This window comes from Pinus tabuliformis, chromosome 7, assembly GCF_031772625.1.
Source record: "Pinus tabuliformis cultivar Carrire ecotype Pingquan chromosome 7, CPIR1, whole genome shotgun sequence".
NCBI classification, from domain to species: domain Eukaryota; kingdom Viridiplantae; phylum Streptophyta; class Pinopsida; order Pinales; family Pinaceae; genus Pinus; species Pinus tabuliformis.
The window spans coordinates 1,970,948,053-1,971,020,141 of NC_142293.1; the positions used below are offsets into that span (position 1 = coordinate 1,970,948,053).

The window sequence follows — 72,089 nt, forward strand, 5'->3', positions numbered from 1 at the left end:
TCATGGCTGCCTGCAAGCAGCATTTAATGGGTGCTCGGGCCGAGAACTGCCCATTATGTGCACAGATATGGATTCCCCTCCCCCCTTGCTCCATTGCAATTGTCTGCCCCAAGCTGCTGAACCCTGTTCTCGCACTGTCACCGGCAGCCATTACTGGTTAGTGAGTTGTGTTGACCTTGGCAATGGGAATCACTATTCTCAATCCAAGCTTTGTAATTTGACTTCTGCCTAGCCTTCCCCTGTTCATCCTCTGCTTAATTCCTCTGCCATCTCTTCCATAGATAACATGGCTTAGCATTCTGCCATGGCTCGCGTTCGTCATTGTATGAGAAGACGAAGAGGTGGAAGTCGTGGTGGTAGCATCCGCCCTCTAGCGACACCGAGCCCTGACTTTGCATCCCCCTCCCCTTCCCCTGAAATTCCTTTCCCTCATTTCTCTGTCTCCGGCAGGTATCCTGATACCCACAGTGGTCGAGGTCGCGCACAGATTCCAAGAGTTTGTCGTAGAGGTGTCGCGGTCCACACTGCTAACATCCCATTTCCCCCTCACCCAGCGCCCCACTCGACCCAATTTCACTTCCGCAACACCCTGAATAGACCGGTCATTACTGCCACCATTACCATTGTTTTCTCTGAAGAAAATGAGCCACAGGATGCCCCGTCAGGAAGTACTGGAGCGCAGCAATAGGAGGCACGCAGGCTAAGGAATGGTCGAGATTCTGGAAAGCAACCGATGGATGAGGAAATGGGTACTCTGCATGGCATGACCCTGGGTGGCGGTGAGCATGCAACGAGAGGAAGTTCTGGAGACACACGACCACCAAGTGGTAGCATGGTTGACGTGTCAGGACTGCATGCAACTGCTGGCAACTCTGGTGGTGTCCAAACTGCTCGTGGGCCACACATCGGCATGTCAGAGGAGGAGGATGACTGGTACTAGTATGCGTGCCTCATCGAAGAGGAGCCCACCCCGGACAAGCTCAAGTGACGACGTGTGGCAGCCACGTGCCACCCATATGCTAGCTGAGGTCTCCTTTGATGACTGGCTCTTTTCTGTTATGACTGTTCTATTGGAACTTCTCTGGGTTTATGATTATCCTGTCAGAATCTCTCTTGTTTTGTTATTCCCTATTTTAAAGACTGATATTCCACATCTAGGTATTTTTTGCCTTTGCAGACTAATTTCCCCATCAATGGGGCAGTCAAGTTGTTTTCTGGTAGACAATGTTCAACACTGTTGAGGCCTATGCCTCATTGTACTCTTATTTTGTTACATATTAATAGATTAATTTGACTTAGAAAAAAAAAAAAAAAACATTATATTAATGTCATAGTTAAAGGTTAATAATATATTAGATATTAAATATTCAACAATATTAAGTGCAATTTTTCAAAGTCTCGTCTTATAAACCTATATTATAAACCATAATGTTATAAACTTTAATATTAAAATTTAATATTACCCAATATTATAAACACTAATATTAAAACTTAATTAATAAAATCCTAAAATCTATAATATTAAACTTTAATTAATAAAATCTTCAAATAATTTAAACAATATAAATACGGTTTAATAGTGATATACTAATCCACATAAACAAAAACTATGACTATAGAAATAGACATTCAGCATGATTAATTCAAAATTTTCAGATTACAATATTTGAATTTCTCACATCATTTTGAGCCAAATAAAAACAAAAATATATATATAGATAATGGGTTAAACATCTACCCAGTCACTGATTGATACATTAACAATGATACATATTAACTATGATACATAGTGAAACATTCGAGTAGGAATTATTTCCTGGTAGATCATTCCCTTTCTCTTATCAAGTTATCATAGGCCATTAGTGTAACCACAATAATTATAATTGTTGTGGTAATATTTTTTCCTTCCTAAACAGTCTCAAAACTTAATGAGAGAAGATCATAGAACCCCTTAATGCATTATATATTCAATTTGGTTCTATACAATATATGAAGATCATAGAACCCCTTAATGCATTATATATTCAATTTGGTTCTATACAATATATTATTGTTAATGGCATGACATTTAACTAAAGAATTACTGTCGTGTTGTGTGCTTTGCAAAATCAAGTTGATATAACGAGAGATTACTTGCATTTCAGAGATTAATAATTCTGTAATGATAAGCCTAGGAATATATCTTTTGCAAAGATTGATAATTCTACAATGATAAATCTAGGAATATATATTTTGCAACAGAGGTACTTGACTTCAAAACTCTGTTAATTTAATAGAATCTTTGTCCTTAAATGAGATCAATGTGCTACTAACATTACAGCCACCGGAACGTGTTTAGTGTTGCACAACCCTATCTCATAAAGTTATTATAAAGATAATAGAACCAGGTAGAAAACTCTATTTGTATATTTGCAATGAAGTGGAAATTTATATAGGTTATATCAATAATCATAACCCAATAACACATATATAAAATCATTAGCTGCAATACTGGTCATCCAATGACAAATTAAGAAATAAAACTCTATAATCAATAATCATAATTTAAATCTAGAATTTATTGAAGAATGAAAGGGATGAAAACCAATATAATCTCTACTTAAAAACATCTAAATATTTAAAGGCTAATTTGTTGTATTGATAAGGTAACGTGTACTCATCGTATTCATCTTGATTGTGAATATCCTCAACCATAGAAAGGCTAAATCTGGTGATGGAATTATTATGCATTTGGAGCTAGTTATTTACCTGATCTTTATTGATATCAAATACTTTTTTGTAAATTTTTTCTATCAAAATTATTTTGGGATATTACTTTTTATTGGACATACCAAAATACCATTCTTTATTGACCACACTAATTCTAAAATATGATTAGTTTTTTATACACAAAATTTCAAACCAATAACCTTCGCCACGTAAAGTTTTCAGAAAACACCCCATCAATGTTTATTCTAGCCAATAAATTAATATATATATATATATATTTTACTTCTTTAAAGTCTACTCTCTTCGAATGAACTTTGATTTTGAATTATTCGCACGCTTAATAGCATTTTGATGCGAAAAAAACTTCTTCCATAAAATCTCGTGACAGGTTGACGTTGACTTAACAAGGCTCCTGTGTTATCTTAAGGGAACAAGTCTCCCAACCGACACACACCAACGTGTTTTCCCACCTTTATTTTGGACTCATCGATAATACAGGTGAACCGTATAGAGACAAGAATCAGAAATTGCCGCGTAGAGATGAAGAAAGTGTGAGAGAAATTCCACGATTTCCGCCAACTCTCTGTAATATGTGTGAGAAGTCAATGTAAAATAATTGAAGGATCCCAGAAAAAGGAAAATCGGCGCAGATATATGAAGAAAGTGTGGAGATATGTCAAAGACTACAGAGAAAGGAAAATCGGGCAGAGATACGACGAGAAACAACTCAATGTATAATAAGTAATGACTGAATAAGAGGACACACAAAAGCAGAGATACGAAGAAGATGTGGACAAATGATAAAAATCGTTAATTTGTTGAAATTTCATTAAATTTTTTCTTGACTTTATATGGGAAAACAAAAAATGGAACTATCTAATTCCATAACTATCTCCTGGTGAGTGGTGGCAAAAATTCCACAAAGGAGTCATAACACGAGCCATGAGGAATTGCTTACCCGGTTTAGTCGGAGGAAGTGCTGGTCAGTCATTATCGCTCAGTCATTCTGCTACTGTTCTGTCAACCAATCCTAGTTGCAGAGAAATATTGAGTATACTGTTCGACCTGTTAATAACATATTATTATATTCTCATCCAATGAACAGTATCCGCTTAAATTTGTAAACCAAAATTTATTAGAAGTTTTGGTCCTAACAAATTTGAATTTCACTAGCAAATTGTTTGTCACAAGGTGATTTTTCATGACTGGTTCGTCAAATATTATCAAAATTTCAACATTGGATGATAAAATAGTAGAAATAGACACTGGAGTTCTAGAAATTTTTTGTTTGTCACAAGGTGATTTTTCATGACTGGTTCGTCAAATATTATCAAAATTTCAACATTGGATGATAAAATAGTAGAAATAGACACTGGAGTTCTAGAAATTTTTTATTTGAAACTACATTATTACCCAGGTTTTGCCTTGCCTTCCAATATTGTGTGAATACTAAAAATAAACATTAAATACTAAACATAAACATTAAAGTTACTGAAACCATCAAACTTAACTGGTAATTCAGATTTGAAATTCCTAACATGTCCATAACACGTTGCTCCCCAGTTTGGTCAATGACCGTAGACATAAAGCCATTGATGTCCATCTGCGTGGGGCAGATTCAGTATCAAATTTACCCAAACATAGTATCTCAAGATTTTTTATATCAAAGCGAAAGTGACCATCAGCCTCACTACTTGCTAAGGACAGATTATGTGAGATAAGATCCCTGGTCATTCATAAGGAGAGGATATATCAAACAAGTGTAGATATTGTTTTATTAGCTTAAAATATGAATTTTGAGTTTATATATTTTTTTTTCATTCCAAAGAGATATGAATATTCAGGGGTGATATTGTTTTAGGCTGATTTTTTATTTTTATTTTTATTTTGAAATTATAGGAATATAATTTTTGGTTGAAATTGATATTTTTATGTGTATAAATGAATTTAGTATTTTGAAAAAAAATTAGGTTGGTTGTATCTTACATATTATATAATTCAAAATTTTCCTTTCAAAAAATCTTAATTTAATTTTAACAAAGTTGATAATAAATCTATCATATAATTATAATTACATTATAATTATTATTTTGTTGCATTAAAGATATTGATAATAATTTATTTTATTTACATTAAACTTATTTTTTTTAAAATATATTTCTGATTAAAAATAAAAATTTTCCATTATCTAAATTTAAACTATTTAATTTTAAAAATTATTATAAATTACGTTGAAAATGTAGTAAGGAATGATTTTTTTGACTTGTGACTTAGTAAAGATGCCAATTCCGATTGAGTCTTATAGTTACTTGAATTAGGTGTCAATCAACATGTGTCATGTGGTCTATCACTAAGTTATTGTGAGTTAATTTGAGTTAGATGATTTTCACTGAGTTGTGGACTAGTTGATGGCTAAAGTTAGCTATCTAGTGGAGTTAACTGTGGTGTCTATTAGTTAATTCATCTCTAGTTCAAGAGTAGAGATAGACTTCAGTTTAGTTGAGTACTTGACTTTCTCTTAACTCAACTTACTCTCAGTTAAGTGCAAGAACTATTAAATTTCGCCCTACAAGGTCACGCAATTCAAATTTCCTATTGAGATTGAATGAAGGCATAGATGTATTTATTTATCATACACAGGTTTTTTTGTAGAGGCTAAAGGATGAAGGTAGAGCATTTTTCTTGGGAATTGCACAAGCAAATAGGAGAAATTCTTATCTTTTAGAGGCAAAATTGTGCTAGGAAATAGGAGCTCCTAGCATGCCTCATTTGCATAAGTGTTGGGAAAGCCTTGAGAGAGGGTCTTTCCGTATTGCATGGACCTTTAGGTTTGAAGGAGATTTTAAGTAGAATATGAGACTGTTGAGTTGATTTAATAGAAGCAAGAGGGGTTTTTCCCTGTTGGGACGTTCCCCACATATATTTTTTGTTCTATGTGTGATTATGTTTCTATTTTTTCTATTCATTGTTTTCTTTCTGTACATTTTTGGTAGAGAAATCTTGTGTCTTTTGTGATCACCTTGCTCTCATTAGTAGTTCCAACATTTCAAGGATTTTCGACATGAAATGAGAGCACAAAACAAGAGAGAGTCTGAGTTCCTTCATCAAATTCAAAGCACCTTGAAGAGGAGATCAGTTAATGAAGAAATTCTACAATTGTGAGAATCATGTTAGTCTATGGTTTGATGACACAACATGCCCTAGAAGCGATTTCAAATTTCTGTGTATGGAAGGAAAAATTTGAGGTTGTATTAGATGATAATGGGGTTTTATAATAAATCAAGAATGATATTCCCAAACCTCCTAAATGAGATGCACAACAACTGACTTAGTGGAAGAAGGATACTACCAAAGCTCGAAGGATGCATCTAAAAGGGGTCAAAGATCATATTGTTCCAAATTTGCATGGGAAGGAGACACCATTCGTCATGTGGAAGGCCGTTACACATCTATTCGAAAGCAATAATGATGCTGGAAAACTGGCTTTGAGGGACAAATTGATGAACATTTGAATGAGAAAAAATGTACCCATTAGTACATATCTATCGAGGTTTTCTCAAGCGATGGACGAACTTGGAGGTGTTGGAGAGATAGTTCCACCAATAGATCTTATGGGCATTGCTCTTCTTTGGATTCACAAATCTTGGCATACTTTCTAGGATGCAATGAATGCCAGAGATAAGTTCTTTAATTGGGAGAGACTATGGTCAGATTTTTTGTAGGAAGAAATAAGGAGGAACACAAGGGATGGAGTCTCTTACGGGTCAGAGGACGAGGAGAACGTTTCTCAAGCTAGCACAGTGAAGAAAGCCAAGGGAAAGAAGGCTTGAGGAAAAATCGAGTCTAGTCAGAATGGAGGAAAGGAAAAGAAGGATTGTAGCAAGATCAAGTGTTTCCATTGCCTCGAGTTTGGACATTATGCTACAAAATTTCCAAACAGGAAATATAGTAGCCATGATGTATCAACAACAGGAGGAGAAGCAATATATTCCCAGTTCGAATTGGATTTATCTTTGATAGCTTACATGGCAAGGTCAATTCAAGGTAGTGAGTGGTATATTCATTTAGGGGTGTTACGGGTCATTTTGTTCCACTAAAGCAAAAGGACCCTAAACTGGATCTCTCACCATTTAGTACACTTTACATGAATTCCCTACAAGGCCAAAGCAAACCTATTTCCAAAAGTTACCAGAATCTTGGATTCCATTAGCTCAAAGCCCTCATTTAAGGCATCATATCACTTAGCCTTAAGATATCCAGTGATGGCGTAGTTTGCACACATGCAACTTGCACTCATCATCACTGGTTGTCTTTATAAAACGTGAGATGACACTTGGAAATGACAAAAAATAAAATATTATTTTGAAACTTCCTTCTCTAGAAGCTTTGGGAGTTGATTCACTAATTCTTTGTTGGATCTAATCTCAAAATCCTACTAATGAGAATTTATCCATTTTCTTGTAGACCTTATCCCCTTTCAAAGTGGAACCATCCCTACCATGGTGGATCTAAAACTACCTCATTAACCTTATAAAAGTGTACTTGGTATCGAGTCTGGATTAGATTTTGGAGACCTTAATTCTTCCCTTACGCTACTAGTTTGAGTTTCGAGGTCCTTAATCTATTCTTATGCTTTGATGATATGGCAGGCTTTACCAATGTGGAAAAGAAAGGAAGAGAAGGCTAGGAGAGATTCACAACATCAATCCATTGGCAAGGGTTGTAATCTTTTTATGTTATCTTTAATATAAAGAGCATGTTTTTCCCATACATCATGTCTTTGATTGTACATGTGTAGAATAAGGTTCTTTGATCTCTTATTTAGAGTTGTTTGAGTATATCACATTTTATATTTTGATCTCTTTGCTTGTCTTGGTTGATTTGTAGGTTCCACTTTCGGGAGTTAAATATGGAGCTGGAGTGAGGAGGTGAAAAGTATAAGGAAGCTTGCATTGGTTAGCAGGTAGGTATTCTTATTATATTTCAAATTTCTCTAGGGAGATATAGTGTAGTTTGTTTAGGTATTTCTAGGTCAAGCCAGTGAACCTAAGGAGATGAAGGGATTTATCCAAAAAACAACTTGGTGACCTATTGGATGTGGAACTTGGTTATCTTCTTTATTTAGAGGCATCGCCACATTGGACCCTAGTTTGTAATGGAGTGGCAACGCCACCCAATTTTTCATTGCTAATGGGGTCCAGGGGGGCGATGATGATTTTTATAAGCCCCCCGCCCCTAGCGGGGTTTCAGTGGCAATGCTCATGAAGCTAAAAATTGATGTAAAATTCCCTTGTAAAATATTATAATTTCATAGTCAATCTAGGTCATTCACTAGGAAGATTCTGATAGTAGAAGTTATGTTTAATTTAGGGTTTTTTTGCCTAGAAGGGAACCCCTAGCTATATATGAGGGAATTGTATTGTGATCGAATATATGTGTATTCTAAGCGAGGAAGAGAGATGCGACTGTGTGAGAGCGAAGTGGATCGGCTGTAGGTTGTATCTCTTCATTTTGTTGGATAATATAAAAGGAAGGACTGGTTGTTTCTCCATAGACATAATCCAAATTGGGTGAACTACATATATCTGTGTCTCTCTCTTGTTTCATGCATTCTCTATGTTTATGTTTCTACAATATTTTATGTGTTCCATTGCTCTATAATATATAATTTTCTAACATGACCATACTCGGGAACATATTATTCTTTAGTGGTTTTCTTTTTATGGCCTTTTAAGACCTATGAGATTGACTTTGTTTGTCTTGTTTAGACTGTAACATGACCTTATAAATTTGAATTTTGAAGCTTGATTAGATTTTTTTTTTCCCTTTTTGTGTGAATCATCCCCATCACAATTGTTCTTCTCAGATAGTATGAGCCAACACAATTGTTTGGTTTAGTAAGTGTGACCCATAACACTAGTGCCTATATTTTATGTGCAATGATACCTAAAAATTATAAAATTAAGTTTTCGTTGTCTTTCTCTCAAATTTATGTTGTTGGTCATGCTTCTATGAATCTCTCCTATGTGTGATCCTCTATAAAGCTAGATTTTGTATGAAATTTGAGTTTATATTGCTCTTTGGTAGGAAAGTATTTTTTCTTGATAATTAGCCTTTTACAATTTGGTTTGATTATTGATGCATTGAAAGACATTTCATGTTGTAGTATGTATATGTTCGAATTTCTTTTCTTTCAATTATCTAGTCATAGTTTCAATGTTCTTTATATTAGAAAATTCAAAAAGAAAAAAAAATGAGTTTCTTATGTATTAGGGATTTGAAATTTTGAATTTGGACTAGTGTCTTTGAAGGTCTTGTTTGGAAGATTTGTTTTATGCATTATTGAATTGAAATCTCTTCCTTTAGTTAGATATTCATTGAATTAAAAATAATTCCTTAATATTAGTTGCATTTTAGGAGTTTAGTTGAACATTTCTCTTTTGGCGGTCAATCTAAAACCTTAATCAAGGAGAAACATTAAAAATTATGAATGAGTCTAAGGAGTATTTGAAACAATAAAAACACATTTCATTGGTGTATCCTATAAGAAATGCCTTAACGTCTATAAACATAGGAGATATCATTAACTATATGTGTTACATTCTGGGAATGGTCTCTTTTCCACATGATTTGAAGTATATAGGATCGTTCTTCCATGCACCTTTTTGTATATGGGAGGGTGCTCCACATACAATGAGTATATAGGAATTCTCATTTCGTACGGTTACGCATATGATAACACTACTATGGAGTGCACTTCCACCTAGCTTCAGGTATATATCAGAAGTCCCCATGATGTTGAAAACTAGCCCTACATTATCCAAGAGGATCCTAAAAGGCCAAATTTTCAAAGTCCTCGAATCGAAGAGCTCGTCATTCTAAATCCAACCACATGAATGAAACCTCATTCCAACATCGTATGAAGAAGTTATGGCCCGCTGAAGTTTTTCAAAAACAACTAAAAGTTTTGGAAGCAGGACCCAGAAGGACACTTGGCATGCTAATGTCAGCAGTACAGATGTTGAGATCAGCCATACGGATGGTGACTTCAAAAGGTGATGTGGTTGTTGAAATAGTGGAGAGCCAATCAGAATGTGGCACATGGTAGGTGATGTCAGTAAACCAGTAAGTCGTAGGGAATTCCGCTAAGGAGGTGAAAAATTGCACCATTCTGGTAACTGGAGGTGACGAAATTGTCGCTTATTTAAAATGACTGGTAACCCTTAAAAACCAACAAGAAAACCAAATTGGCGAGGTTATAATTTTTCAAATTTAAAAAGAATTCGTTTGGCGGGAAGTCAAACCCCATCGAACAGTTGACCAACAATAAAAACAACGTTATACATATATATATATATATATATATATATATATATATATATATATATATATATATATATATATATATATATATATATATATATATATATATATATATATATATATATATATATATATATTCATTGGAATTCAAGTGCCGGCGTAGATGGACTTTGTAGGCCGATTCAACTCCTACAACCGACAATTAAGCCGATAGGAGTTGAACTGACTCATAAAGTGTGTGTGGGTGTGTGTGTGTGTGTGTGTGTCTATATACATATATAATTATCAGCGGTAGGAGTTGAACCGACACGCAAAGCCCGTTAATGCTGAAAAAATGTTCCCGCTTGCACGAGTTGGGGTTTGACCCTGGGTCATCAGGACCCCAATTTGAACATGCTACCTTCAAGCCACGATTGTGAAATTTGATAATTCTTCCCACCCACTTATATTTAAATCGCGTCAAACCCAATGCCGAGGAGGAGGTTGTGTGGTAGAGTGGGAGCCATAGAACCTAGCATAAAACCTGTGCGCATGAGAATCAAGGAGGAATAATATTCCTATATGGGATTCTTGCATGGAATCTAAAATACTCCTTAGAGTTCTAGAGGCCACCTGCACAGAATAGGGTAATCTTTATTATCATTTTTAATGATTTTTCATGAGGAATCCAACCGTGAAGTATGTTTCTTTAGAAAAACTATACATTTTTAGGTTATCCCCAGAAGTGGAGGTATAAGGCGTCATTTTGTAATTTCTTGTAATTTTATTCACTAACAATGAATGAAAGCAACCTCCCCAAATTGAGCAAGGCCCAAAGACGTAGCCCACATTGGGTGAACTTTGTTATAATCTTTTTTTTGTGACTTTGATCTCATGGTTAATTTTGATTTCTGCTTCTTTTATGTGTATGTTTCACTTGGTTACATGCTATTTGAAATGAAATTCTATATGCATCCTTGAAGTAAAAGATCTAGATCAGGTATGGTATCAGAGCAGATTTTCTTTATGTGAGTTGCATGAGTGAATGATAACCAGGAACAAGCTCCAAGAAGGTGAAGGAAATCTCAACTCCTTTGATATCGAAGCAGGGCATGTAGCACGAAGATGAAAAATAGAAGATGAGGAAGCTCAAATAGAGGAAGAGTGAAACTATAGCAAGATCTTCTCCACCATGGGAGAGAAAGTTGATAAATTGTTTTCATAATATTAGAAGATAATCAATCCTAAGAAGAAAGAGCTAAATGATCATGCCTCGGTAAACCATGGAGGTGGAAGAGAAGAGCCCCCTCCCTCTCCATCTGCCAGGGACAGTTATTCTTCTTCGTCTTCTCATCATTCTAAGAGGCATCATAACAATCCATCTGAAAATCCATTTTTTAAGCTAGATGTAAAGTTTGATTTGCACACATATATTGGAGAATGTAGTGCAAAGAAGTTAAAAAAATGGATTAGACACATTAAGTTTTATTGTTAGATTCAACAGATCATGTAATATGAGGCCAATATCCAATTTGCATCTCTTTGACTAAGTGGCATAACTCCCGTCTAGTGGAAGAGAAAGTTGCAAAAAGGTACAAAAAAACCTAGGTAATCTCCTTTCTTCTTGGTCCAATTTTTTTTTTGCTTTAAAATATCAATTCTATCCTTTGGGTTATCGCCAAAAGTATTTAATGGAATGGTAATATTTGAGATGAGGAAAGGTTCAAAATGTACAAAGCTTTGTAGAAGCATTTAGAAATCAAGTTTTAAATTTGGGAATTTCACTTAATTCACCAAAAACAGTAACAAAGTATATTGATGCTTTACATAGCTACATGAAACATTCTTCATTGTTATCTGAGTCCACTAATATTGATGTCACGAGTGTGAAGGCCGTTCACCTTGAAAGAAGAGGCAAGAATGAAAAAGAGGAACAACCCAATAAATCATCTTTGAAACCTTAGAATAGCAAGTTCAAAGGAAAAGACAAGGGAAAGGCCAAGAAGGCAGCTACAACCAAGAAAGAAGAAGGAGTAAAGCCATATTGCATTGCAAGAAGGAAGGCCATGCTGATGAACATTGTTGGAAGTTGTATCCAAAGTTGAAGCCAACGAGATTTAGTGGAAAGGGAAAACAAAATATGTTGGAAACTATGGAGCAAGACCTTGGATCTAATTCTGGTGATGAGACACAGATCATAATAGTGGGCATACAAGGTAACCTTTCTCTTCATGCTAATGAAAATTTTGAATTGCATGCAAGTACAAGTTCTTCAGATGAGTCTCTTGTTAATGAACAAAAGAGGATTGACTTGTTCCACATTAAAGTTGTGATGAAACATACTAAAGTAGAAACCTTGTTTGATTCAAGCTTTCAACTAAACTTGATTTCAGAATCCTTTGTTAAGAAACTAGCATTCGAGACCAAGCCTCATTTGAAATCCTACCCTCTTGTTTGGGTGTGTGACAAAGCCAAATTACATGTAACCAAGCAATGTAGGGCTAGATTTGTGATTGCATCCAAACTAGTAGATGAGGTTGAACTTGATGTTGTACCTTTGGATATTTATGGCATTGTATTGGGGAGTCCATATTTGTATGACAGGAAATAAATTTTCTTTTGCCATGAAAGCAAGTATCATCTCACAAAATATGAGGTCGAATACATTGTTATAGATCATCTTGCCAAGATCAATGCAAGTCATGTAAGTGCAAGTCAGATTAAGAGATTGATCAATTCTAGAAAAGGGTGCATGCTCATGGTTGTCAAAGGAAAATATGTGGAGGAATCTAAAACTTTACAAGGTTGTGATCCCACTCATAAACAAGAATTGTATGAAATTTTTTCTAACTACAATGGGATTTTTCAAGGACCAAGTGGGTTTCCTCAAAAGGGTGAGATCCAACAGGAAATTCACTTGAAACAAGATTCTCCTTTACCAAATATTGGTATGTATAGGTTTTCATCCCTTGAGATGGAGGAGATAAAGAAAAAAGTGCCCAAATTTCTGAACCAATGGATCATAAGGCCAAGTTATTCTCCATGTAGCTCACCCATCGCATTGGTGCCAAATAAGGATGGCACATGGAGGGTGTGCATGGACTAAATGGAACTCAACAAAAGAATGGTAAACAATCGATAACCTCTCTCTCACATTGATGATTTATTAGACCAATTGAAAAATGTTGTCTATTTCACAAAACTGGACTTGCTTAATGGCTACCATCAGGGCAGGATTGCAGAACAAGATGTATGGAAGACTGCATTCAAGGGAAAACAAGGGTTTTTTTAATGGTTTGGTGATGCCATTCGGATTGTGCAATGCTCCAACCACATTCATGAGGGTGATGAATGACATTTTCAGACCTTTTCTTGATGATTTTGTATTTGTGTACTGATCTAGGTGTATCTTTAGAAAGTACTAGTGGTATGGTAAAAAGGCTCAAAACTCAAAGTCACAGAAACTCTATAAACTTAGCATTAGATCGAAGTGCTCGTCATCCTGATTCCAACAATGTGAACATCACTCGAATCCGAGTTCCTATGAAGAAGTTAGAGCAAGTAAAAGTTAGGTTTGACTTGGACAGGTCGCAGGGGAAGATGATGTGGCATAAATTTTTAGCGAATGGGGAAGCGCCAAGTGGTAGGCCGCCATTGGTCCCACATTTCATTGATCATAAAAGGTATAGGTTTGCAGGTTAAGGAGTTTTTCCCCAACACTACCAGATTGTGATTGTGATATCACAATCATAGATTGGAGGCAAATTAGCGGTTTCAAATGAGCCCTAGGCAAGAAAAGTTGCGATGCAATAATCAAATATCGCAATCTCAAAAGGGTAAGTGCTTTACGAATCAGCACCGATAGAGTTTGTGATGCGATTACGATGTTGCAATCGCATATCGCGCACACCACGAACTCAAACCATAAGACCCGCCAGTTCCCGTCAATTGCGATATTGCGATGTTCTACCGAATCCGATATATATCATTCATTGTGGTTGATAATTACCATAGAGTCTGCCTTCTATCGCAAATTGCTCATCACGTAATGAAAAGGCACAGGGTGTGTCTGCCAATTTAAAAGCATTGATTCTCTATGTTAAAGCCATCGGGTTAAGGATTAATGTGCGGTTGAGAGGTTTTTCTATGTTTGGAGGTTTATTACGTGTGTACTATTCACAACCTGAGAATCTCTATTGGAAATGCCCGCCTGCTAAAATTGTCACTTGTTTGCAACAGCCCAGGATTAAAGAGTTAGTGGATCAAAGGTATATACGGGATGGTCTGCATAGGAAAAAGGGAGGAGACTGGTCGATAGTTCAGAACATTATACGCAATAGTAACCTGGCCTAGCAGTAGAGGCCGGAACCTCTCCTTGAGGAATAGGGAGGTTCTGAGAGGGTGCAGAAAGCCCAATTATGTGAATTGGGTGTTTAGATAGGTGTTTTTGCATGATTTTTTTGCAAGGATTTCGGTGGTACTGTCTGTTTCTAAAGCTGGGTTCTCCATTCTTTGTCCATCTTCCAGCTTGGAGGTACAAAGATTGTAAATGAATGTTGCTTATACTTTATCTCTTTCTATGCCACTTAATGAATGAAGGCCTCCCCACTATTGAGCATGGCATGGAGACGTAATCCAAATTGGATGAACTCTGTAATCAATCTTTGTGCCATGGTTTCATGCTTATCTTGTTATTTCCGCATTATTTTATGTGCTTTTAAGTTCCATGGTTACTAAGCTCTGTTTCATGTAATTTTGATGCATCTATAAGTAAAATATCTTGGATCAAGTTTGGTATCAGAGAAGGTCTTTATTGATGCCAATTGCATGAGTATACGCTAACCTGGAACAAGCTATGAAAAGGCGAAGGAAAGCTTGATTCCTTTGATCCTAAAGCAAGACGTGCACAACAAAGAAGAAACATGGAAAATGAAGAAACTCGTTCAAAAGAGGAACATAATTTCCGCAATGTATTTTACAATATGACAGAGAAAGTGGATAAGCTATTTTCAGAGTATGAGAAGGAACTTGGGCATGAGAAGCAAGATGTTGATAACAATAGATCATCAATCATGAAGGTGGTGGAGAAAAATCTCCTCCCTCTCCTTCTTCAAGTGATAGTTCTCATCACTCTAATTGTGATTCCAAACATACATCTAAGACACCATTCTTCAAGCTAGATGTAAAGTTTGAAGTGGCCATATACAATGGAGAGTGTAGTGCAGAAAAACTTAATAATTGGATAAGAAAGATAGAGGTCATGTGATAACTTAAGAAATAGAACTTTATTATTAATAATCATAATTTAAATCTAGAATTTATTGAAGAATGAGAGGGACGAGAACCAATATCAAAATCAATCTTTACTTAAAAACATCTAAATATTTAAAGGCTATTTTATTGCATTGATAAGGCAAAGTGTACTTATTATATTCATCTAGATTGTGAATATCCTCAACAATAGAAAGGCTAAATCTCTTGATGGATTAATTATGCATTTGGATCTCGTTATTTACCTCATATGTATTCATATCAAATATTCCTTTTCTTATTTGTGAATTCTTTCCATCAAAATCATTTTGGAATAGCACTCTATATTGGCTACACCAACCCTTAACGTGATTAAATTTTTACACACAAAATTTCAAATAAGTAACGAGTGCATTAAAAAAAACAACCTATCCATATTTACTATAACCATTATTATTTAAAAAATATTTTTTAATCTCCATAAAGTCTACTCTCTTTAAATGACCTTTGTTTTCTTAAGTCTCTTTCATTGATTTTGAATTATTAGCACGCTTAATAGCATTTTGATGCCAACAAAAAAATTCTTGGAAAAAATCTCGTGACAGGTTGATGTTTACCTAACAAGGCTCCTATGTTATCTTAAGGGGAACAAGTCTCCCAACCAATACACACCAACGTGTTTTCCCACCTTTACTTTGGACTCATCGCTAATACGGATGAAGCGTATAGAGACAAGAACCAGAAATTGCGACGTAGAGATGAAGAAAGTGTGAGGGAAATTCTACAATTTACACCAACTCTCTGTAATATGTTAAAACCCATTGACAATGAATTGGTTGTGAAGACATAAACTATCAAAATGGTATTTGATCTTGAAACTTCCCTTTTTAAGTTTCAAATGGAAAATACAAATAGTGAATTGTAACAGAAGAGGTTCGAGAAGCAATATAATATTCTAAAGAGCATTGTGCTTGTCATTCCATATTTGAAGTTGTATCAAAACATGTCGGAGGCATCGAAGACCTGAAGAAGCAGTAATGGACTTGCAAAATGTTTATTTTGTTAGAATTAGTAATATGTAAATCAGTTGTGGAAAGTGGAATACAATCTCAATACAAGGATATGACTATTCCAGAATTCTGATATACATGAGCAAAGCTATTGAAGTTTGTATCTAAGATTTCTAGAGTCTGTTCACCAGAAACAAGACAGTCACGATGGCACCACTCTGCAGTAGTTTAACACACAGGAATAAAGTTTAAATTATCAAGAAAGCATATATATAACTGAATCAATTCAATTGGGAAATAATTTTGAATCAAATTTATAAGACTCTGTATCTGCTCTGTGGCTAATGTACAATTGATGGTAGAGGATTTTCTATCATGGTCCATGGATGAAATAGAAATTAAACAAAAACTTAGAAAGGAGATTAAGGCTGTTACCGGAGATGAAGTAATACAGAAACGTCTAGAAATGTCCTTGAAAGTTGAAAGTTGAATCACCCAGAGACAAAACAGAGTAGGCCAAGGCAAAGTATCTGTATTTAACATTGTTGTGTGAGTAAACAACATAATCTGTATAGTGCTATGGAAATTAATAGTCTCTGCGGGAAAAAGACCTAATATAATCCACACAATCTAATCCTCACGGGGAAGGTTTTGCAGGAATTTAAAGGTCTTCTTATGTTATAAAATCCTAAGCTAATGTGGGTGTCCTAGCAAATAAAAATGTATACCATAATACCCACTTACTATTAAGCATACAATCTAAACAGTAATCAAAGAGTAGATAAGAATCAATATACTATACAATAAAAAGAAAAAAAAGGGAGTATGGGATAATGGCAATAGAGCCTCGGTAGGGAAACAAACCCAAGTTTGAGTCCAAAATCCCTAAGAAGACCCTAAATTCAACATATCCATGTGGATATGAGGTGTGATGACTATGTACAAGATTCCAGGAAATAACAATGTCAATACAATTGAAAGAGCATCAAAAACTCATTAGCAGACCTCTGCATACTTCAGCAAAGGTGAAAAAAATGCAGAGCTTATCAATCTCTAACTTCAGCTTCTTATCATGATACTAAATGAAGGATTATGCTTTTAAAATATCTAAAGTATCTATGAAAAATATTAATGAGAACAAAGTTCTACTTTATTCTTCTAAAAATCCTTATCAGGCTAAGAGAATATACTTCTAATTTATGCATTTCAATCAACCATCAACTGACATTACCCTCATACATATCCCAGCTCTATGTGGTGTCCAATGAATGTGCTTTGGCAATGCCAATTCTCCAGCCAATCAAGGATGACATCATGACATTCCAACGTAACGTTTGGGATAGAAGCAAGCCACCGAATCATGATAAATCAATGTACAAATCTAAGTTGCTGTAGAAACTCATGCAAATGTATAGTAGACAATATTTTCCAGTGCCATTTGCTTCAGATAGGACCCTTAGAAGCATGAAAAATATGCAATTTGTTTGTTGTTTAGCATAGGCTCCCTTGTTTTAGTTTTCCTTTTCTAATCTTTGAACTTGACAATAAGATACAAACAAATTATTGCATTATTCATCATTATTTCTGACTGTCGTGGCAACATAACGAATCACTGACAGAAGTATGAATTTAGAGAAACCATCTGAGCAAATCACTGAAAAGAAGTCTGACCTTAGAGAAGCTATGGGAAAAACAGCAAAGGCAACATTCCTCCTTCCTTGATCAAAAGCCATTTCCAGTTTACCAACAGGAATAAAGTAAGCTAATGTGGGTGTCCTAGCAAATAAAAATGTATAGCTTGTTATAGTTAAGTGTTTCTTGTAATGGGTTTTGTTAATCTCAATGTAATGGAGTGAATGTTTATATGATGTGCATAGTTGAGTATTTCCAAATAAAGGTATGCAAAGAGTGAACAATGTAGAAATATTTTTAAATGAAAACTATCAACTGATTTTTGATGGACATGAGAAAAGTCAACTGTTTGAATTTGATCATATCAATCATATCAGGTGTTTCACTATAAAAAGATAGCTTTCCATCACATATATAACAACTACAAGTCAGATCTGCCCAACAGCAGTTGGTATCTACAATATCTGTCAGGCTTTAAAGCTCCCAATGGTTGGTATAGGTTGGAAACATCTATCACATATCTTGTAAACCTGGAGGTTTTTTAGCACACAATCTAATCCTCACGGGGAAGGTTTTGCAGGAATTTAAAGGTTTTCTTATGTTATAAAATCCTAAGCTAATGTGGGTGTCCTAGCAAATAAAAATGTATACCATAATACCCACTTACTATTAAGCATACAATCTAAACAATAATCAAAGAATAGATAAGAATCAATATACTATACAATAAAAAGAAAAAAAAGGGAGTATGGGATAATGGCAATAGAGCCTTTGTAGGGAAGCAAACCCAAGTTTGAGTTCAAAATCCCTAAGAAGACCCTAAATTCAACATATCCATGTGGATATGAGGTGTGATGACTATGTACAAGATTCCAAGAAATAGCGATGTCAATACAACTGAAAGAGAATTGATTTGAATTGTGAGAGCACGTGGGAATCAAAGAGCCCGCCTAATGAAGATGAGTTCCATCTTGGCATTCATTAAGAAACAGAGACAAACTTAATTGTCATAACCCACCTGTTTTTGAGGCAATAGTTTATCACTTTGATGTTTGTGACGAAATTAGTGTGGTAGATTAGACAACCACATTGTGTAAGCACTAATACCTAAAGAGATTATGAGAAGACCAGATTTGAGAACAGGAACCAGGAGAAGAAAACCAACCACAGCCGAATTTGTGAAAAAATGAAATGAAGAATACCACAGAACATCAAGATCCCTTTACCAAATCCTCGACAGTGGAAAGTGGATACAAAAATCGATTCAAGCAAGGAGCAAAAAGCAATGTCTAGTTGGTGGTTTTGTTTTAGTAGAATAGATAGCATCCTCTAATAGCAGTAAAGTTAAATTGCCAATCAAACAGGAATAAAGTTTAAATAATCAAGAAAGCATAAGATCCCTTTGCCAAATCCTCGACAGTGGAAAGTGGATACAAAAATCGATTCAAACAAGGAGCAAAAAGCAATGTCTGGTTGGTGGCTTTGTTTTAGCAAAATAGACAACATCCTCTAACAACAGTAAAGTTAAATTGCCAATCAAATAGGAATAAAGTTTAAATAATCAAGAAAGCATATATAAAACTGAATCAATTCAATTGGGAATTTAATTTTGAATCAAAATTATAAGACTCTGTATCTGCTCTGTGGCTAATGTACAAGTCATGGCAAAGGATTTTCTATCATGGTCCATGGATGAAATACTACATTAGTTAAGTTAGAATGATTCCCCTTCAGTATAGAGTATAGACCAGAGATTTAAAATACAATTCAAAAACCTACAGATTAGAGTGTTAAGATACAATGTTAAAAAAATTTAAAAAATACTACCTTTATACTTGCAACTCTATTATATTGTTGTTTTGGGAACTTTATATTTGTAGTGTTCTCGTTGATCTAGAGTTGAATGGTTAGGATGTAAAGACAGTTCCATGTTTATTAAATATTTATATACTTGGTCTCTAACTTCAACGTATGGCCCGCTTCAGGCTAACTGTAACAGGTCTTGGCTGGGTGACAGCTACAAAGGTATTGAACCTCCGAAGTGGCAATCAACAATATATTCTTTCATTCCAAGCAGCTCCCAACAGAGGGTGCACATCAAAAACTCATTAGCAGACCTCTGCATACTTCATCAAAGGTGAAAAAAATCCAGAGCTTATGGTCTGCTTTAGGCCAACTGTAACAGGTCTTGGCTAGGTGATAGCTACAAAGGTAGTGGACCTCCCAAGTGGCAATCAACAATATATTCTTTCATTCCAAGAAACTCCCAACACAGGCTGCGCATCAAAAACTCACTAGAAAACCTCTGCAAACTTCAGCAAAGGCGAAAAAAATCCACAGCTTATTAGCGTATATAGGAGGGACCATCATAAAGTGGACATTCTCTAACAAGGTGGGGACTCTACTGAGCATTCATGTGTAATATCCATCTAATGCTAGGAATTTTTTTCCAAAAAAGGTACTCTTGGAAACCTGGAAACTATTCAGAATGAAAACATAGTACAAATTCATACAGCTTTCTGGCCCACAGGCATACAATCTAGGGCCAATCAAGACTTTTAATAGCTTGGATAAATGAAAAGCAAGATTCCTGAGCTATATAATAAAAAATGCAGAATACAACCCTCGGAAATATCCCAGCTCGACGTGGTGTCCACTGAATGTGCTTTGGCAATGCCAATTCTCCAGCCAATCAAGGATGACATCATGACATTCCAATGTAATGTTTGGGATTGAAGCAAGCCACCGAATCATGATAAATCAATGTACAAATCTAAGTTGCTATAGAAACTCATGCATATGTATAGTAGACAATATTTTCCAGTGCCATTTGCTTCAGATAGGACCCTTAGAAGCATGAACAATATGCAATTTCTTTGTTGTTCAGCATAGGCTCCCTTGTTTTAGTTTTCCTTTTCTAATCATTGAACTTGACAATAAGATACAAACCAATTATTGCATTATTCATCATTATTTTTTACTATCGTGGCAACAGAATGAATCACTGATAGAAGTATGAATTTAGAGAAACTATCTGAACAAATCACTGAAAAGAAGTCTGACCTCGGAGAAGCTATGTGAAAAACAACAAAGCCAACATTCCTCCTTCCTTGATCAAAAGCCATTGCCAGTTTACCAACAGGAATAAAATAAGCTAATGTGGGTGTCCTAGCAAATAAAAATGTATAGCTTGTTATAGTTAAGTGTTTCTTGTAATGGGTTTTTTAATCACAAGGTAATGGAGTGAATGTTTGTATGATGTGCATAGTTCAGTATTTCCAAATAAAGGTATGCAAAGAGTGAAAAATGCAGAAATATTTTTAAATGAAAACTATCAACTCACCCTTCATTGCATTGACTGAAGGGTAGCCTATGTTTGTAAGGGGAGCTGAAACCCCATTAAGTGTGAAAGGCCACGTCCCCAAATTTTCCCAACTCGTACTGATAACTCCCAACCTTTTTAGAGAACATAAAGCATTAATTCTTTTTGTTGGGGAAAGAAGCTACCCAATTTTCTTTTTTTTGGGGACAGAAACTACCCAATTTCTGCCCTTGAATGGGAGTGGGGATGTGTTGCATGAAGGATTCTCAAGTAGAAACCAGACAAGAATGCACGAAAATCAACCCTAGGCTAGTTGTGGTAAACTCTCACCAGTTCACAGCTAACCTTAGAAGAGGATCTTATCATGATACTAAATGAAGGATTATGCTTTCAAAAAATCTGAAGTAGCTATGAAAGAGATTAATGAGAACACAGTTCTACTTTATTCTTCTAAAAATCCTTATCAGGCTAAGCAAATATACTTCTAATTTATGCATTTCAATCAACCATCAACCGACATTACCCTCGGACGTATCCGAGCTCAATGTGGTGTCCACTGAATGTGCTTTGGCAATGCCAATTCTCCAACCAATCAAGGATGACATCATGACATTCCAATGTAACGTTTGGGTTAGAATCAAGCCACTGAATCATGATAAATCAATGTACAAATCTAAGTTGTTGTAGAAACACATGCAGATGTATAGTAGACAATATTTTCCAGTGCCATTTGCTTCATATAAGATCACAAAACATTAAGATCCCTTTGCCAAATCCTCGACAGTGGAAAGTGGATACAAAAATGGATTCAAACAAGGAGCAAAAAGCAATGTCTGGTTGGTGGTTTTGTTTTAGCATAATAGACAGCATCCTCTGATAGCACTAAAGTTAAATTTCCAATCAAACAGGAATAAAGTAAGCTAATGTGGGTGTCCTAGCAAATAAAAATGTATAGCTTGTTATAGTTAAGTGTTTCTTGTAATGGATTTTGTTAATCTCAAGGTAATGGAGTGAATGTTTATATGATGTTCATAGTTGACTATTTCCAAATAAAGGTATGCAAAGAGTGAACAATGCGGAAATAGTTTTAAATGAAAACTATCAACTGATTTTTGATGGACATGAGAAAAGTCAATTGTTTGACTTTGATCATATCAATCATATCAGGTATTCCACTATAATAAGATAGCTTACCATCACATATATAACAACTATAAGTCAGATCTGGTACACAAGGCAGGACACTGAAACCACTGATAAATGAAAAGCAAGATTCCTGAGCTATATAATAATAAATGCAGAATACAATTATGTTGCTGCCCTTTTAGAAAATGTCATATCAGTCGTCATTAAAGTGGGGCTATGGTCCTGAGGGTCAGAGACAAAAAGCTTGTGTGAGCTTGAAACCTCTGCCATTTTGTTGAACTGGAAATACATATCTTGACTTTCTTCACTGTCTATGTTTTAACATGATTTGAGGAAGTACAGACTTTGAATCAACCCCTAACGGAATGAGGACACTTCCTTAGCTTTGGGTTGGACATTTCTTTACCTGTGGGTAGCCCCGTGACGCGTAAAGACTTTCAAATGTTTGCAAGCGTCCTGATATTTGCAAATGTTTCCTCCAACAAGGTCAAACCGGAGCAATATTCCAAATTCAGATATTTAAGTCGAATTAAATTCTCGAAGGAATTTGGAATCCCGTGCAAAACTCCGACAACGAGAGAGATTAAGGTGCGACCTAAAAGAATCAAACAACGACTTCATATCTGGGCATCTTAGGTGCAAGTATTGCAGTGAGGAAAAATGACAGAATTCCTCTGGTAAAGTTTTGAGATGAATTAAATTTGACATACAAGTCACCACAATCTTTTCGATGTGCTTCATTCGTCCAATGGACTTTGGGAACATTGAAAGAGGAGCATAAACATGTAGCTCCTGCAACTCCAGAGGTGCCTGCCACACAATATTCATCTTTCAACAGTAAGAAAAATACAGAGATGTTAGCCTTTATCTACAAAACCCTTGAAATGCATTCGAGAGCCTGTGCTAGTATAGTAATTGCAGCAACAATCTACCATAAATTAGGGCGGAAAAGTAAAAAAAGAGAATAAATACAAAATTGTCTTTAGCCCTAACCTGAGATTTTGCTTGCCACATTTTTTTCAATTGGATTCATACCACTTCTAAAACCCTTATATTCTTCATTGGAATCCAGGGAGGCAGGCAAGAGAAGGGACAGTTGTTCCAACATAGCCATGTCAGGTTTGGTGACTCTACCCTCCTCAGTATGCTTTCTTAATAATGAACTTCAGTTGCAACAAGTTGTAACTTCCTGACACGATATGGTTTAGGGTCGATCAACTTTCTCAGATAGTTTCCCAAAACCTCATCACACCAATTTTTGAACCATGTGACTTCTTCGTCTGATTCTGGTTCCCGAACGTGATAGAAATAACTGAGGACACGAACCATCCTAATTCCCCGCCCCTTGGTTATTACCTGCAGATTCTTTACGAACAAACTGTCAAACAACAAATAAAGAAAAAAGAGCAATGAGTTTTTCTCTTTCAAGCAACAAAAAACTAAAACAGAGCAACAGGTTAATGTTAGAATGATTCAAGTACTTGCAGGCGATTGCTGCCACAAATCATCAATGTCGTCGGTCGTGAGCAGAGCTCCTCCGGGCACGCATAAGGCAAATGAGGCGAGAATGCGGTTAGGGGTAAGGTGGTTATGGCCATAACTAACCCAAGCTGATGAGAAACCCTGAATAATGATGCATGTGGGAAACAGATGTCAAGCGGAAAGAGGAAAATTTGTGCCAAATGTCAAACAGCAGAAGATCCAGATGTCAGTCAGAGAATGAAAGTGTACACAACTATGTTCATTCAATGAATTTGTGATATTAATGCATAGTTCGAATCATCACATATTTCATGCACATTATATATATTCATATACTAATAAGAATGTATACTGAAACATGAGATACAAAATAGCAAGTGGTATAGAGGCTTGAAACCTTACAACTATTGTCATCCATAGGGGCAATCTGAATGGAAAACAAAAGCAGCAAACTAGTCCACTTAACTACTTCATGTGATATAAGCTTCATACCTAGTTTAATTAGCCTATGGAAACTGAACTACCTAGTAATATAAAATCTTCCTCATACCCAGAGGCTAGAGTGGTTAACATATGGGGGTATCTGTGGTCCAATGGGTGATATAAGTATCTTAGAATATACCAGATAAAATAGCTCAATTATAGTGGCTCTGAAAGTGGCTGACGTTGATAAAAAAATAAATAGAAAAAGACTGTTATATAATGTGGTTACCTCCTGACAATAGACCAGCAAAGGAATACAACATAAAGCCCCATAAGTCCTGATGTCATAAGGCCTGCATTAACCTGCATTTTGCAAATCAAAACAATTCTCCTATATTAGCAATTTATCATTTAAGAATTACACTGAGGAGCAGATACAAGTCTTCAACTAAATGAACTTGTGATAAGGAATCACCAACTTACTAATAACTACATGTGAATTATGTCATTGGAACTTACTTTTGAATATAGGGAGATTCTAGTCATTACTTGAAGAAGAAGTAGTGTCCATGTGATGAAAAATATGTTCAGGACGCATGATGCTTTCGGAGCATAGCAAATGTACATCAGTATGATTCTAGCCAGGGAAGCAACATAGGCCATCGTTGACATTGTAATCACTAGGATCCGACTGTGTGAAATTAAATTTTCTTTGTTCATCAATGTTATGTCATATACGAAAACTAGGCGATAAAATAAATGTCATGATAAGGAGAAAATGGATCTCAATTAAAGAACAAAAAACTCTTAGATTTATAGCTTTTAAACAGAGGAGGTGGAAATTTGAATATGTTTTTGGATGCATTATAATCGATGTTTCCATGAGTTATAAAATTCAGATTTAGTACATTGCCATGTCAATTCAATATATAGAGCTGTGTCGAGCTGTGGAACAGATAAGGCAAGTTTTGTATTTTTAAGTTGGGATTTCAAGTAATAAAGTAAATGCCCATCTTCTGCATTACTCAAATTTTCTTCACTTTTAAGGATGCTTCTCATATTCGTCGATATGGTCATGAGGCAAATATGTGTGTATATCTGTAGATAGACAGGGCTTTATTTTTCTAATCCTACTTAAATGTTCTTGATTCTGTTATCTCTTGATTTTTTACAAGATCCAAGAAAGCAAACTCTAAACCAAATCTACATATTGGAACTAAATGATAAATGCCCATATGAATCTCAATTTAGGTATTCATAGCCATATGCCTTATCTGCATCTCGACTATTTCTACGTTTTTGAATTTCCTTATAGGTTATTTTACCCATTAACATAACTAATACCAGTTCGTCATCCAGTAATTTTCCTTTTCTTTTCACTTTGTAAAAGTAATTTTTTGTCCAATCTAGGGATGGCTTCAGCTAACGAAACTGAGGGTAAAAAAATATCCCAAACAAATTTTGGATTCAAACTTCAATTTTTTAACATATCCATCTTCCTTGAAGTTAAAAGAAAAAAAACGGTGAACGTGAGGGGAAAGAGTTGTACCATCATTCAACATTTTTCTCCAATACCCAATAATCATTCCCCCAGGTGATGAAATTGATCACACTGAAAAGTTGTATGATGAGAAATATCCTACCAAAAAAAGAGACAAATTTTGGCCTTGGTTAGTATTCCTTAACAAGCAATTAATTTTAGCCTATAAGATAGAAACCATACTAGCATTGCACCAAATGTTGCAAAGGAAACGCCGTAAGGCATAAATTTGAGAAAAATCATAATATATAAAAAAAATCATTGAAGATAGAAATTAGTAAACAAATTGTCATTCATGCTAGAAGATAAATACAAATCACTTACATTATATGAATTTGACAAATTTTATAACCTTTCCAAAATAGGTTGCCTCTTAATGTTCGAAGATGCTCTTTCAAGTTCCAATAGAACCCTTGTTATTTGGGGGCTTGCTTAAGTCAATAAGTCATTTGCAACATTTGTTTCGAGTGTGTTAAAGGTCCATGTCCACCCCTTGGAAATTATTTGTGCTATACGGGGTCCATAATTATCATATGCATGGTTGATCGAAGGACGGTTAAACGTTTTACATCTTTCAAAGTTGTTTAATGAGGGGTAGGCTAGAGTGTCAGTCGTATTTGACGGCTAAATTGTCGCACGACGCACAATCTACCCGTCAAATTCCAACCATGGGACAAAGTAAGAACAAAGTTCAAGTCAATTATCTCTTTTATTGCTTAATCCTACCATCGATATAAGTTCTGAAAGTAAAGGGAAGGAAATTTTGTTTACATGTTCGGTTGAACTTGACGGTACGCGAAAGAAATTTGCTCTTTGACCTTCACATAAAGGTGGAAGTGTTTTAGTGTCAAATGCCCAAAAAATTCCTTTCATTTCCATTAAAGAAATAAACAACTGAAATGGAGGTGAAAATGGTAGTTTGCAGGTAAAAAACCCACATTTAGAAGCAACTTATCCCATGCTGAAATGATTTGTTTGGATAGCTAGATCTGATATGTATCGTGCGTTGTCAATGCAGGAAGGCTAAGTGAATGAATTCATAGAAGTTTCCTTTCTCATGAATGAAAGCCACCTTGCGAACTATTTCTTTATATTCTTGGTATAATCGCGGGTTATGTTTAATATATAAAAGAAACCTAAAAATTATTATTTATCCATTTAAACTTATTATTTTGCACATCCCTCTATATTAAATGTTTTTTTCAATTAAAAAAAGAGAGGCATATATGTTCTTTTGAATTTGATACGGAGAGAACAAGTTGGACTAGATTGGAAGGTTGAAAGAACCAGATCTATTTCAAAATGGGGAAGGCAAACCGTGAAAGAATTTTCATATGAAATATTCAAAATAAGGCAATGCAAATAGTGAAAGCATTTTCATATGAAACATTTTAGGATCCATCTTTAGAGATCTACAAGAAAATTTCTCGAAAGAAATTGTGGCGAATATAGTCAAATCTCGTCTTCCACATCGTAGCGAATTCTACACAGGACATTAGTAGTCCATCATATTGTAATGTGGCATACAACATGTCTTCAAGGTATACAATGTGTTCAATTAGTCGCCCATCATATTGTAATGTAGCATACAACATGTTTTCAAGGTATACAACATGTCCTCCTACTTGTCTCGCTCAATTAGCAACCCATAATATTGTAATGTGGTATACAACATCTCTTCAAGTTATATAATATGTCTTCTTTTTGGGAGCTATAAGCTAATACATATTCACTTAACATAGAGAAAGAGGAGAAGGTTAATATACGGTGTGATATAGTGTGGAAAATAAAATTATAACAACATTTATTTTTTACTTTAATTATTTACTTTTTTTTGTCATATAGTTATATGCATATGCATTTATATATATTTTTGTTATTACTTAATCTTATGTGACATCTTCTCCTAATGACCTATAAAATACTTGGCGATGCAATAAATTATGAATAGAGTTTAATATCATTTGTTCATTATCAACTAATAAAATATAATCATTTCTCTATTTTGAGAATAAACTCAGTTTCAGAAGTAAATCTTCAATATTATTATTATTGATATATGGTAAATTTAACAATATTTATGGCTTTTAATTCTAACTCAAAACCTAAAGAACTATAATATAGGATATAGGATGCAACAGATATGGGGAAACAATGAACTTTTCAACTTACCTATAGGGTGGGAATCCCATGCCCATTACAGAGGAAATATCAGGGTCTGAATGAGAAAACATACTATAACAATTAGTTCAGTCCTAAAAAAGTGGTATGAAATAAAATAGAAATGAAGAAAATATTTCCAAATAATACTGCAACAGAAGTAAAAATTACTTTGCTATTGACAATCAAACCAGCCATGCTCCTCGAACTCTCAATATATTTTTTGATTTCAGGGTCTAGAGGGCCTTCCGTCTATCATCATACAAATAGAAACCTTTACACATTTTCTCACCTGTGGAAAAAGTGCCATATAATTACCAACTAAAGAATAAAACAGAGTATTGCGCACAAAAAAAATCACAGAATGAAGCTAGCAGCGACAATATATATTTGACTTTAATTCAAGAATGAAAAATACATTTGCTTGAGAAAGAAAGAACTATAATATAGGATATAGGATGCAATAGATATGGGAAAAATTAACTTTTCAACTTACCTGTAAGGTATGCCAATTACAACGAAAATATCAAGGTCTGAATCTTGAACCATGATTTCCTCACCTAAAACTCGACAAGCTTCATTCACATCTGGAAAGAATACCATCTCAACTATATCCTTATCCATCAAAGAAATTGGCTGCCAAAAGTGAGAAAACATACTATAACAATTAGTTCAGTCCTAAAAAAGTGGTATGAAATAAAACAGAAATGAAGAAAATATTTCCAAATAATAATGTACTGCAACAGAAGTAAAAATTACTTTGCCATCAACAATCAAACCATCCATGCTCCTCGACTCGATATATTTCTTGATTTCAGGGTCTGGAGGGGCCTTTCGTTTATCATCATACAAATAGAAACCTTTACACGTTTTCTCACCTGCAAAAAAAGTGTCATATAATTACCAACGGAGTAGTCTACCTAGGTGGAGGAATTTCCAGGTTTCCATCGCTGCCCAAAAAAACGTCCAGCTCCGGCCATCGACAATCCCGCCGCCACGCTCCCCTAGCTCTGCCACCCTCCGTCCACTGCTCCGCATTAATTTCCTAACAGAATCGCCGCCGCGCAGAGTTAATGCAATTTCCAATTCGAATTTGGAAACCGCGGGTTGCCCCCCCAACCAACTCGAGGCAGCCCCTGCAACTCACTGACGTTCCTCCTCGACTCGACGCACCTCACCTGTAGGAATTTTGATTGAAGTTGTTTGTTGGAAACCCAATCTAAAATATGTGCCATCATTGTTTCGGCAAAATGGGGAGGATCTGTCCCATACATAATAGGAAAATATTAACTTCAGAGAGGGTTTGATCCAGGGAAACATGTCAGAGATCGAGGTGAAGGTGGAGCGTTATGGCCATTGAATTTCAATAGTTTCAGACCCAAATTCCATCAGGTGAGTTGAATTTCTGTGAGTTTACCTTCAAAATTTAAAGATCAACCGCTAAAATTAATGGGGGCTTTAAATTTCCGCTGCTGGAATTGTGTTTTGGACTGGTTTCTTGTTTAAGCATTTGGGTTTCTGTTGTTTTTGGGAAAATTCGGGCTGAAATTGAAGAATTTTGGAGGTATGGGTAGGGGAGAAATTGCCTACTTAATAAGCAATTGAAATTTCAAGTTTCTCGCTAGCTTTAAAAGATTACGTTTTTTGGGTGTGCTTCGTTTACGGTTGAATTACGTCTCCGATATGTTTTGGCTTAAGGCTTAGGGATTCGTTACCTTCCGTTAAACTGTGACTTAGGGTTGTGGAATTGAAGGGTTTTATTTTTTTAGTATTTCTATGGGTAAATTAGCTGCAAGTCCATTCGCTTATAAATGCTGCCATCTTGATTTATGCAGGTTTATGGTTGAAAATTCTTTAAAATTGTCGAAGGCTCCGTAGTGGGAATTATGATTTTGAGGATTTTGAGCTGAAGCCCTAAGGATCTGTTGATTTTTGTGATGGTAAGATTCGCTTGAATTTCTATTTCATGTTATAGTCTTCCATTTGCGACGTCTTTTGTTTGTCTGTTTGGTTAAATTCCCTTTTGTGCAAGAACCTTATGGGACAGCAACTTGGCCTCGTTTGCCTCGTACCTATGATAAACCGTCTAGACACAGTTAACAATGAAATGTCACAACAGAGTACAATTTACCTGCACAATGTTCTTCGGGTGAATACAACCAAAGCCAATATAATGAAAATTTGGTTTATCATAGTAACCCAATTGATTGTTTGTATTTGTGAACTTTGCTTAAAATTGCTTTCATTTTTCCCGGTTATCTTAAACCATATAGTTTCCGATATTTTTGGTTTTTGGCTTTCTTGTGTTAGATTTGTATCTTTCAATTTAATGGATTAATTTTTTTCAGGATTGAGGCTTTTGTGATTTGAATTGAGTTGAGCTTTATTTTCTGGTATCATTGCATTGAAATTCTTTGTCAATATTTCAAACCATCAAGTACAGTTTATCCTTATAATTAATTTCTTTTTGGTAAAGCTCCTTGTGGCTAAAATCTGTTACCTACTTATTCAGTTGATGATGACAAAGATTTTCCCTGACAACCTTCTATATAGTGTTGTTCCCAATTACATTTGGTGGATCATTTGTGTTAGACAGGGTGGTTTTCAAATTCATTTGATGGAGCCTTCGCTTTGGATTTGAAATGCCCTGGCTCTTGAATTTTGGATGGACTGTCAAATTAATCTCATAAAATGATGATATTGTTGGCCGTTAAAGAAGTGTTTCAATGTACTTTATTGTAGCAAGCATTTAATTGATCTCGAATATCAAAATTATCTAAATGTGATAAAATCTTCAAGGACAGATGTAATGTTGAACTAGCACTAAGGCAGATTATTCTATAGTCGAATGAATTTGCTAAAAGGTTGCAGAATTTTCTTTAATTTTCAATTTACCATCTCACGATCCATCATTGAAAATGCAGTGGTTCTGGCCCGCTTGAAGGAAATAAAGATTGAATTTCAACCAGCGGATTGAGTGGGCAGTGTAACGGAACCAGCACAAATTTTAAATCATTGGTTGAGACCTTATATGATTCAAAGCGTCAAAGGTCCTTGACTTGCAAGCTTTTATGGGGAACTTTTGGAGCCACTCCAGGAAAGAGGGTTCAGATGAGCAAACAAGAACCCAAGTCGAGTGTAGTAAAAGGAAGAGACTAGTAGTTGTCGATGGGAATGAAAGACCTAGGATAATTTCTACTCTTACTGATGAGCTCTCCATTAGGATTCTTGCCAGGGTACCTTGTGGATGATATTCCAACTTGAAGTTGGTCTGTAAAACGTGGAATCACGTATTAAGGGATTCAGAGATATTTGAATTAAGAAAAGAGATCGGTTTCTCTGAAGAATGGCTATACATTTTGATGAAAGACAAAGAGGAAAAGCTCATATGGAATGCTTTAGATCCGTTATCAGGTAAATGGCACAACTTGCCACCTATGCCGGCTTTTACATATGAGGAGGAATTCAATCAAGCTACGGGATGGAGTTTATGGAATGCAATGGGAGCATCGGGTTACAGGCCAACAGGTTTTGTGAGGGGCTCATTTGGACGGAAAGATTCTCTAGATAAAACAACTTTTTGTGGTTGTGTTGTAGGGGCCATTAATGGATGCCTCTATGTTTTGGGAGGGCTTGCTAAAGCATCTGTTCTCAAATCTGTCTGGCGTTATGATCGTCGAATAAATGCATGGACATAAGTCGCACCTATGACCACTACAAGGGCTTATTCTAAAACAACATTCCTGAACAGGGCTTATATATTTTTATATATGGTTTAATATGTGTTATTTCCATTAAACAATCTGCTTGAGTGGAAAACGAAAGAGTACAATGGAAGCAAGATTAAAAAAAGTATACAAGACCAATCAACAACTACAAGAGGACCCAAGTGCAGTAGATAAATTTGTGTGGAAAAACGATCTATTGTAGTATCAAGATCACCTATATTTATGTAAGAGTTTCCAACTCAAACAAAGGTACACTTTTCATATAGGAGATTCAAGGTTCTTAAAAACTTACTACAAGATCAAGAAGGATTTTCTGGGAAGGTTTTAAAAATGATGTTCAAAAGTTTGTGCTTAATTTTTTGGTTTTACAACATAATAAGAGAGATACAATCAAGTCACCAAGTCTCCTAAAACCATTATCCACACTAAATTTCTAGGAAGAAGTTTCAATGGATTTTATTTCATGTTTACCAAATTTGAAGGAAATAATGTTATCATGGTAGTAGTGGAAGAACTAACAAAGTAGTGGAACTCACACTTCCTCCTGGAATGCACAGATCTGGCTGAGGAAAATTCGTACAACCCCATAATCTCCTTCCAACAAGTTTTTTTGCCTCCTTCTTCTTCTAAAACCTATTCGCTTTGCCTATGGGATACTGATATGGAAACTAGCAACTGAAAAATTGATTCTCAAGCAACTCGCATTGGGAAATTTGGCTACTCGCACTAGTTGTAGCGGCCTCCTTTATAGATGAATTTGGCCTCCTCTTCCTGTCTCCCAGACACTAGAAAACACTGAGGAAAATTCCTCCAAACTCTTGCTCTCAAATCTTTGAAATTCCTCCAAAATCTTGCTCTCAAATCTTTGTTTATCCCTCTCTCTTTGATGCTTCCCTAGCTTCAATTGTGCCATTGGTGAATAACTGCAATTGGGTAGCCAAACTACTCACCAAATACTCTATGCACTCCCCAATCCCCTAGACCCACTCTCATAATCTCTTGTTGGAGTCTCAACTACCATGATTACATCTCGATTAATGCTAAAATCAATTTGAATTCATCGAAAAATTGAACTTCCCCAATTATGGCTAATTAATTTAATTGAGACGTCTCCAAGTCTTTTCTCATGAAACTTTTTATGGGTTTTGGAGATCTTATGTTCCTTATCCTTTTCTGGGTTTTGGAGATCTTGTGTTCCTTAGCCTCTTAAACATCATAGAGACTAGAACACATGTCCATTGCTACCATAATCTATAAGATAGAAACCATAATATCCATTTAGTGATTGATCAAACTATATCACCCAAATGTAACCAATGTAATCATGAATTTACCGTGGACAAATAGATATCATCTACATATTCTCTTTTGGAAGACAAAGGTTATCTAGTCGTATTATTAAGGTTAAAATTGCAAAAGACATTTTGATGACGTAGGTGATTGTTGTACGGGGGATCTGTTAGATATCACTGAAATAGTGAAACATTGCATGAAAATATCACCAACCCCCACCCCTGGATTTGTCATCAACTGTTTTCTACAAATCAGCAAATGTAAAATTGATTCTCCAGAAGTTAATTTATCCAAGCAGATTGTTTGTGTACCTAAAAGGCACATTGTATCCAAAAAACGTGAAAGAAGAGAAGCATACCCGGCACCAAATCTAGCAACTTCACTTGCATCAATAGTTACAAAGACGTTAGTTTATGATATGTCATTTTATGAAGTCCATGTTTGGACAATTTTGATGTCTAATTGAAATTTTCCACAAAGTCATGAAACCTGTCTAATTTAAGCAGAAACAGAGTAAAAATTGGTAATTTGAATCAGATTTGGTATTGAAATAGATTGCTGAGAATAATTTTAAGTAAACTCACCATAGAATTGAATAAAAGCAGATGGAATAAAAAAGGGGATCACCATCAGAGCAATCCACATAAGGCTCTTCAAGGTCCACCATCCTGAATGCCACGAGTCACAACATTCATTCAACTTCGTAGTTCCAACTGTTGTAAGAAACATAGCGAAATAAAATATCTGAGGTGATGTTAAGGTAAATAGTTCAGACTCCAGAGGCTTATCGTTATGGTCCAATACTGTTGGGGAAAATAATGTGCTTGACATCGCACGAAGTGCCCGAGACGCATGTGCCACTTATAATCAAATGGCTTCGATACGCGGATATGATTTTATGTAAGTTATGTTGCCATGGTTATGCATTTGAAAATTTCCAAGGCCACTTGCATGTTAAAGCCCCCAAAAATAATCTGGTTTGTAACCAATGGGTGGTTAGTTCTGCATGAAAATTCAGACCTTGATACTGATCCAGATTTACCTTCTGTGAAAGACATGATGCCACTTCAAACTTAAAAAGCTCATGACAAGAAATTAGAATCCGGTATCCAACGTGTTTAAAAGCCAAACAACTTGTAAGGCATATAAATTTTAAAATTGGATACAAAGCAGCCCAGGCTTACTCGAAGCACACCTTCTGTACCTAAGCAGTCATGACCTCCTTGACAGCCTTTCAAATCTGTAAAAACGAAGATCTCAAATTCATATATATATAACGAAGAAAACGACATACAATGTAAATTAGGTTCATTTTCCAAAGCCAAATGTAATTACATGTATATCAAAAGAATAATAATCTAAATGGATGCAGATAAGTTAAAGAGCTATTTGAAAAATTCACGACTTTATGAGAATTTAAGTAAAGTTAAAAGTTGTAAAATCATGTGAAATGTCCCGAAGTGCAGTGAAGGGTCATCAGTATCCTTAGGTCAGCAGGTGTTCGATCTTATTAGAAGCCTATAGGGTCTATAGTTTGTTGTTTTCCATAGTGGTAGAGGGCTGTAAAGTGAGTCTCAAGGTTTGAAATAAGTCTCTTATTTCGTTGAGAACTGGTAGTGCATGAAATAATGTTTCTATTTTAACTTTCAATATTTTGAAATGAGTCGTATTTTTCAGCATACAATAATCATGCACACTGCGCCATAGTTGCTTACATGGTCATTCATATCTTTGTGATCCTCAATTTTGGTCTAGGTTTGTGATCCCAATTTTGGTCATAGGGAGAAATTTGAATTCAAGTTAGAAAACCCACTTTAAACGCATGAGCTGTACATCATGTGGTTTATTTGGAGTTTAGTCCCATATGGTCTCAGGTTCAAATCTTATGGAGAAGGGTTTGAGGTAGCTAGTTGTAGTGATAAAAACTGTCCCTTAAGGGGTTCAGGCCTACCGGAGTCTCACATAATAATGGTGGAAGCTTCATACAATAGCTCAAATCCTTCTTTCTATCATTGAGCTGGGGCCAACCAAAAAAATGTAAAATCCAATTTAGGTAACACCAAACACAATATCTAGTTTCGAGTTTAACAGTCCGAAAAGCTAGTAATGGACGGAATTAAAGCATTAAACTAATGTGCAATCAAGGTACACACCCAATCCTTTATTTGAAAAATCTAAAATCATTTGAAATTCATAATTGAATTGAAAGAAACAACAAAAGAACTTTTAATATTTACGCTCGAGCTTTGCTAATGCATTGTTACCATAATCCCGAGCCATCCAGGGTAACAAATTTGTCGGGAGGAAGATGAACCCATAGACATTTCGTGCCATATGATGGTTTGGACCGTCGCATAGCTGGATGCAGCAAGAATCTACCATGAATTCGTGATATCTCTGTGCAATGGTTGTAGGCATCTCGCAATGGTATGGGTTCCCTGTCTCCAATTCAACCCGAGCAAAAATACTCTCAGGCTCCATCTGTATCCTTCCGCTTTCTCCAGGAATCCTAGCTACTTCATGCTTTCGGGTCTTCATGGTGTGAAGTGGCTAGAAATAGCTCGGAATTTAGTAAATCTGATAATACCCTCCCATCCTATACATTCCTGAGAAGATTCGTAGACTTACCAGAGCTTATCCATCCTGCATTATGGAATAAATCGATCCTATTACTTGCAAAATCTACAGAGAACTCGAATTTGAAACACTATAAACGAGTTTTTATCTTTCAAGTAGAAAAAAACTAAAACAGAGTAGCAGCAAAAAACTAAAACAGAGCAACAGGTTAATGTTAGAATGATTCAAGTACTTACAGGTGATTGCTGCCACAAATCATCAATGTCGTCGGACGTGAGCAGAGCTCCTCCGGGCGCGGAGAAGGCAAATGAGGCGAGAATGTGGTTAGGGGTAAGGTGGTTACGGCCATAACTAATCCAAGCTTATGACGAACCCGGAATAATGATACATGTGGGAAACAAATGTCAAGCGAAAAGAGGAAAATTTGTGCAGATGTCAAACAGCAGAGAACATGAAGAGCAGAAAACCGACAGATATGGAGGAAGCGCAGAAAACGGACGGATATGAAGGAAGGCCTATCGGCCTAATTAATTAGATGGCTGATTTCTCTTCAATCATCTAACATTACATCTAATGGCTACGATTAAGACACAGAGGCATTTGGGGGCTTCATTTCAAAGGGAAACGCCTTACGGTGTAATTACGTTGAAAATGTAGTAAGGAATGATTTTTTTTTACTTGTGCCTTAGTAAAGATGCCAATTTCAATTGAGTCCTATAGTTATTTGAATTAGGTGTGAATCAACATGTGTGATTTGGCCTATCACTAAGTTATTATAAGTTAATTTGAGTTAGATGATTTTCACTCAGTTGTGTACTAGTTGATGGTTAAAGTTAGCTATCTAGTGGACTTCACTGTAGTGTCTATTAGATAATTCATCTCCAGTTCAAGAATAAAGATAGACTTGAGTTTAGTTGAGTACTTGACTTTGCGTTAACTTAATTTACTCTCAGTTAACTACAACAACTATTAAATTTCTCCATACAAGGTCATGCAATTCAAATTTCCTATTGAGATTGAATGAAGGCATAAATGTATTTATTTATTGTACACGGGCATTTTTGTAGAGGCTAAAGGATGAAGGTAGAGCATTTTTCCTGGGATTTGCACAAGGAAATAGGAGAAATTATTATCTTTTAGGGGAAAATTTGCGTTAGGAAATAGGAGCTCCTAGCACGCCTTATTTGCATAAGTGTTGGGAAAGCCTTGAGAGAGTTTTTCAGTATTGCATGGACCTTCAGGTTTGAAGGAGATTTTAAGTAGAATACGACATTGCTGAGTTGATTTAATACAAGCAAGAGGGGTTTTTACCTGTTGGGACGTTCCCCACATATATTTTTTGTTCTATGTGTGATTGTGTTTCTATTCATTGTTTTGTTTCCATAGATTTTTGTTAGAGAAATATTGTGTCTTTTGTGATCACCTTGCTCTCATTATTAGTTGCAACACTTCAAGGATTTTCTACATGGTATCATTTCAAGGATTTTTTACATGATATGAGAGCACAAAACAAGATAGAGACTAAGTTCCTTCATCAAATTCAAAGCACCTTGAAGAGGAGATCAGTTAATGAAGAAATTCTACAATTGTGAGAATCATGTTAGTCTATAGTTTGATGGCACAACATGCCCTAGAATGGATTTCACATTTCTGTGCATGGAAGGAAAAATTTGAGGTTGTGTTACATGAGAATGGGGTTTCATAATAAATCAAGAATGATATTCCTAAACCTCCCACATCAGATGCACACCAACTGACTAAGTGGAAGAAGGATTCTGCCAAAGCTCGAAGGATGCTCCTAAAATGGGTCGAAGATCATATTGTTCCAAATTTGCATGGGAAGGAGACACCATTCCTCATGTGGAAGGCCCTTCCACATCTATTCGAAAGAAATAGTGATGCTAGAAAATTGGCTTTGAAGGACAAGTTGAGGAACATTTGAATGGGAAAAAATGTACCCATTATTACATATTTATCCAGGTTTTCTCAAGTGACAGACGAACTTGGAGGTGTTGGAGAGATAGTTACACCAGTAGATCTTATGGGCATTGCTCTTATTTGGCTTCACAAATCTTGGCATAGTTTCCAGGATGCAATGAATGCCAAAGATAAGTTCTCTAATTGGGAGAGACTGTGGTCAGATTTTTTGTAGGAAAAAGTAAGGAGGAACGTAAGGGATGGAGTCTCTTATGGGTCAAAAGATGAGGAGAACTTTTCTCTAGCTAGCAAAGCGAAGAAATACAAGGGAGAGAAGGCCCGAGGAAAAATCGAGTGTAGTCAGAATGGTGGAAACTGAAAGAAGGATAGTAGTAACATAAAGTGTTTTCATTGTCTCGAGTTTGGACATTATGCTACAAAATTTCCAAACACGAAATACAGTAACCTGATCTACCAACAACAGGAGGAGAAGCACTATATGTAGAATTTCCCACTGTAGATCACTAGATAATGCAATATACTAAAGAAAAATACTTGATCTACTTCTACAAACAAACTTTCTGAAGCTTAATCGATTTTGAGCAAGATCAAATAGAACACATATAACAGAGAATGAAAAATAAATCACACATGAACACAGAAGAATACTCTGGGGAAAGCCTTAGCTAAAAACATCGATCTCTGTATTATCATACAAGTGGAAATATTTTTGGATTACACAAAGCTTTAGCTGACAAGCTATCCAGCTCTAAGTACAATCCCTCAATGCTGCTCATAGACTGATTAGACACAACATATGCCTTCCTCTAATCCTCCAAGCCTCCTATTTCCTTGTGCAGTTTCTCCTGGGTCCTCTAGCTGCCACCTGTGTGAATTAACCTCTCATACAACTCACCAAACTTAGAAGTAATTGCGCAATCTCCAAGGAATGAATTCCTTCTACATGCAAGAGATATCCTCAATGGAATATTCCTCCAACTGATAGTACATTGTCCCATCATTTGATCTCAACTGGGTCTCTGACTGAACTGACATGCATGAGTTATTTATGAGAGAATATTCAGTTATCTGAAGTGCAGTAGTTACATGCATGTATGCATTAACTAATTGAACTCACATTCAGTTCCACAAAGAGTTGGAACTAATCTAACTGGACTTAACTCAGTTAACTGAGCTAACTAATTACAAGTCAAAGTACAACTCATCCTGATCTCCTTAATCAAGGGATAACTTCCTCAATCAAAATGGAAACTGTTGCATCTCTTCACATAGACTTCATGTTTGATTTTCTCCAACCAATTAACTCAAGAGGAATTAATTAATTATTTTTCAAATAGCTGCTAAAATCAAATTCGAATTTTAATTCTCAATTTTAGTTCAGGGACTAGCTAAAATTGGAATGTATCCCGAAATGCTATTTATAGCAATGTTATTTTTAGCACTTCTATATTTAGCATTTCTTGTTGCTATTTTCAACACTCCCTCTCAACAAGAAAGGGGTTATCATTCAACCCAATCTTGTCTCTGTGGAACTCGAACTTGCATTTTTACAATGCCTTAGTCAAAATATCTGCATCCTCTTCCTTGGTCGAAACATACAGCAACAACATGATCCTCTTCACCACACAGTCTCGAAGATGATGATACCAGATATTGATGTGCTTGGACCTATCATGAAATACTGGATTCTCAGAGAGTTTGATATAACTCTGATTATCGCAGTAGAACACAATTGGATCCATCCTTTGACCAGACAATCCAATGAGAGTTTTCCGCATCCAAATGGCCTCACGTGCTGCCTGACTGGCAGTCATGTATTCAGCCTCTGCTGAGATAAGTGCAACTAACCTCTGCTTCCTACTGTACCAAGAAATTGCAGCTGAACCAAGGTTGAAAATTCCTCCTGAAGTGCTCTTCCGGTATGATGGACTCCTTGCCCAATCTGCATCTGTAAAGCCCTGAAGCTTCACTCCCTTTGTCTGTCTGTACCACAATCCATACTGAGATGTGCCTATGAGGTATCTCAGTGCATGCTTTGCTACCTTCCAAAACAACTTGGTAGGCTGAACCATAGCTTGACTCAGTTGGTTTACTGCAAAGCACAAATCTAGTCGTGTGTTCACTAGGTACATCAATGAACCCACAAGTTGTCGATAAACAACAGCTACTACTACCTCACCCGAAGTAGCATCCTCCTTCCTCTAGTTACCATCTAGAGGAGTCTGCATGGGCTTTCACTTCTCCATGTGGAATCGCCTTAGTATCTCATTGGCACACTTGCCTTGAGACACAAACACTTCCCCATCCTTCTGCCACACTTCCATGCCTAGAAAGTAGTGCATAAGACCCATGTCTTTCATCTTGAACTCTCCTGCAAGGTCCTCCTTGGAAGACTTGATCAACTGATCATCACCTGTCAATATTAGAGCATCAACATAAAGAACAATGATCAATGGCTTACCTTCTACCATGATGTGGTAAAGGTTCACATCTGATTCACTCTTGGTGAAGCCCAACTGGGTGAAATAGCTCTCGATCCTGGTGTACCAAGCATGAGGTGCTTGCTTCAGCCCATACAAAGCCCTCTTGAGTCAGCACACATGCGAATCATGATCGAAGGTATCAAAACCTTCTGGCTACTCAATGTACACCTCTTCCTCAATCTTCCCATTGAGGAATGTAGTCTTCACATCCATCTGATGGATCTTCCAACCCATCTGAGCTGATAGTGCCAACATCAATTTGACAGATGAGTGCCTTGCTATAGGAGAAAACGTCTCATCGTAGTCGATCCCCTCGACTTGTGAGAAACCATGGGAAACAAACCTTGCCTTATGTTTCTCAACATTGCCATCAGATGCTTGCTTTATCTTGTAAAGCCATCGAGAACTCACGACTAACTTGTCCTTCGGTCTTGGGACAACATCCCAAACACAGTTTTGAATTATGGAGTCGTACTCCTCCACCATAGCATCAACCCAGACTAGTTGTTGCACTGCTTCCTTGAATGAAGAAGGTTCGGTCTCTACACACTCCCCAACCAGGGCCATGTAACCAGTGTACCGCTCGGGTGACCTCCTTTATCTGCGCTGAGAAGATAGTTGTCCCACATTCTCTCTTGCATCCAGCATCAACCTGTCAGCTTCCCTTAAGCCTTTCCGCCCATATCTGGAAGACTCTGCATGAGTGGATGTCTCCACTCCCAGATCCTCTGCATGTGGCTGCTCCACATCAGTCTAAGGCTCCTCCTCCTTACGAACTAAAAGTTCCTCCTCTGCATGCAACTTGAGCTCCCTCTCAAGTGATACTTGCATGGCTTTTTTCTCATTGAACTTCAGATCTCTGCATACCACCGTCCTCTGACTAGTAGGCAAGAACACCCAATAGTTGTGGGGTGTATTAGTGTACCCCACAAGTATCCCCAACTCAACTGTTGGATCTAGCTTCTTCCGAGCACCTTTGGTCACATGGAAATAAACTGATAATCCAAACCTGAAGTGACTGACATCTGGTCTCTTCCTGGAAAAGGCCTCCATAGGTGTCTTCATTCCCAGTATACGATGCGGGCTTCTGTTCTGCAATTATATTGATGTATTGCATGCCTCAGCCCACAAATGAAGTGGTAGGCTTTGGTCATGCAACATCGCTCGAGTTGCTCCCACAATCGATCTGTTCTTCCTTCCGGCCACCCAATTGTATTATGGGTTATGGGATGCCATCAACTCTGGTTTAATTCCTTCTATTGCATGGAAGTCCTTAAACTGTTGGGAGACATACTCTCCACCATTGTCACTTCACAAGGTCCTTATTTTCTTTTCAGATTCTTTCTCTGCTAAGGCTTTGAACTCACAAAACCTTGAGAAGGTTTGATCCTTCTTCTGCATAAAGTAGATCCAACATCTATGAGAAAAATCATCAATAAAAATAACATAGTACCTTTGTTTAGGGGTGGAGGCTGTAGAGAATGGTCCACACACATCTGTATGAACTCACTCGAGGCTTTCTCCAGCTCTACTGTCTCGATCCTGAAAGGAAGATTTCACATACTTACTCGAGGTACAACTTTTGCATGTATCCATTTGCTCGAGTTTTCCCTTGGGAAGTCCAGTAGAAATCTGTTGCATGATCTTCAAGACCTCATGGTGCAAGTGGCCCAATCTTCTATTCCATAGCTCGCCAACATCTTGGCTCTGCACCAACTCTACTTTGGAACTCAATGCAACATAATCGTCTACCTCTAGCTTGTAGAGATTCTTTACTCAAATCCCAATCCTCTTGGTTTGTCCAGTGCTGATATGCCTTAGGAATGCCTTTCCTTTACTAAAGACTACATCATAGCCTTTGTCTTCCAGCATAGTGACGGACACAAGATTCTTCTTCAGACCAAGCACATACTTTACATCAGTTAGGGTGAGAGGAGCTCCATGCTCCCTCTGAAACATAATCGTACCTTCACCTGAAACACGATACTTCCCATCATCGCCCATCTTGATGTGCATCTGGAGGTCTTTCTCCTCCAAGGTACTAAAAAGACTCTTGTCGCTAGTCATGTGGAATGAAGCTCCACTGTCCAGGTACCAAACACATCCCACCATCGATGAAACCATGCATGCACTGAGGGTGAAATCCAATTCAAACTGTGAGGCCAGTGCCTCACCATCTGATCCCTTCGAGGATCCCTTCCTGGATTTCTTCTATGGACAATTCATAGCATAATGGCCCACCTCATGACAATGAAAGAATCACACTTTTGAGTTGTCAATCTTCTTCCCACCATGGGAAAAACTGGATTTGGAATGGGACGCCTTCCCTTTCCCTTTCCTCGCCTTATGTTGGGCGATTTAGTTGTCTGCTAAATCCCTGTCATTTAATTTATCAATCCGGGGTATCGTAAACTTAGAAGAAAACCAAAATATATGGGACCTCAGATGAAACAGGTGTAGGAAGTTTGTTTAGAATGGAAATGCATATTACAAATCTAAACTATCAGATCATATTTTATAAAAGCATAAAAAATGTTTGATCAATGGAATTATTTTACTTTAGAAGATAGAGAAGAGTCTCTTGTTCAAGAGTCCTGATTGTCCTTCTACAATCTTCCTATAATAACATTACCAAACACCTAAGAAAGCAAGAAAGAAAGCATATAAATGAAAGCAAGTAAATATTGTTTTCAGTTCAATTCTTAGCTCATGGAGAAGAGTCTCCTAACTTAGGAGGACTTGATTGCCCTTCTCACATAAAAACTATATACTGACAGGGAATCAATATTCACATAAATATAATCTAGGAAAGCATATGAGAAAGTAAATCTTATTTCAATTTAATCTAGTCATGGAGAAGATACTCCTAACTTAGGAGTTCCTGGTTGTCCTTCTCACATAAAAACTAGCTACTAAAAGGAGATCAACCTTCACACAACAAAACATGGCCACAACATCAATTCATACTGAAATTATCTAAAAGTATTTACAAAAAAGAAATAAGATGAACATCATAATTAAAATTAGTATATTCACAACATTACTTTACAAAAAAGTGTACTTATCTCAGTATGGGGATCCTTCCATTCCTCAATGAGCACACATGAACAACTATCACACCTTAAGAATCAAACAACACTCATAACTCATGATTTGGAGAAAGTGGTATTATTCATGTTGAATGAACATAAATCTAATGCTAATGAATAACCGATAATTGTTTTCTCTCCCTCCTTCCTTTTCCTTTGAAGGATGCTCTTATTTATACATGAATTAGGGATATCTACTCAATAAATGTAGATCCCTTAAATATCTACTAGACCCATACTTGTCTCAACTTATCCCTAAATACTAGATACAAATCCCATGACACGTCAAAATCTCCATGATCTTTCTCCTTGGAATATGGTCCACCTCTTGAGTTGAAATTCGAATTTGATCTTGGGAGGCCACATAAGGGTGCCTTGGAAACTTCCAAATGATCTACACATGTCATCAAACTCAAGCCACTTTTAGGTATAAGCAAATACATATTATTTCTCTAACTTTTTATCATAAATTCACTCTAAATACATGAAATTAATAACTTTGGAAAATGAAAATATAAACTCATATGGTAATGGAAATATAGGGTTATGTAATGATAATACGATGAAATGAGGTGACAAAATGAGGATAAAGGTGAAAATGGAGTGAAAATTTATGCTAATTTGGTGGCCCAACATACCCCCAACTTAAGTTATTGCATGTCCTCATGCAATCTATTACATTGCTCATGATTTGATCTTTTGAATTGTCTTGCTTTTACATGAACTTTGGCTGATATCGATTTTTTAACTTTACATAATTTTCTTTTTGACAACTTTGTTCCTTTTTGCAAAGTCTTCTCTCTTAAAAACATTTGATTGCAACATATTATTTTGGTTGGTTCTTGTGTGACAACCAAAATTTGATTAGTATTGGTTCTTGTGTAACAATACTTTCATTGTTTTTGTGTTGCATCAAAAGACTTTGAAAACATTTAATCAACCATTCTTTATTTGATCATTATTTGCAAAACATGTAACATTTGAATCATAATGCAATAGTAGTTGTTTGGAGAAAGTATGTTGGTTAGGATGATATGTGTAGAAAGGACATATATGACATATGGAAGGTGATAATGGAGTATGAATGTGAATATGAACATGGTGAAACATTTTCCAAAAATTATAATTTTAGTATTAAAGGAATTGTATGATAAAAAGCTAGAAAAGAACATACCTTTACTTACCTGAGTGGACAAACTGTGTATATGTAGAAAAGTGTAGCTTCTACTGTTGAATCATGGAATGAAGAATACAAGAATGTGATCCGTGTCTTGGTTGCATATATGATGGATGAAGTCGCAAATGTGGATCCTTTATTACTACTACTGAATCTGTTGAATCTACTCCTGAATCATATAGTCTTCATCTCGTCCCATATCGTGGCACAATTCTTTCCATGTGAATGAATGTGTCGATGTCGAACATGGAAAGAAGTCATTGGATTACCGACCATTGATGAATGTCGTTAACCAATGCGAGGGAAACTCACCATTAATGTCAATGAGTGCCAAGGTACCCAAGTACATCTTGCAAGTGCGAATGAATGAGATGATGTCAAGCCACTTGCAAGATCCAACAAACAAGAGACATTAATGTATTCCCATTGTTCATTGGCAAGAAGACTTGCCATTAGAGCATGCAAGCCTCAAGGTACTAATAATGACTCTAGTCTTTATCCCAGATAAGATGTTGAGGTCAATGGGTCAAAACTTGTTGAAGGTGGGCCTTAAGGAATCCCACATCAGTCAACACGAGTTTGTACAAAATGATTGGTAGGACTATAGATACAAGATGTTATGGTCAAATAGTTTTTATGGCAAGGAAAGCAAGGCAATGTAGAGAGATGGTTTATTTGTGAGGCAAAAAGATGAACTGAAAAGTAGGCAAAAATGTATGTGACTCAGAAAAATAGACATGTATGAAGTCTTGATGGATAAGGCAATGAATCAGTGGACTTTAACATAGATGATTGATGAGGCTTTGAAGGAGAAGTGTGGGTAAACATGTCATGATGCAAAAGATTTCTGTGTAGCGACAAATGTCACGACATATGTTATTATCTCCTTCAAGATTTCAATGATGAATGTGATTTATGGAAATCACATCTGAATGAACTTGGATCGTCGCGCACCTATAAAAGCTCAATTCAAATCCTGCATGAAAACTGTGAGAGCTTTTTGATGGACATAAAATGTAAGAATGAGTGTAAACAAGGAAAATTTTAAGGATGGAAATTTTTCTTGAAGTTTAAAACATTGGTGAATCTCACTAATCCCTAATATGAAAATTATAAATGTTTATTGATATATTTGTAAAATTAATCAAATTTATAATTATTTTATATATAGTCTCTCTATAATGTTGGCGATTTTTAAGGTAAAATAATTTTATATTCTAAAATTTGGGCGAATTGTCTTTTATAAAATTGGAAATTGGCGAATCTTTTTTGTGGAAAAATCATGGAAAATTAGCCCACTGGGCGAACATTAGCCCCTAAAATTTTCCATGAGTGTAAATTCTTAGCATCCAAGATATAAAATGAAAAAAAAAAATTACCTGTTGCTTTTGCGCGCAAGTTCCTTTGAAGTATCTCCAGGAAAGTATAGATTGTTTTCAAGAAGTATGAAATGTCCATTTGCAATTTTTTTAATTTTATGCTTATTTGTTTTTTTTTTTAATATTTCTTTTGATTATATATATATATATATATATATATATATATATATATATATATATATATAGATAGATTTTCTAAAACTAAGATTTATTTGGTATTGTTATTAAAAAATAAAATAAAAATAATGAAATCACACAAATTTGTTTTGTATGGTTTTGGTTTTTATGTTTTATATTTTTTTTTTAATTAAAAAAACTAAATTTATTTAGTACGGCTATTAAAAGAACTAGAAATAAATAAAACATAATAAAATCCATGTTTCATCACTTGCCCTAGCAATCTAAAACTATGGGGCAAAGAACAGAGATGAAAGAAGGCCAATCCATATGAATAAATTTTGAGAGATCTTACCTGAAACTGATAGATTACGCAAGTTAATGATGATCGCTGGAGATCATACTTACAGATTGGATATAGATGAACGCCTGCGTTGCGGAAGTAGTTAGTTCAAAAACGACCCATCATAAAATCCTCCTTCCTTCTTCACCTTCTCAGAAATTGAATGCTGGAGAATGCTCAACGTAATAACTTCTTTCATGGGATTTCTGGAGAGAATTGTAAACAAAAGGTCTCTGCCCATGATAACAAGTTCGAGGATAAGATGGTAAACAGAAGATGAAATACGACAAAAATGTTTTTCTAACACGTTAGTTCCATGGCATCTGGCATCTGCCTGCACATACTCCAAGATTTAGGCCTAATTATCTGTTTTGATGGAACGAATCTCGCAAATTTTATGCAACAATGTTTCCATCTTTGCAAAATTTTAAGGTCTTCTTCTTGACGGTTATAACAAGATCGATGATAGTGGGCTTTCCCTAGCGGTGGAAGTGTTTTTTGGCGAACATGATAATAGCGTGCTATCCCATGATAATAGGCAGCAGTATCCCAGCAATTAAATTGAGTTTTCCAGTTATTAAAGAAATCAAGATCAATATGGCCAAGAACCCTGAGTTGTCTTGGAGATGACGGTGGATAAGCAGCTTCAAATACCTTGTTTCATTCCATAAAATTGAGTTTCGCCTCCGCCAACATTATGCTCCTCTTCTCTTCAGCTCTAACAATTACTGTAGCAACACTGCTGTGCTGTTCACTAACCCGTGTTTGCATGAACCAAGTGATCTGCTCGACAGATAGTCTGAGCAAGAAGGGCTGCATAGTCTCGATGGGCAGAGTTGCAGGAATAATAGGAGCTTGATAAGCATACACGCCCTCCAAACATGCAGTGATGGATTTATTAGTGTCAGCCTTTGTAGCCTTCCTCCAGTGATCAAATATGCTCTTACAAAGTGATTTTAAGGTGTCAAGGTCAATTTTGTCATTTCAAAGAGTCTTCAAGCAAAATTTGGTCACTAGGCATTAGGTCTAGGGTTTGCTTTCACTCTTTTCAAAGTTGCCCAAATGTCAGTCTATGTCACTATTCAGCTGAGTCTATCATCATTCATATGGTTGTTATCATCATATCAGGTTCCATTGGGTCATGTTACACCTTGTTCATGCTTCAGTTGTGCCTTGGTAAGGTCCATTTCCCTCTCCTAGGGATTTGGAGGTTATTTCTCTTGGATGGTCAAATCATCAACAAAATTTGTATCCTGATATTCATACACCTTCCCCTATCATTAATGTACCTTATTAAACACTTCCCATCACTGAGATTCCCCAAATTCCTCATTTTTCCACAAACCCTAGTTTCTTGCCACAACTTGGCAATTTTCTAGGCTAGGCCTGTGTTTTTCCCTTTTGGACCCCTTCCCCTCACTCAATCTCTAAGATTCCAATTTCCCCTACTTCCTAACATCCCTCCCTACTTCCAAAAATTTCCCCAAGAATTTAGAAGCCCCTTATCCCCTTCATTGCGCTTCATTTCGACAAAATCCCTTGTTTCACACATCGGGATAGGTTTCACTCGAATGATGTTTCAGAGAAATAAAAGATGAATTTTGGAAAACTGAGAGCGTTTTTTGTTCACAACATGCCAAGGAATACAAACCTCCTTCACTTTTTACACAGGTATAATGGTTTTGGAGAAATGTCCAAAATACAATCGCCTCGGGAGAATTGATGCAGCTCTGAAGTGAACTTGGGAAAATCAATTTTTCTCCTAGCTTGGTTGGCCAAATAAATTTCTTGATGAGTCAAAGTATAACTAGACAAACCTATCTTTCCAATGAGCTATCATGAGCTCAATTTGGAGTTGAGGAAGGCATTCAAAAGTTGACTGCAACAGCACTTTGCCTTGAGGCAGCCTCATTTGGCACATTTTGACCAGTCTTGGGAGATTTGATATTTGATAAAGCAAATGAACTGCACATTGAAACATTCCAATTGTTTTGGAAAGTAGACTCAAATACCTTTCCAACGAACTATCCTGTACCCAATTTGGACATCGGTAAGGCCTCCAAACGCCTCCTGCAAAATGGCGCTACGCATATAGCTTCCCCTGCCTTTGTAAAATAACACTGGCGCTACGCATATAAGGAGCGCTACGCATTGGGCCAGAACACAAAAATTTTTGCCACTGCTCTTCAAAATTTAAATTCTCTCAGTCTCCTTTGCCTCCTGTAAGTTTAAATCATCTTGCTATTATCTTTGGTCAGTGTTTGGAGTTGTTTCAAGATCGGTTGTAAGAGTATGAATGTTGAAAAACACAAACCCTACTCTCTTGCAGTCCACTATTCACACGGCCCTATTTCCCACAGTTCCTCCCACATTTGGCATTTGAAACAAAAGCACCAAATCCTCATTCTTCATCTCATTTAAGCCAACACAGATTTTGCAACATCATGGAGGCGGACAACAACACATCATACAACCAAGACAGAGATTGCACCACTGAACTGCATACACCAGGAGGACACTAAAACGGCGAAAGAGGCCGGATCCACTTTGAGTTTTGGTCGAGGCTTCGTTGGCTAGGCATGATACATGATGGAGGGTCTTCGCTCCGAATTTGAGCAAATTCGGAGAAATTTTTGTCATTTTGAAATTTTTGGTCCCAAAACAGATTTTTCAGCTATACGAGTAGCGCGTCGATTCGCTCGCTTTTGATTGGGACACTTGCTGGAGGGAAAATTTATATTTTTTGGTTTTTCATGGTAATTTATTCATGCTCAGTTATTTCCGAAGCATTTCATCAAATTCTGGATGATCAAAAGGCCCAAAAACACCATGAAAACCACCTTGTTGCCACCTTTTGCAACAACAGGAAGTACTTCTGGGAGAATGCAATTTTTAGGGGGAAACTGAGCTCCAAATTGGGAAATTCCACTTGGGTTGGAAAGTAGACATCCAGGGTTTTCCAACGAGCTATCATGAGCTCAATTTGGATGTCGGAAAGTGCCCCAAAAATAGGCTGTAAGGTGCGCTATGCATAGAGATCAGGGCGCTACGCATAGAGGCTTTTGGTCAAATTTTCATCCTCCAGCTCAGGAATTCGGCCAGTTTTCACCAGTTTCACTTCTTGATGTGATTTTTGACCCAACGTGATGTAATTTGATGTGTATGAGGTAACTTGGCACTTATTTACCTTATTCTAGACGATTCATTCACAAAATAGCAAAAATTTAATGTAATGAATCAGTTTCCTAGCATATAGGGGTTAGTTGTTTGACTACCTAGATTTCAGTTCCTTGTTTAGAATTGGTTCAAACTGCTCCTAGAAGGAGGAGCTCGACCCCTAGAGGTTAGGGAATGGGTTAGCTTGGTCTATATGATGTAAATTTTCAGTCAGTAGCAAGGGTTGGACTCTTGGGAAGATTTTGGCACACTATTGTACATATTTTTCATATTTTGGCTAAGGAAAGATCAGAGGTTTTGCAACACCTGTTGGGATTCTTGTGGCTTTCAGTTCTTGATGGTGTTATCTCTCAGTTTATTGTAAGCTCATTCATGTTTAATGTATGCCATTCACTTCTTATGCTTCTGAAACTAAATAAATGAGTAAATGAGGTTGAAATCATTGTTTACAGTGCTCTTCCTTTAAATTTGTTTAGTTTTACATGTTTTCGCCAGCTTGGAGAGGATCCATGTTCTCTCTTGCCCTCTTCAGCTCCTTGTTGTTCTAATCCATCCATACATCTGATCAAAGGCATCAAGACTACTGCCTACCTCACCCCAACTCGAATTCTGCAAAGATCTGGCCTTATCCTTGGACCCAAAATTGGTTTTCCCTTTTCTCCAACAAAAAACTCAAAAATCTAAATCAAACTTTCCTATCTCTTTACTAGCCTAAAATCAATATCCATTATAAGTCATCTCAGTTCCTTTGAAAATATTTTGCCGAGATAGACCCGGAGAGAGCCCTCTCTTGTTCTCGTAGGGCTAGCTACGAGGCTGAGCATGGTTTGATGTGGCCTCGAGTTTTGCCTTCCTCAGCCTGAGGCAGATTTGAGCGCTAACATAGTGGCGACCATACTGGGGAGGAAAATGGTTTGCTTGTTGATGTCATTTGTTTTATAGCTACAGACGGAGCCTGAAGTTATGCCAGGTAGCCTTCGAAATGCTTTTGATGTGCTTTAGCGGAAGTAGATAAATGCTGCTTCAGTCAATCTCCGGTCTAGCTTGTAAACGTGACATCTAACTTGTTAATTACCCCAGTACATGTATCAAGTTCAGATCTGATGGTTGATGGGGGACAATGATCAGACACTGGAAAGGCTGAAATCATTCACCTAGCAACTCTAAATCATTTTCGAGATCAGATCCAAAGACTCCACTGGAGGATGATCCCGACCAACAAAAACATGAAAGGACAACATGGACAGATTAGGTATTCAAGTTGGAATTTCATCCAAGACATTTTTTTCTTTGTCATAAATTATTTCCTCTCTTTTCCCAAGAATGTCAAGAAGGCTTTGCAAAGTATATTGTATTTGAGAAAAGATCCCAGGCCTGCATTTGATTCTTCCCCTTTGAAGATTGTGAATACCAAAGATTTGCATGCCTTTGAGCTTGATCAGGATCCTTTTTCCGAATTTTGTGATGACCATCTTCAAATTGATGAACCTCAAGAGACCAACACTTATTCTATACCTGTTGTACATACCCCTACACATTGTAAAATTCCAGATCGGTATAAACCTCTTGTTTTACCTTCTGTTCTCCATGCTTTCCCCAAAAACTATGATCTATACTTGCCGAGGTTTGACGGTGAATGTAAGAATGTCAATGCTGAGCAACATGTGCAGAATTTTGAGTCCTTTCTTGACCTTTTTGAAGTTGATGAAGAGGATGTTAGTAGCTAAAGTGAAGAGTTGGTTCAAAGCCCTGCCTGATACGAGCATCTCAGATTTCCGGCAGTTCGTCAAAGTTTTTCTCGACAGGTGGATGATCGGGCAGAACCTTTTCTTGATTGTAGAAGTGTATAACCAGCTGAAAAGACTACCAGGGGAGACAGTACAACAATTTTCGGCTAGATTTAATCAAGTTTATTATTCAATGCTAGTTGAGATAAGGCCTACTCATAGATATGCTATCTTGCACTATCGGCGTGCCTTTGATTCGGAGATGGAGTTTCAGCTGAGAGAAAGGAATATTGCAACACTTCATGAGGTGCAAAACAATGCAGTAAATGTAGAGGCTCATCTGCTGATCCGAAGGGCAAGGTTGAAAGAAGAAGAGATGAAAAACATAGATCCGGTCGAATCAACATCTCTAGAGCTGAAGCTTGACATTTTGGTAAGTGTAGTAGAAGAGATGATGCAAAGGATCACCCCAAGGAATGATTATGATGTTCAAGCTCATGGCTCGCTGATTGAAGAAGAACAAATGGCTGCTCCAAAACATTTTGTTCCTTATCCTAGTTGTCATAGATCTGATAATGATTGCTTTGTAGATCACCTTGGCGAAGAAAGAACTGTTGATATGACCTGCATGCTTGATGATATGTTTTATACCGATGATTTGCCTCAGTTTGATCAGTATGATGATGATTATGTTCTCCAAATAGAAGCCAATATTGCAATCAAACAAGCAGCTAGTTTGTGGGAGGAAGAAGTTCATTTTCAGCAGCTTGAATACAATGTTCAGCCATCACATATCAGCTATGACAGTGACGAGGAAAGTGCAGCAAATTTTGAAGTAAGTGAAGGATCTTTGCCTTTTTGTTTTGATTCATGTCAGTTCATCAGAGACAACTTCCATGCAATCAGAAATCAGCTGTCAACAAGTCTTGATTTGGACCATCTTGAGGGCAATGAAAACCTGGTTCAAGATTTTTCATATTCAGCTTTGCAGTCCCTGAAAGCCATTGCTTGTCAAGTTGCAGATGAAGACATGGAAGCTGGAACATGTGATCAAATGATACAAGATGATTCCATACCATTTTGTTTTGAATCATTTCAGCTTTTGAAGGGAAATTTGCATAGTACATCTTCAGTGAAGAATGAGCAGCATGTAGGCAATCATGTAATCACATTGGAACCAATAGAAAATGGTTTGCAGCAGTCTTTTCAAGTTTTTCATGATCCAATAGCTCATGTTTTGGATGAGGTTTGCAATCAAAGTATTTCTCCATTGACTATATGTGAGCTTGAAACGTGTATTGATACAAACCTGATATGGCAGCCGGTTTCTTTGTCATTTTCAGCAGAGGTCTAGTCACAAGGCTCATATCAAAGTTTTCATTCATGGTATGAGGAAAAGAGAAGTAATCCATTGGATGAGCTAAGTTCTAGTGTGCTTGAATTTCAAGATCCTTATGCAGTGTTTTTGGAGGCGGATAGAGAATTCATATCATTCAACGGATCTGTTTCTAAGTTATCATGGGAGTTTCCTTTCAGTAGTTCTCTCTTGTTGTTCATAAGTGAGCACTTGCAGAAAATTTGAACAGCAGATGGAATACTTACTTGGTTGCACTGGTTGTTTCATTTCACTTGATCAGGTGATGAATGAAACTGTTAGAGTAGGTTGTGATGAATAAGCTCCCCTTTGAGCATCATTTTCAGTTTGTCGGTTGTGTTTAAGTATCGCGTCAGTTTTTAGTTGAGTCATGAGTCATTTGTGAATCAATTTTTAGTCTTGTTGTTAAGTTAGTTTGTCTCGGTTTTCAGTCATGCATTTCAGCTTGAGTTTTTGACTCCATTGCCCAATGGATGAATGCACTGGTCTGCTCTCCCAAAGCTCTGAGGTTCTTGGCACCTCCAAGGAGCTACCATCCCCATTGGAGCCAATGTTAGTGTCAGCCTTTGTAGCCTTCCTCCAGTGATCAAATATGCTCTTACAAAGTGATTTTAAGGTGTCAAGGTCAATTTTGTCATTTCAAAGAGTCTTCAAGCAAAATTTGGTCACTAGGCATTAGGTCTAGGGTTTGCTTTCACTCTTTTCAAAGTTGCCCAAATGTCAGTCTATGTCACTATTCAGCTGAGTCTATCATCATTCATATGGTTGTTATCATCATATCAGGTTCCATTGGGTCATGTTACACCTTGTTCATGCTTCAGTTGTGCCTTGGTAAGGTCCATTTCCCTCTCCTAGGGATTTGGAGGTTATTTCTCTTGGATGGTCAAATCATCGGCATAATTTTTATCCTGATGTTCATACACCTTCCCCTATCATTAATGTACCTTATTAAACACTTCCCATCACTGAGATTCCCCAAATTCCTCATTTTTCCACAAACCCTAGTTTATTGCCACAACTTGTCAATTTTCTAGGCTAGGCCTGTGTTTTGCCCTTTTGGACCCCTTCCCCTCACTCGATCTCTGAGATTCCACTTTCCCCTGCTTCCTAACATCCCTCCCTATTTCCAAAAATTTCCCCAAGAATTTAGAAGCCCCTTATCCCCTTCATTTCGCTTCATTTCGACAAAATCCCTTGTTTCACACATCGGGATAGGTTTCACTCAAATGATGTTTCATAGAAATAAAAGATGAATTTTGGAAAACTGAGAGAGGTTTTTGTTCACAACATGCCAGGGAATAAAAACCTCCTTCAAATTTTACACAGGTATAATGGTTTTGGAGAAATGTCAAAACTACAATCGCCTCGGGAGAATTGATGCACCTCTGAACTGACCTTGGGAAAATCAATTTTTTCCTAGCTTGGTTGGCCAAATAACTTTCTTGATGAGTCAAAGGATAACTAGACAAAAATATCTTTCCAATGAGCTATCATGAGCTCAATTGGGAGTTGAGGAAGGCATTCAAAAGTTGACTGTAACAGCACTCTGCCTTGAGGCAGCCTCATTTGGCACATTTTGACCAGTCTTGGGAGATTTGATTTTTGATAAGGAAAATGAACACAAAATTGAAAAATTCCAATTGGTTTAGAAAGTAGACTCAAATACCTTTCCAACGAGCTATCCTTCGCTCGATTTGGACACCGGGAAGGCCTCCAAAAGCCTCCTTCACAATGGTGCTATGCATATAAGGAGCGCTACGCATATAGCTTCCCCTGCCTTTGTAAAATAACATTGGCGCTACACATATAAGGAGCGCTACGCATTGGGCCAGAACACAAAAATTTTTGCCACTACTCTTCAAAATTCAAATTCTCTCAGTCTCCTTTGCCTCCTGTAAGTTTAAATCATCTTTCTATTATCTTTGGTCAGTGTTTGGAGTTGTTTTAAGATCGGTTGTAAGGGTATGAATGTTGAAAAACACAAACCCTACTCTCTTGCAGTACACTATTCACACGGCCCTATTTCCCATAGTTCCTCACACATTTGGCATTTGAAACAAAAGCACCAAATCCTAATTCTTCATCTCATTTAAGCCAACACAGATTTTGCAACATCATGGAGGCGGACAACAACACATCATACAACCAAGACAGAGATTGCACCACTGAACTGCGTACACCAGGAGGACACTCAAACGGCGAAAGAGGCCGGATCCACTTCAAGTTTTGGCCGAGGCTTCATTGGCTGGGCATGATACATGATGGAGGGTCTTCGCTCCGAATTTGAGAAAATTCGGAGAAATTTTTGTCATTTTGAAATTTTTGGTCCCAAAACAGATTTTTCAGCTATACGAGTAGCGCGTCGACGCGCTCGCTTTTGATTGGGACACTTGCTGGAGGAAAACTTTATATTTTTGGGTTTTCCATGGTAATTTATGCATGTTCAGTTATTTCTGAAGCATTTCATCAAATTCTGGATGATCAAAAGGCCCAAAAACACCATGAAAACCACCTTGCTGCCCTCTTTTACAACAGCAGGAAGTACTTCTAGGAGAATGCAATTTTGAGGGGGGAAATGAGCTCCAAATTGGGAAATTCCACATGGGTTGGAATGTAGACATCCAGGGCTTTCCAACGAGCTATCATGAGCTCAATTTGGATGTCAGTAAGTGCCCCAAAAACAGGCTGAAAGGTGCGCTATGCATAGAGATCAGGGTGCTATGCATAGAGGTCTTTGGTCAAATTTTCATCCTCCAGCTCAGGAATTCGGCCAGTTTTCACCAGTTTCACTTCTTGATGTGATTTTTGACCCAGCTTGATGTAATTTGATGTGTATGAGGTAACTTGGCACTTATTTACCTTATTCTAGATGATTCATTCACAAAATAGCAAAAATTTAATGTAATGAATCAGTTTCCTAGCATATAGGGGTTAGTTGTTTGACTACCTAGATTTCAGTTCCTTGTTTAGAATTGGTTCAAACTGCTCCTAGAAGGAGGAGCTCGACCCCTAGAGGTTAGGGAATGGGTTAGCTTGGTCTATATGATGTAAATTTTCAGTCAGTAGCAAGGGTTGGACTCTTGGGAAGATTTTGGCACACTATTGTACATATTTTTCATATTTTGGCTAAGGAAAGATCAGAGGTTTTGCAGCACCTGTTGGGATTCTTGTGGCTTTCAGTTCTTGATGGTGTTATCTCTCAGTTTATTGTAAGTTCATTCATGTTTAATGTATGCCATTCACTTCTTATGCTTCTGAAACTAAATGAATGAGTAAATGAGGTTGAAATCATTGTTTACAATGCTCTTCCTTTAAATTTGTTTATTTTTACATGTTTTCGCCAGTTTGGAGAGGATCCATGTTCTCTCTTGCCCTCTTCAGCTCCTTGTCGTTCTAATCCATCCATACATCTGATCAAAGGCATCAAGACTACTTCCTACCTCGCCCCAACTCGAATTCTGCAAAGATCTGGCCTTATCCTTGGACCCAAAATTGGTTTTCCCTTTTCTCCAACAAAAAACTCAAAAATCTAAATCAAACTTTCCTATCTCTTTACTAGCCTAAAATCAATATCCATTATAAGTCATCTCAGTTCCTTTGAAAATCTTTTGCCGCGATAGACCCGGAGAGAGCCCTCTCTTGTCCTCGTAGGGCTAGCTACGAGACTGAGCGTGGTTTTATGTGGCCTCGAGTTTTGCCTTCCTCAGCCTGAGGCAGATTTGAGCGCTAACAGGAGTAGCCGAGCTTGGTTGAATAGCGCAGAGATTTTGAAGCCCTCGTTTCCTTCATCAAAAGCATTTTACGCTCCTTGTCATTGTTGTTGAAACGAACAGCTAAATGATTGCATCCCTACCTTCAATCTTTCCATGCAGATGTACGTCCTTATTTCATCCAATTTACTGTGCATCAGAAGAATTTCAAATGTTCTTGGGTCCTTCTTCCTGCACCTTACTTCATCTGACAAATTTCATTCATGTGTATTCATGGTTTTTTTTCATACAACAAGATCACCCTTTTCAAACATTTGGCAACATCATCTTGCTCTTGTTTCAGGTCCTCAGAAGTTCTTTCCCATCCTTTATTATTTTTTTATTTTTTTTTTTTTAATTCTTTATTTATGTTGTTGTGTTAAAAACTAAAAAAGGAAATTTTATTCTAAAATAATTTTTTTAATTTTTATGTTACATTAATTTTTTTTAACTAAATTAAAATTGATTTTTTTGAAACTAAAATTGTTTTATTTTGTTTTGTGTTAAAAAACTACAAAAAGGAAAAAGAAATTAATTGTTTTATTTATTTATATTGTATTGTTATTAAAAACTAAAAATTTAAAAAAATGAAATTTATTTTGTATTGTTTTTTTTTTAAACTAAAATTTAAATTTCTATTCCAATTAAGAAATTAAATTTATTTCTAATGATTTTATTTTTATAAATTGAATTTCATTCCAAATTAAAAAAAAAAAAAAAAAAAAATTATTTTTTTTTTTAAATTGAATTTTATTCTAATTTTTTATTTATTTTTATATTGTTTTAAACTGAAATCTTTTAAAAAGAATTTAAATTTTATTCTAACCCTAAAACAATCTAGGATCTTTTATTGATTTAAGATGATTTTTTTAGCAAATGGAGACAATCATATTGCAACCCTGAAAATATTTATAAACATTCTACTTTCTGATCCTCGAGATCGTCCAAAAACGCAGGAGGAGAGCATACTTATTTGAACTGAAAATATCATCCTACCTATTCTATGCTAATTGAAAATTACAAACTATTACGTGTAATTAAATTTCCAATGTAACCATTCACGCAATAGTAGTAAAAACATATTCATTTTCAATTTCGCTAATTTAAAATGAAAATATACAAGGATGATCGAATCTAGTTTTTGTGAATGTGATTTAATGAAATAAAAACAAAATCGATCTAACCTCGTACTTGTTTGAAACCATTGAAACCACTTGTCGATAAGGCTTTCATAGGCGTGATTTCCACTCTGATTCAGATCATGCTGCAACTTCTCTTCGTCCTCCTCATTCTCTTGTTCAAATAATTGTTCATCATTAGATATACAGGATGATTCTTCAAATGTTAATTCATTGTTTTCTTCTAGAGGAGTAGTTAAGCTTTTGGCTGCTGTCAAGATCTCTTCTTCGCAAGAAGAGGAGATCCTGACACTTGCTAGGATCTGAGCGAGTTGTTCCAAACTTATACTCATAGTTTTTATTGTGTTTTTGTTTGTTTTAGTGAATGTGGGGTTTTTTATTTGTGTTCTATTTCTATGTTTTCTATATGAGAATAAACTTAAATGAAAATTCCTAAATGCAATTAACCCTAAATGATCCTAAATAAAAACTCTTCCTAAACAATCTTCCTAACTAGCTTACATCTAAGTTTGCTTCCCCGAAAACGACGCCAAAATGTTGGGCGATTTAGTTGTCTGCTAAATCCCTGTCATTTAATCTATCAATCCGGGGTATCGTAAACTTAGAAGCAAACCAAAATATATGGGACATCAGATGAAACAGGTGTAGGAAGTTTGTTTAGAATGGAAATGCATATTACAAATCTAAACTATCAGATCATATTTTATGAAAGCATAAAAAATGTTTGATCAATGGAATTATTTTACTTTAGAAGATAGAGAAGAGTCTCTTGTTAAAGAGTCCTAATTGTCCTTCTACAATATTCCTATAATAAAATTACCAAACACCTAAGAAAGCAAGAAAGAAAACGTATAAATGAAAGCAAGTAAATATTATTTTCAGTTCAATTCTTAGCTCATGGAGAAGAGTCTCCTAACTTAGGAGGACTTGGTTTCCCTTCTCACATAAAAACTATATACTGACAGGGAATCAATATTCACATAAATATAATCTAGGAAAGCATATGAGAAAGTAAATCTTATTTCAATTTAATCTAGCTCATGGAGAAGAGACTCCTAACTTAGGACTTCCTGGTTGTCCTTCTCACATCAAAACTAGCTACTGAAAGGAGATCAACCTTCACACAACAAAACATGACTACAACATCAATTCATACAGAAATTATCTACAAGTATTTACAACAAAGAAATAAGATGAACATTATAATTAAAATTAGTATATTCACAACATTACTTTACAACAAAGTGTACTTATCTCAGTATGGGGATCCTTCCATTCCTCAATGAGCACACATGAACAACTATCACACCTTAAGAATCAAACAACACTCATAACTCATGATTTGGAGAAAGTGGTATTATTCATGTTGAATGAACATAAATCTAATGCTAATGAATAACTGATAATTGTTTTCTCTCCCTCCTTCCTTTTCCTTTGAAGGATGCTCTTATTTATACATGAATTAGGGATATCTACTCAATAAAAGTAGATCCCTTAAATATCTACTAGACCCATACTTGTCTCAACTTATCCCTAAATACTAGATACAAATCCCATGACACATCAAAATCTCCATGATCTTTCTCCTTGGAATATGGTCCACCTCTTGAGTTGAAATTCGAATTTGATCTTGGGAGGCCACATAAGGGTGCCTTGGAAACTTCCATATGATCTACACATGTCATCAAACTCAAGCCACTTTTAGGTATAAGCAAATACATGTTATTTCTCTAACTTTTAATCATAAATTCTCTATAAATACATGAAATTAATAACTTTGGAAAATGAAAATATAAACTCATATGGTAATGGAAATATAGGGTTATGTAATGATAATACGATGAAATGAGGTGACAAAATGAGGATAAAGGTGAAAATGGAGTGAAAATTGACGTTAATTTGGCGGCCCAACACCTTACTCGCTAAGGCTAGATTTTCTTCATCATCTTGCTTTGATGAAGATCCATCTATGGTGCTTCTTCTTATCTCCTCCTGCATTTGATGCGACCAAAGTGGTTCCCAGTCTGGCAGTTTCTCTCTTCCATTTACCGAGTCTTGGTAGCTATGCCAACTCTTAGGAAGACCGAGGAGAGTAAGACTCACCATGTCATCATCGGTTGTCATGATCCCTACACTTTCAAGCTCATCCCTACAGGTGGTGAGCTTGTTCAGATATGTAGAGATCGTGTCGCCCTTTTCACACTTGATTTTCCGAAGCTTTTTTATTTCAGTGCCAGCTTCCTCTGATTGTTGTTGTTCTGATATAGTTCCTTTAATGTTTTCCACATTGAAAATGGTGTCTCCTTCCCATGAATACTTGAGACTATGTGGTCTCAAACTCCCTCTAGAAGGATTCTCCTCGCTCTAGCCACACATTTATTCCATTCCGCCAATTCTTGGGCATTAGTAGCTGCTGGCTTGGGGACTTCTTGATCAATGAAGTCCTTCAAACCGTTTCCCTCTAATATTGCTTCCATGCGATCCTTCTAGGCTATATAATTCGAGCTGCCATCAAGGGCATACTCGAGTCTCAAACTGTTGAATGCCATTGGTGAAATTTGAGATGTGATAAGAATTTGAATTCTATAATCAGGAACTTCAAACTTCAAACTTCTCCCTTCTTTGTATATTGTTCTCCGCTTTGATCACCTTTGCTTTGTTACCATGTAGAATTTCCCACTGTAGATCACCAGATAATGCAATATACTAAAGCAAAATACTTGATCTACTCCTAGAAACAAACTTGTGAAAGCTTAATCGATTTTGAGCAAGATCAAATAGAACACATATAACAGAGAATGAGAAATTAATCACACATGAACACAAAAGAATACTTTGGGGAAAGGCTTAGCTAAAAACCCTGATCTCTGTATTATCATACAAGTGGAAATATGTCCAGATTACACAATGATTTAGCTCACAAGCTATCCAGCTCTCAGTACAATCCCTTAATGTTACTCATAGATTGAATAGACACAACATATGCCTTCCTCTAGTCCTCCAAGCCTCCTGTTTCCTTGCGCAATTTCTCCTGGGTCCTCTAGCTGCCACCTGTGTGAATTAACCTCTTACACAACTCACCAAACTCAGAAGTAACTGCACAATCTCCAAGGAATGAATTCCTTCTCCATGCAAGAGATATCTTCAGTGGAATATTTCTTCAACTGATAGTACATTGTCCCATCATCTAATCTCAATTGGGTCTCTGACTGAACTGACATGCATGAGTTATTTATGAGAGAATATTCAGTTATTTGAAGTGCAGTAGTTACATGCATGCATGCATTAACTAACTGAACTCACAATCAATTCCACAAACTGTTGGAACTAATCTAACTGGACTTAACTGAGTTAACTGAGCTAACTAATTACAACTCAAAGTACAACTCATCCTGATCTCCTTAATCAAGGGATAACTTCCTCAATCAAAGGGGAAACTATTGCATGTCTTCACATAGACTTCATGTTTGATTTTCTCCAACTAATTAACTCAAGATGAATTAATTAATTATTTTTCAAACAGTTGCTAAAATCAAATTCGAATTTTAATTCTCAATTTTAGTTCAGGGACTAACTAAAATTGGAATGTATCCCGAAATTCTATTTATAGCAATGTTATTTTTAGCACTTGTATATTTAGCATTTCTTATTTCTATTTTCAACATTATATTCCCAGTTCGAATTGGATTTATCTTTGATATCTTGCATGGCTAGCTCAGTTCAAGGTAGTGATTGATATATTCATTTAGGGGTGTTACGAGCCATTTTTTCGCACTAAAGCAAAAGGACCCAAAACTGGATCTCTCACCATTTAGTACACTTTGCGTCAATTCCCTACAAGGCTAAAACAAACCTATTTCCAAAAGTTACCAAAATCTTGGATTCCATTAGCTCAAAACCCTCATTTGAGGCATCATAACACCTAGCCTTAGGATATCCAGTGATGGTGTAGTTTTCACACATGCAACTTCCACTAATCATCACTGGTTGCCTTTAGAAAAAGTAATATGACACTTGGAAATGACAAAAAATAAAATATTATTTCGAAACTTCCCTATATAGAAGCTTTGGGAGCTGATTCACTAATTCTTTGTTGGATCTAATCTCCAATTCCTGTTAATGAGGATTTATCCATTGTCTCGTAGACCTTATCCCCTTTCAAAGTGGAACCATCCCTACCATGGTGGATCTAAGACTACCTTATTAACCCTATAAACGGTACTTGGTATCGAGTCTGGGTTAGATTTTGGAGACTCTAATTCTTCCCTTATGCTGCCAGTTTGAGTTTCAAGGTCCTTAATCCATTCTTATGCTTTGATGATATGGGAGGCTTTACCATTGTGGCAAAGAAAGTACGAGAAGGCTAGGAGAGATTCACAATATCAATCCATCGACAAGGGTTGTAATCTTTCTCTGTTATCTTTAATATAAAGGACATGTTTTTCCCATACATCATGTCTTTGGTTGTACATGTGTAGAATAAGGTTCTTTGATCTCTTATTTAGAGTTATTTGAGTATATAACATTGTATATTTTGATCTCTTTACTTGTCTTGGTTGATTCGCGGGTTCCACTTTTGGGAGTTAAATATGGAGCTGGAGTGAGCAGGTGAAGAGTATAAGGAAGCTTGCGTTGGATACCAAGTAGGTCTTCTTATTATATTTCATATTTCTCTAGGGAGATATAGTGTAGTTTGTTTAGGTATTTCTAGGTCAAGCGAGTGAACCTAAGGAGATTTCTTTTGTCTGCGGAAGGGATTTATCCAAAAAACAACTTGGTGACCTATTGGATGTGGAACCTGATTATCTTCTCTATTTAGAGGTATCGTCACATTGGACCCAAATTCGTAATGGGGTGGCATCGCTGCCTATTTTTTCGCTGCCAAGGGGGTCTAGAGTGGGAAACAACAATTTTTATGAGCCTCCCCCTGCTGGGGTTTTAGTGGAAATGCTCTTGAAGCTAAAAATTGATGTAAAAGTCCCTTGTAAAGTATTATAATTTCATAGTCAATATGGGTCATTCATTAGGCAGATTCTGACTGTAGAAGTTATGTTTAATTTAGGGTTTTCTTGCCTATAAGGGAACCCCTCACTATATATGAGGGAATTGTATTGCGATTGAATATATGTGTATTCTAAGCGAGAAAGAGAGATGTGACTATGTGAAAGCAAACAAGAAATTACAGTGGATCGGCTATTGGTTGTATCTCTTCATTTTGGTGGATAATATAAAAGGAAGGACTGGTTGTTTCTCCATAAACGTAGTCCAAATTGGGTGAACTACGTATATCTATGTCTCTCTCTTGTTTTATGTATTTTATGTGTTTGCATTTCTGCAATATTTTATGTGTTCCATTGCTCTATAATATATAATTTTCTAGCATGACCATACTCAGGAACATATTATTCTTTGGTGGTTTTCTTTTTATGGCCTCTTAAGACTTGTGAAATTGACTCTGTTTGTCTTGTTTACACTATAATCTAACCTTATAAATTTGAATTTTGAAGCTTGATTAGGTTTTGTTTTTCTCTTTTTTTGCGAATAATCCCCATCACAAATGTTCTTTTGAGACAATGTGACCCAACACAATTGTTTAGTTCAATGAGTGTGACCCATCACACTGGCACCTATACTGTACGTGTGATGATCCCTAAAAATTACAAAAAATAAGTTTTCCCTGTCTTTCTTTCAAAATTATCTTGTTGGTCATGCTTCTATGAATCTCTCCTATGTGTGATCCTCTATAAAGCTAGAATTTGTATGAAATTTGAGTTTGTATTGCTCTTTGGTAGGAAAGTATTTTTTTTCTTGTTAATTAGCCTTTTACAATTTGGTTTGATTATTGATTCATTGAAATACATTTCTTGCTACAGTACGTATATGTTCGAATTGCCTTTCTTTCAGTTATCTAGTAATAATTTCAATGTTCTTTATATTAGAAAATTCAAAAAAAAAAAAATGAGTTTCTTGTGTATTACGGATTTGAAATTTTGAAATTGAACTAGTGTCTTTGAAGGTCTTGTTTTATGAATTATTGAATTGAAATATCTTCCTTTAGTTAGATCTTCACTGAATTGAAAATAATTCTTTAATATTAGCTGCATTTTAGGAGTTTAGGTGAATATTCTCTTTTGACGGTTAATATAAAACCTTAATCAAAGAGAAACATTAAAAATTATGAATGATTCTACGGAGTACTTGAAACAGTAAAAAAACATTTCGTTGGTGTAACCTATAAGACATGTCTCGATGTCTCTAAACATAGAAGATGTCATTAACCATATGTGTTACATTCTGGGAATGGTCTCTTTTCCACATGATTTGAAGTATATAGGATCATTCTTCCATGTACCTTTTTGTATATAGGAAGGTGCTCCACATACAATGAGTATATAGGAAAGCTCATATCGTAGGCTTACGCATATGATAACACTACTATGGAATACACTTCAACCTAGTTTCAGGTATATATCGGAAGTCCCCATGATGTTGCAAACTAGCCCTAGGTTATCCAGGAGGATACTAACAGGCCAAATTTTCAAAGTCCTCGAAATGAAGTGAAACTAGTCTCGAATTGAAGAGCTCTTTGTTCTGAATCCAACCACATGAACGAAACCTCATTCCGACATCGTATGAAGAAGTTATGGCCCGCTAAATTTTTCAAAAACAACTAAAATTTTTGCAAGCAAGACCCACAAGGACACTTTCCATGCTAATGTCAGCAGTACAGATGTTGACATCAGCCATATGGATGATTATTTTAGAAGGTGACGTGGTCGTTGAAATAGTGGAGAACCAATCAGAGTGTGGCACATGGTAGGTGATGTCAGCAACCCAGTAAGCCGTAGGGAACAATCAGAGCATGGCATGTGGTAGCCCAACTAACATTGCCAAATTCTGCTAAGGAGGTGAAAATTTGCACCATTCTGGTAACTGGCGGTGACCAAATTGCCGCCTATTTAAAATGACCGGTAACCCTTAAAAAACAACGAGAAAACCAAATTGGCGGGGCTATAATTTTTCAAATTTAAAAAGAATTCGTTGGGAGGGTAGTCAAACGCCATAAAACAGCCAAACAACAATAACAACGACGTTATATATATATATATATATATATATATATATATATATATATATATATATTCATTGGAATTCTAGTGTTGGTGCAGACGGACTTTGCGGACTTAGTCGGTGGTAGGAGTTGAATCGGCCCACAAAGTCTGTCTGTGCCGGCACTAAAATTCCAATGCAAACAAAACAAGATGCCAAAAAATGTTCCCACTTGCATGAGTTAGGGTTTGACCTCGAGTCATCAAGACCCCAATTCAAGTGTGCTATCTTCGAGCCACGGTTGTGAACTTTGAAAATTCTTCCCACATACTTATATTTAAATCGCCTCAAACCCAATGTCGAGGAGGAGGCTGTGTGGTAGAGTTGGAGCCATAGATCCTAGCATAATACCTACATCCACGGAATCAAGGAGGAATAATATTCCTATATGGGAGTCTTGCAAGGAATTTAAAATACTCCCTAGAGTTCTAGTGGTCACCTGCATAGAATAGGGTCATTTTTATTATCATTTTTGATGATTTTTCACTAGGAATCCAACCATGGAGTATGTTTCTTTAGAATAGGTTTACCTTGTCAGGCTATCCACGGAAGTGGAGGTATAAGGCGTCATTTTTTAATTTCTTGTAAATTTATTTCACTGCGAATGAATGAAAGCAACCTCCCCACATTGGGTGAACTTCGTTATAAACTTGTTTATGTGCGTTTGATCTCATGGTTTCTTTTTATTTCCACTTCTCTTATGTGTATGTTTCACTTGGTTACATGCTATTTGAAATGAACTTCTATATGCATCCTTTAAGTAAAATTCTGGATCAAGTTTGGTATCAGAGTAGGTCTTCTTGATGTGAGTTGCATGAGTGAATGATAACTAGGAACAAGCTCCAAAAAGGTGAAGGAAAGTTCAACTCCTTTGATCTCAAAGCAGGGTGTGTAGCACGAAGATGAAAGATGGAAGATGAGGAAGCTCAAATAGAGGAAGAGCGAAACTATAGCAAGATCTTCTTCACCATGGTAGAGAAAGTTGACAATTTGTTTGCAAAATATTAGAAGATAATCAAGCCTGAGAAGAAAGAGTTAGATGATCATGCCTCGGTAAATGATGGAGGTGGAGGAGAAGAGCCCGCTCCCTCTCCATCTTCCAGTGACAATTACTCTTCTTCCTCTTCTCATCATTCTAAGAGGCATCATAACAATCCATCTGAAAAGCCATTTTTTAAGCTAGATGTAAAGTTTGATTTGCACACATATATTGGAGAATGTATTGCAAAAAAGTTAAAAAAATGGATTAGACAGATTAAGTTCTATTTTCGGATTCAAAATATCAAGGAATATGAGGCCAATATATAATTAGCATCTCTTCGACTAAGTGGAATCACTCTTTTCTAGTGGGAGAGAATGTTGCAGAAAGGTAGAAAAAACCTAGGAATTCTCCTTTCTTCTTGGTCCAATTTTGTTTCTGCATTGAAATATCAATTCTATCCTTTTGGTTATCAACAAAAGGATTTAACGGAATGGTAATATTTGAGACAAGGAAAGGTTCAAAATTTACAAAGCTTTGCAGAAGCATTTAGAAAACAAGATTTAAATTTGGGAATTTCACTTAATTCACCAAAAAATGTAACAAAGTATATTGGTGCTTTACATAGCTACATGAAGCATTCTTTGTTGTTATCCAAGCCCACTACTATTAATGTCACCAGTGTGAAGGCCATTCACCTTGAAATAAGGGGAAAAATGACAAAGAGGAACAACCCTATAAATCATCTTTGAAACCTCAGAATGTCAAGTTCAAAGGAAAGGCAAGGGAAAGGACAAGAAGGTAGCTACAACCAAGAAAGCAGGAGTAAAGCCATACACATTGCAAGAAGGAAGGCCATGTTGATGAACATTGTTGGAAGTTGTATCCAGAGTTGAAGCTAAAGAGATTTCATGGAAAGGGAAAACAAAATACATTGGAAACCGTGCAACGGTACCTTGGATCTGATTTCGATGATGAGACACAGATAACAATAGTGGGTGTACAAGGTAACCTTTCTCTTCAAGCTAATGAAAATTTTGAATTTCATGAAAGTGAAAGTTATTCAGATGATTCTCTTGTTAATGAACAAAAGAGGATTGACTTGTTCCACATTAAAGTTGTGATGAAACATACTAAAGTATAAACCTTAATTGATTCGAGCTTTCAACTAAAATTGATTTCAGAATCCTTTATTAAGAAAGTAGGGTTGGATACCAAGCCTCATTTTAAATCCTACCCTCTTATTTGGGTGTGTGACAAAGCCAAATTACATCTAACCAAGCAATGTAGGGCTAGATTTGTGATTGCATCCAAACTAGTAGATGAGGTTGAACTTGATGTCGTACCTTTGGATATTTGTGGCATTGTATTGGGGAGACCATATTTGTATGACAGGAAAGAAATTTTCTTTCGCCATGAAAACAAGTATCATCTCATAAAATATGAGGTCGAATACATTGTTAGAGATCATCTTGCCAAGAATAATGTAAGTCATGTAAGTGCAGATCAGACAAAGAGATTGATCAATTCTCGAAAAGGGTGCATGCTCATGTTTGTCAAAGAAAAATATGCGGAGGCATCTAAACCTTTCCAAGGTTGTGATCCCACTCATAAACAAGAATTGTATGAAATTTTTTCTAACTATGATGGGATTTTTCAAGGACCAAGTGGGTTTCCTCCAAAGCCCGAGATCCAACAGGAAATTCACTTGTAACATGATTCTCCTTTACCAAATATTGGTATGTATAGGTTGTCAACCCTTGAGATGGAGGAGATAAAGAGAAAAGTGCACGAATTGCTGAACCAGGGGATCATAAGGCCAAGTTATTCTCCATGTAGCTCACCCATCGTATTGGTGCCAAATAAGGATGGCACATGGAGGATGTGCATGGACTACATGGCACTCGACAAAAGAACGGTAGAGAATCGGTACCCTCTCTTTCACATTGATGATTTATTAGACCAATTGAAAAATGTTGTCTATTTCACAAAACTGGACTTGCACAGTTGCTATCATCAGGTCAGGATTGCAAAACAAGATGTATGGAAGACTTCATTCAAGGGAAAACAAGGGTTTTTTGAATGGTTTGGTGATGCCATTCGGATTCTGCAATGCTCCAACTACATTCATGAGGGTGATGAATGACATTTTCAGATCTTTTCTTGGTGATTTTGTGTTTGTGTACACATCTAAGTGGATCTTTAGAAAGTACCAGTTGTATGGTAAAAAGGCTCAAAACTCAAAGTGGAAAAAACTCTGTAAACTTAGCATCAGATTGAAGTGCTCGTCATCCTGATTCCAACGATGTAAATGGCACTTGAATCTGAGTTCCTATGAAGAAGTTAAAGAAAGTCAAAGTTAGGTTTGACTTCGACATGTGGCAGGGGACGATGACTTGGCATAACATTTTAGTGAATGGGAAAGTGAAAAGTGGAAGGTCGCCGTTAGTCCTACATTTTGCTGATCGCAAAAGGCAGAGGGCTGCGGGTTAAGGAATCTTCCCCCAGCACTATCGGATTGCGATTGTGATAACACAATCACAGATCGAAGGCGAATTGGCGGTTTTAAATCGGCTATAGGCAAGAAAAGTTGTGATGCGATAATCACATATCACAATCACAAAAGGGGAAGTGCTTTACGAATCGGCCTCGACAATGTTAGGGATGTGATTATGACGTCGCAATCGCATATCACACACACCACAAACTCAAACCATAATACCTACCAGTTCCCTCCGATTACGATATTCGATGTTTTATCAGATCCGATGTATATCATTCATTGTGGTTGATAATTACCATCGGGTCCGCCTTCTATCGCAGCTCGCTCATCACGTAATGAAAAGGCACAGGGTCTGTTCGCCGATTTAAAAGCACCGATTCTCTATGTTAAATTCGTCGGGTTAAGGATTAATGTGCGGTTGAGAGGCTTTTCAATGTTTAGAGGTTTGCTATCTGCGTACTATTCATAGCTCGAGAATCTCTGTTGGAAATGCCCACTTGGTAAACTTGTCACCTGTTTGGAACAACCTAGGATTGAAGAGTCAGCTGATCAAAAGTATATATGGGACGGTGTGCACAGGGAAAAGGGAGGAGACTAGCTGATAGTTCAAAACATTATACGCAATAGTAACCTACCCTGGCAGAAGGGGCCGGACCTCGCCTTGAGCAGCAGGGAAGTTCCGAGAGGGTGTAGAAAGCCCAATTATCTGAATTGGGTGTTCGGATAAGTGTTTTTGCATGATTTTTTGGCGAGGATTTTGGTGGTATTGTCTGCTTCTAAAGCTGGGTTCTCCATTCTTCGTCCATCTTCCAATTTGGAGGTACAAAGATTGTAAATGAATGTTGCTTATACTCTATCTCTTTTTATGCCACTTAATGAATGAAGGCCTCCCCACTATTGAGCATGGCACAGAGACGTAGTCCAAATTGGATGAACTCCGTAATCAATCTTTGTGTCATGGTTTCATGTTTATCTTGTTATTTCCACATTATTTTATGTGCTTTTAAGTTCTATGGTTACTAAGCTCTGTTTCATGTAATTATGATGCATCTATAAGTAAAAGATCTTGGATCAAGTTTGGTATCAGATTAGGTCTTTAATGATGCCAATTGCATGAGTATACGCTAACTCGGAACAAGCTACGAAAAGGCGAAGGAAAGCTTGATTCCTCTCATCCTGAAGCAGGACATGCACAACGAAGAAGAAACATGGAAAATGAAGAAACTCGTTCAGAAGAGGAACATAATTTCCACAAGGTATTCTAGAATATGGCAGAGAAAGTGGACAAACTACTTTCAGAGTATGAGAAGGAACTTGGGCACGAGAAGCAAGATGTCGATGACAATAGACCAGCAATCATGAAGGTGGTGGAGAAAAGTCTCCTCCCTCTCATTCTTCAAGTGATAGTTCTCATCACTCTAATTGTGATTCCAAACATACATCTAAGAAACCATTCTTCAAGCTAGATGTAAAGTTTGAGGTGCCCATGTACAATGGAGAGTGCAGTGTAAAAAAACTTAATAATTGGATAAGAAAGATAGAGTTCATGTGACAAACTAAGAAATAAAACTGTATAATTAATAATCATAATTTAAATCTAGAATTTATTGAAGAATGAAAGGGATGAGAACCAATATCAAAATCAATCTCTACTTGAAAACATCTAAATATTTAAAGGCTAATTTGTTTCATTGGTAAGGGAAAGTGTACTCATTATATTCATCTTGATTGTGAATATGCGGAACAATAGAAAGGCTAAATCTCGTGATGGAATTATTATGCATTTGGATCATGTTATTTACGTGATATGTATTCATATCAAATATTCTTTTTCTTATTTGTGAATTCTTTCCATCAAAATTTTTGGGATAACATTCTATATTGGCTACATCAACCCTTAGCATGATTAAATTTTTACACACAAAATTTCAAATAAATGACCTGTACCAGAGAGTGTCTTAAAAAACACCCTATCCTCTAGCCATTAACCTAATAATTTTAAAATATTATTTAATTTTTATTTTTATTTTTTTTTAATCTCTTTAGAGTCTACTCTCTTTGAATGACCTTTGTTTTCCTAAGTCTCTTTCATTGATTTTGAATTATTAGCACGCTTAATAGCATTTTGATGCCAAAAAAAATTCTTGCATAAAATCTCGTGACAGGTTGATGTTGACCTAACAAGGCTCCTATGTTATCTTAAGAGGAACAAGTCTCCCCACCAATATACACCAACGTGTTTTCCCACCTTTATTTTGGACTCATCGATAATAAGGATGAAGCGTATGGAGACAAAATCAGAAATTGCCACGTAGAGATGAAGAAAGTGTGAGAGAAATTCTTCGATTTACACCAACTCTCTGTAATATGTGTGAGAAGTCAATGTAAAATAATTGAAGGATCCGAGAAAAAGGAAAATCGGCGCAGATATATGAAGAAAGTGTGGAGATATGCGCAAAGACTACAGAGAAAGGAAAATCGGGCAGAGATACGTCGAAAATGTGGAAAAATGTGTGATATGAATTCGTAAAAAAAATTCAATGTATAATGATACGAAGAATATGTGGACAAATGATAAAATATATTTTAATTTATTGAAATTTCCTTAAATAATTTAATTTTTTTCTTGACTTCATATGTGAAAACAAAATATGGAACTATCTAATTCCATAACTATGTCCTGGTGAGTGGTGGCCTTTCAGTGTCAATGAAATGTTATCTACCATGTGAAGAAATTTGAGATGTACTGAAAGACGATGAAAAAGGAAATAACATGAGCCATGAGGAATTGCTTACCAGGTTTAGTCGGAGGAAGTGCTGGTCAGTCATTATCGCTCAGTCATTCTGTCAACCAATCGTAGTTGCAGAGAAATATTAAATACACTGTTCAGCCTTTTATAACATATTATTATATTCTCATCCAATGAACAGTATTTGCTTAAATTTGTCCCCAGTTTGGTCAATAACCGTAGATATAAAGCCATGATGTCCATGTTCTTGGGGCAGATTCAGTATCACATTTACCCAAACATGGTATTTCAAGATTTTTATATCAAAGCGAAAGTGACGGTCAGCCTGACTACATCAAATTAAGTCGCACGATCGCTGGTCGTTGCTAAGGACAGATTATGTCAGATAAGATCCCTTCAAACAAGTGTAGATATTGTTTTATCAGGTTAAAATATGAATTTTGATTTTAGATATTGTTTTTTTGGTTAAAGAGAAGATATGAATATTCAGTGCTGATATGTTTTTTACGCTGATTTTTTATTTTTATTCCTAAATTATAGGAATATAGTTTTTGGTTGAAATTTTGAATTTCAATGTTTATATTTTAAAGTGTATAAATGAATTTAGTATTCTGAAAAAGTTCTAGGTCAGTCACATCTTACATATTATATAACTCAAAATTTTCATTTCAAGAAATTTTGATTTAATTTTAACACAATTGACAAATATATCAAATAATTATAATTATACTATAATTATTATTTTGTTGCATTAAAGATATTGGTAATAAATTTAATTTATTTACAACAAACTTATTTTTTTATCAAAATTTTCATTTCAAGAAATTTTAATTTAATTTTAACAAAATTGACAAATATATCAAATAATTATAATTATACTATAATTATTATTTTGTTGCATTAAAGATATTGGTAATAAATTTAATTTATTTACAACAAACCTTTTTTTAATATACTTTTGATTAAAAATGGAAAATTTCCATTATCTCAATTTAAACTATTTAATTTTAAAATTGATAAATTATGTTGAAAATGTAGCTAAGAATAAATTTTTTGACGTGTGCCTCAGTAAAGATGTCAATTAGAATTGAGTCTCATAGTTACTTGAGTTAGGTGTCAATTAATCTGTGTGATGCCCCTATCACTATGTTATTGTCAGTATGACTTTTAATGAGTTGTGGATTAGTTGATGGCTAAAGTTAGCTATATAGTGGAGTTAGTTCTCGTGTGTGGAACTTAACTCATCTCTAGTTCTAGAATAGAGATAGACTTGAGTTTAGTTGAGTACTTAACTTTTTGTTAACTCAACTTACTCTAAGTTAACTGCGACAACTATTAAATTTAGCCCTACTAGGTCATACAATTCAAATTTCCTATTGAGATTGAATGAAGGCATAGATGTATTTATTTATTGTTTTCTGTAGAGGCTAAAGGATCAAGGTAGAGCATTTTTCTTCGAAATTGCGCAAGGAAATAAGAG

At 36.2% G+C, this 72,089-nt stretch overlaps 1 pseudogene; it reads right to left on the reverse strand.

Annotated features, from left to right (window-relative positions):
• Window positions 1-22,975: 22,975 nt before the first annotated feature.
• LOC149256364 (uncharacterized) lies at window positions 22,976-35,427 on the reverse strand (annotated as a pseudogene).
• Between the last annotated feature and the right edge of the window lie 36,662 nt (window positions 35,428-72,089).